Raw genomic sequence first — 71,179 nt, 5'->3', positions numbered from 1 at the left:
TTCTCTTCTTCCAGTCACTAAGAAGTTCATGAGACTGCCATGACTTCTCAAATATGAAGATCAACCAAATACAAGTATGCAATGACCTCACTTTTTCCTACCTTAATCCTATGCTAGAGTTTAAAAAGAGATTGAAGTGATTTATGTTCTGTATAATACACATAATGGAATTCCCCAAGAGAAAATAACTTTTGGAAGGATCTTGAAAGAATTAAAAATTTTAGATTAATAACCAGACTCCCCTTCCAAATATTATTACAATACATTTACTAGGCTATAGCCTACATCCAGATAATTGTTCCAAAGTTTAACAATGACCTTGAATGATGTACTGGAACTGAAGATATTTCATCATCCCAGTCTCTGAGTACCATAAGGAAAAAACCTATCAGCAGAGTAACCGGAGAAGAAAAGCCAGCCCTGTGTCCTCCCTTCCTTTTCTCCCCAGCTGCAGGTAATGCAGGGTCATCCAGAGATGGCTCAAAATGTTCACTGCTTGCTCAAATTTGTATTACAGGAAGCTTAGCTCCGGTAAGTGATGAACCTTCAGTACTTACCTGATGATAATGGCTGAAAAGTTCCTGTCTATCTCTCTCTTTCTCTATTTTTTTTTTATTGACTGCTTCAAACCTAATTGCCAAATTCTCCAGAATCTGAAAAAGTGATCTTAGAAGAACTACCAGAAGAATCAGAAAATGCATTTTTGAATCACTTATCTGTTCCAAAAATGTGGGTATATTAGAATTCATATCTGTGTAATAAAGAATTGCAACAGTGCGGTTTTGCCGTCTGGCAAGGTGCTATTCAGTGAGAATTAAAGTTGTCACTAAACCAGTCCTGGAGCTGGAGTGAACACCTATCCCTCTCTTTCAGGTGGAAAACATCAAACAGGAAACCTCAGCCCTCGCACACTGTTCCTACCTACCGGGGGGGGGTTGGCAGCACCAAAAGGACTGCTGGTAGATCACCCTTGCAAGGAGTCCCAGCTGGGTGTCCATGGCAGAAGCATTGAGCACCTCAGTGTACCCCACTATTGTATCTTCTCCTTCCTCATCCAGACAGCGGGAAGGCTGGTCAGTGAATGGTTGGTATTCTCATTAAACATATGTTTTCTGGCCTCTAGGAGAAAGAGACAGGTTATACTGTGCTGCATGCTGACACCCAGCCAGACTGGAGGCAGCCTCGAGCCTAGAATTTGCCTTCTTGATGTCATGTCCTTCTTGTATTAACCTACTGGTTTTCAGATCACAGAACCACTGTGATTATCACACGGTTGTCCTGCTCCTGCTTGCCAGACTAGCTCCTGCAAAGCTCGGTCAGCTATTTCTACGTGGTATAAGACAGTATTCCACCAATGTGGTCTTTAATACCAGTAAGTGCTTACCCTTTCCATCTAGCATCCGTCAATCAATTCTTATCCCAGTCCTGCTCTCTAATCTGCAAGGAGTATCACATCTCCAGCTATTATGTCACATCTCTCACAACAGTATGTCATTTGGTTTGTTTCTTAAAGTCCAGTTCCTAAACAAGGCATGAGCACTAAGGGAAGATGTGATTTCATTTGAAAACAGTGAGTTTTTTCTCTCTTAGGAGAAAATTTTCAAAAAATGACCCAAGAGAAACTTCAAGGCTCAAAACCTTACAAAAAACCCACCTGAGCCTGTGGGTTTTGAAGACAAAGGACAAATTGGTACTTCTTGACTGAAAAATACAATTCACTTGGTCACTTTTCGGCCTTCGCTCTGTCACAGCAAAGGCAGACCCCATTTAGTGATATTAGTACACACCTTCATCAATTACAAAATGCATGCTAATTTGGTATGCTTAAGGAGAAAAACCTGATCAGAAGAAAGTGACTTATTGCAGTTCTGCACACACAAAAGCTGTGCTTGTTGTAATTAAGTTTCAAAATCATCCTTCAAATCAGACTGGAAAATGTATTGATTTATATTCTGGAGATAACTGTAGCGTTTCCAGACATTTCCATTATGCCAGCCAGACTTTGGTCTGCTGATGTGATGGGCTGGTCCATCTCCCCAGCTCAGAGTTTCCTGTCATCCCAGGAACCTTTAAGGACCTTTTCCCCGCAAACTGCTTCTTCACTTCAGACCGAAACAACACCAAATTCATAATCCACACAGGCTGTAGAGACACAAAGTCTGTCCTCTCTGATGCAGCACCCCTACTCCCTTCCTAGTTTCAGGGGGAATAAGCTCTCATTCTCACGTCCCTTCCCAAAAGTCCATTAGGCAAAATAAGAAGGCTGAACTGTGCTTTCCTGCATTTTCTAAAATCTTTTACTTTTTCTGAGCTGAATATATTTAGCAACCCTATATTGCAGCTGTCATAAGCATATGAAACAGCTTTCTAGTGATGAAAAGGAGTCTTCTGGTGCACACATTTTAGAGTAAATCTTGAAGCTTCTGCTCAGATTACATTCCTGTGAAGAGAATGGCAATCTGATTATAAGATTCTCCTGTTCACAATTAAATCAATAAAGCATTTGCCTGACTTTTTCTTAGTTTTGCGTCTTGCTATCTCTATTCACTATTATAGAGTCCTATTTCTTTTACAGTGTTAACAAGAAAAAAGGAAAATCAGACCAAATATAAAGATACCAGCTTACTTGCACTGCAATTTATGTGCTGGATTGAAAGCCCTTTGAAATCTGAGGGATTTTAAAAATCTAAATAATGCCAAATCAATTGTTAACAAGAAATTGCACACATCTTATTGCTCTCAGATATATTTCACATTGTTTGTAAACCAGAGCAGGCTATGTGCTTAGAAAAGACATGGGCAATATAAAATATTTTCCAAACATCCAGTCACATAAACTGAGAATCTAAACAACTTCCCCCAAATGCCTATCTTTGGTCTTTTTTGTTGTAAGAAAATGACACACTGAGCTCTTCAGGCTAAGGACTCTGCACATCCACATGCCAGGGTGCAGTCACCTCTGGCAGCTCCTGTGGCCTGAAGCTTCAGAACAAGGAGGAAATCACAGCAGGGTCTAGACAGAGGAAATACTGAGACTGTTCACTGCATTGTACTAATAATGTAATTTATGAAAAACCTCACAGAAAGTACATGGAAGAGACAAAAGAGTATCCTCCAATCAGTTGTTCATATCTTATTCTAATTAGTAGATGTTACTGCCTACGTGGTATGTGATCCCGGCTGATTGATTCGTTTGTTAGTGCTTGCACCTAGCTTCTTTTATCTTCTGCTTTCTCACTGCAAGGTTCACTTCATACAGAAACTTTTGACTTAGAGCTGGTGTTTGAAACAGAATTACAACAACTGATACTTCCTCACACATTGCATTAAGGGAAAAAGCCAGGTTTGCCACAAACAGGAGTGGAAGAGCATATGTAGGTAGTTATTGGCTCTATAGAGAGCTGTACTGTAAAATAAATATTGAAATCTATGTATACCCTTATATATGTCACAGCCTGAGGCAAAGGAAAGTCTCTGCCTCTTTCTGCCTACCTCTGCATAAAATTATTGCTGAAGAAGAAACTTCATTATGGACGAGCAGGAAAAATCTAAACAAAGGAATGTGTGTGTGTATTTATATGTGCTTAGTCTTACACTCTTGGAGCTTGGTCGGTGACACTGTAAAATTGAGCTTGCCTGTTTGTGTAGATACAGCAGGAATGCCACAGCAGCCCCTGCATGTACCCAGCTCATGCAGTGCCGCAATACTCAGCAAGTAACTGGAGAATTTTTATCTCAGCCAGTCTTCTGTGATGTGCTGCTCCCACTGTCACCTCATCCATGCCAAAGGAAAGGGATCCAAGAGGCTCTTGGCTTCTGTTTTATCTCTGAAAAGTTTGGCAGGAGTTTAGCTGCACAAGCTCAAAAGCTGCAGAAAGGACACAGTCTGACAGCATGCGTGAGAACAGCAAGAGAGTTAAACTACATCAGTACCAGACATGGGGAAGAGACGAAGGAATACTTGTTAGTTGACCATGATGGGGTTGCTGATGGCAGCTATAGACAAGATTCTCTAAACATTCAGCTTTTAAACTCATTTTCAGGCATCGAGATTCACTGCCTTTTTTGAAGGCTTAGAAGTGAATGTTGATGTTGTCAGTGGAGGTGTAGGAAAAGACTGGCCAACCTGGAGGCATTTAACTCATCTACAAACAATATTCACTGGGCCTAATCATAATAAGAAGAAAAGGGACTAATGGGGTATCTAATATGCAGCCAGCTGAGAGTGAGGGGAAAACCTGGATCCACTCCTGGAAGAGCTGTGAAACACCCATCCAGGGCTAAAGACCGAGCCTGAGCCCGTGCCCAGTGCTAGAAAATGCAGACTTGTTTGGAAAAAGATGCCTGAAGACAAGATCAGTTGCTGAACCAGAGCTGGGAGGAATGAGGATGAAATAACAGGGCGCAGGGCCTGTTTCCAAAGCCACATAGTGTGAGAAAGAAGGTTCTCTGAGAGGACCACCCTAGGGTCAGTACATTGACTAGGAGAAGCAGATATGCTTTGAAATACCCATTCTCTGCTAAAAACATACAACCTCTGCTAAGTAATTTCATGTCACTCTGTTCCTGACTATCCCCAGATGTGGTACTGCCCCAGCACAGGTTGACTGTGGGCTGCCATCTGAGGTGACATGGGTGAGAGCTGCCTGAAGCTCCATTCACTGCAGATCTCATCTTACAAATGCTTCCTCATGAATGCTTCCACTGTGGCCATAATAATCTCTTTAAAATCAAGTGTATAACGATCACATAATAGTATTTCACTGTTTATATGAAATAAGAATACCACTGGCTGCACTGTAAAATTCTGAAAAATCTCATACCTGGAGATTAGGTCATCTTCTTGGAGAAATCACAGAATAATGAAATGGCTCGTGTTGGAAGAGACCTTCAAGATCTCCCAGTTCCAACACCTCTTTTAGTTTAAAACCATTCCTCCTTGTCCTGTCATTATCTGACTGAGCAAAAATTTGCTCTCCATCTTAAAACATGGAGAATTATCAGCACTGATTGTTGTGGGGTTACAGGCTCTGGTAATTAAATATATCCTCAGTACCTAGTTTTACAAGAAGCGAATAAGAGCTCTCTTGAATCTTAATGCTATGACCTAGGTAGCCCAGTTAATCAGTCACATTTGTATCCTTTTCAGTGAGATGGGTACACCACACCACTCCTCACAGTTGATTTTTAAGAAAACAATAAAAAATGAAAAACCTAATCAGGCTCAAGGCTGGTTAAACTAAACCTACACAGTGAGACACCTGTGTCACCACCACCTCTTCCCTGTCCAGACAGAGCATGGTGCAGGTGTGTTCTATTTATTTGCTGCAAGCTTAGCAGAAAATCATCACTGTTATTAGTGGTGGTTTATAAGTTTAAGCTAAACACCATGTGTCAGAGAGGCATATGAAAGGTCTTGGATGAAAGCTAAGTAAATGCCAAGCCTGCCCAACAGATGTGAAATTGTGCCATGGCTTTCAAGTTATTTTATCTCCAGATAGTTCTAATATTTTTGAAATGCAGGTATTTGCAAAGAAGTAGTGTTTTTTGTCATAGAGCCGAACCTGGAGTTCAACTGTAAAATGATGGAAAAGGTCCAAAGAAGTTTTCCCCTTCTTCCCATATTCTACTGTTTTTTACACTTTGTATTGAAAATGAACAGGAATCTCCTAGAAATGCCTCCATTAGTCATGCAGAAAACTACTTTTCCTTTATTTTTTTCTATGCAGTTGTCCCCTAATTCTGACACAGCTAGTAAACGGTCTAATATATATGTAGTACGTGTGCACACAACCCTTAGGCAAGAAGGAAGGAAGACAAAAAATTTGAAATACCTTCTTTTCCTGCAGTAGCAGGAAGATGTGCTGTATTTTGGAAGCATGCATCCCCTTGCTGACTCCTAACTACTTACTGTCTGGTAGCAGAGCTGTGATAAGGCACATTGATGAAAGAAGCATGATGATGGTTTGTATGGTACAGAAAGCACCCCAAATGCTGCCCCAAATGGTACTTAAGAAGAGTTATAAATGTTCCTCTAAATAGAGGCACTTTTGCCTGTACTGAACATACTGCTGGGCCCTCTATTCTGAAGGAGGAAAAAAAGATTAGCTTAAAATTCTGTGAAAATGGGTTAAGCAATTGCAATTTTCAGCAATTGAGGTGGGTTAAAAGTAAGCCTAGGAGTCATAACTATAGCTCTGCTGATGGATGGTAATCATTAAAATATGTTATGCGTAAAATGCAAGTGGTGATCATATGCCAATAAGCTTATTACATCTGTTAGATAAGTTATCCCATTCTTTGTCAATATTCCATTCCATGGTTAATCCATGATTTTTCCACTACAATTACAACTATTTACAGTACTATCTGCAAAGGACTTTATTATCAAGACAGGGACTGGGCTGTTTGTTCAGACTGCCTGAGCTGTTGTAGAGCAAGAGCGTTGCCATTGTGCTCCATGAGCAATGTTGCTTACCAACAGCTTTCTGAACTGTGTATACAGAGTAACGTTTTACCTGAAACATCCTGATTATTTGGAGCATCCAGCTGTCAGTTACCTGAGCCCAGGCAGCTGGACTTTGAGAAGTGGGAATGCTCTCAGTTTTCAAGCATATATTCTCTGCCTACCTGTAGCACCACCACAGAAAGAGACATCAGAACTGCTGATACCGATACAGGAGCTGGCAGAAATGGGAAGAGTTTTCTCAGAGCATTCAAAGCATTTTGTTAGTTGTCTATTTCTTTTAGTTATTTTTTGTCACTGATGCTTTGATTTGTTTTTCTTTGAAAAAACAAAAGTTACCAAAGCAGGTGGGAAAGAGGAGGTAGAGAGGAGTGGATACACTAGGATATACTGCTTGTGAATTGAGAATAGATAACTGTTGTATTTTCTGTGCTCAACCATGGTTCTTACGTTGCTTAGATGTTTTCTATTTCTAGTTTTCATTACATGTTACTCAGTTGGTCCAATATTTTGATATACTTGTTTACAAATAGATGTTAACTGTGAACTATATGTTCTATTTCTTGTATAATATGTATGTACCTGATGTAGCTGAAGACATTTGGGCTTACAATGGAAATTTTAAGAGGCATCTTTCCCATATACATTTGATAGGCTTTTAGGAAGTGACCTTTAAATGTAAAGCTTCTGTCCTTAAAATCATACTCTCCATGCAGTGATAAAAGCTCTGAGTTAAATGCAGCTGTGAATTTGGTGGACTTTTTCAAATGCAGGCTTTTAAAATTGTTTGGATAATGGATGAGCAGTTTTAGGAAGACTTTCCATAAGCAGACCTTGATTTGCAAAAGAATTGGTTGCAGTGATTTTGAAAAGAAACTTGAAAAGGACTAGGTGATTGTATGGAAATAGGCTTCATCTAGCTGTAATGCATGCAATATTCAAGAAGCACAGGTAGGAATTTTTATTAGTGTGTCTTCATTTCTGGCTTCTTGCTGCTGTGAAAGAGCCCAGCTGTGTGAGCTGGTGGGGAAAGGGTATGTTAATCTTCCCAGCTTTCATCATGAAGTGACCTGTGGCTGACACAGCATCGGCTAAACACTCTGAAAAAGGGGATATCAAAGGAAGTGCATGTCATTTCAAGAGATTATTAATCATGCTTAAATTAGGGCTTGAGAGATCAACAATATTTCTATAAGCTTCTGTTTAGATGACTAAATGTGTTTGAGGGTATAAAACCTTTGCATTTTCAAGATCACCGCGTCAAGTTGTTCAGCTGAAAACAGTCATGTCCTGCCAGGGAGCTGAATGAGATGCGGAGGAATTTTGACAGCCATTTCATTTCATAGAAAGCTCTTGCCATGCAAGTTAAAATAAATAAGTTGGGAAATCAAATCTTTATGCCAGCTGTTTTCCTTTGTTTGTCTAAGCATTGGCTATTTCTTCAAGTAAACCCCCAAGCTTGAAAACCTTATAAGCATCTCACTGGTGGGTCAGTCATATTTTAGAAACATAATAAGACATCAGCTGAAGTCCAGCACTGTTCCAGAAAGGGAAAGGACTGTCTTAAGTCTCAGTCTTAGACTGGAAGTCATCCAAGAGATATCTCAAGTCTACTATTACAATCAGATTCATCTTCCACCCAAACTGGTGAAGCACATGGAGGCTGCACTGGGCTGTGCAGACTTCCATACATCACAGCACTCAAGCTCTCTAAGGTGGGCTTAGCTTGGTTGCTGGCCGTCCCTGCCCACCCCTGCTGTGGCAGGAAAGGGTGAGAAAGGTTTGAGAAAGAGAAGCTGTGGATGCCCCATCCCTGGAGGTGTTCAAGGCCAGGCTGGATGGGGCTTTGGGCAACCTGGTCTGGTGGGAGGTGTCCCTGCCCATGGCAGGGGGTTGGAACTGGATGGTCTTTAAGGTCCCTTCCAACCCAAACCATTCTGTGATTCTATGATTCTGTGAGAAAGGAGCTAATGTGAGTTGAAGGGCTGTGCTTGTGTGAGGCTGTTTCTCCAATTCAAGGTCTTTGTATCCAAACAAACCTCCGCAATACTGGGAAATCAATGCTGCGATAAATGGCCTGAGGCCCACAGAAGGACTGTGGAGGGAAACAAAGACATCGAGCAGCCCTTCAGGGAAAGGTGGCACCTTTCACCTCCTCTTGCCTTTTTATTGGTTCTTCTCTGCACAGTCTCCAGCCCCTTGAGTCTTTGCTACCTGGATGATCTTCAGGCAAAGTGTGGATTTCAAACTTGCTTTAAATCTCTTTCATTTTTATTTAAAACCTTTGCTCCCCACAATGACCATGTTATTTCAAAAACAACAGTAAAATATGAAAGCCAAGTGAGCTTTAATATCACTTTTTCTATTAATATCTGACATTTTTATTTTCTAAGAGGCATGACCAATCTTATAAAACCTGAGAGTTGTAAGCATAATTGATGTAGGGATAATAGCAAACTACTCCAAAACTTGCCTTGTTGTTTTAAAGACACTGAGTTAATCAGAGAGATATTCTTGTTAGTGGTGACTCATTGAAAGATCCTTTATGCATCTGAAATATTAATTTTAGTAGAAATGAACTAGAGGACTCAAATTACTAATTGACACAGGTTTAATAGTTTGTTTGTTTGTTTGTTTATTAGATGCTTTATTAGCAAAAATAATACCAAAGCTGTAGCCACTTCCACTGAACTTTTAAGAGTTTGACAACAGAGAGTTGGATTCCCTGATCCTATTACTACTGCCATCATATTGCAATTCCCAGGATGTATTCATTTGTGTTCAAAATGCAATAATTTCCTTTTAAAGGACATTTTCTTGCAGCCTGTGATTAGTAGGGCAAGGTGTTTTGTAAGAAATGTTGGGCAGTGAATCTGGAAAGGAGATGAGAAAACCAGTGGCACAGAGGAGATGCAGCATTAATCAAATTTTACATAAGGCATGTGTGGTTTATGGACACAGAAAGAAAAGCTGAGAAGGCTGGGTCTGTAGAGCCCTAGCAAGAAAAGGCTCAGGGGAGATCTCAGAGCTCCCTGCTGGCAGGGTGTGAAGAAGACAGTCAGACTCTTCTTAGAGGTGAACAGCAATGGGATGAGAGATGATGGATGCAAGTTAGAAAGAGCGAAAATCCTGGAATAGGAGCCCAGAGGTGTTATGGGATTTCCATCCTTGGAGATACTGAAAACTCAGCTGGGCATGTCACTGAGCAGCCTGCTCTAGCTAGACCCTCTTTGAGTGGGGGTTGGACCAGGCAGTCTACTAGGGTCCTTCCAACCTATGATAGCCTGTGATGCCATGATTTACACTGCAGAGCCGGCAATGATGGTGCGGTGAGAAGAGCCCAGCAGGTTTCTCTAGTGCTTCCATGCCGTGACAGTAACTGAAGAAACATATTATATTTACCTCCCAAAGAGCAGATTTATTTTCAATGACAACCAAGAAGTCCCAGCCACAAAGATCTAGTATGTACCTTCTTGGGGACTGCACATTACACTGTGTTTTGCCATGACTTTTAAAATGAATTACATGCTAAGTCAAAAGATATGTGTTTGTTAACCTGTTACAGTCCCTGCCTTGTCTTTGCTGGTGTTTAAACATCTGATTCTTAAAGTTGCAGAGAATGGGCTGACAACTGTGTCAGCCCAATGGCAAATCCTGGAAAACAACAGCAAAATGCAATGAACTTTTCTTTACTTAAGATTCAGAAATTCAGGAGGAATGACACCATTTCAGTCTCTGTGGCCTTGGAGAAAATTGGCAAGGTCTAAGAAAACAGTCTTGTAATGCAGTATTGAATGTGATGTGTGCAGCAATTAGGTTTGATAGTATTGTAAACATATTCCTGGTGGCTTATATCTCTTCTACTACTGAATCAGAAAAATCAATCCATGTAAACCAGGGACTCTTCATCTGTTCTCAAGAATCTTCTTATTTTCAGCTTTCTTCTGAAATGTACATTAAAACAGAGGTTTATTAACAGAAAAAAAAAAAAGAAAAAAAAAAGATCATATAGTTTGTCAGTGTTATACCACTCAGCCAGTTTTCACGTATGTTACCATCATCCTCTCTTATGCAATGGGACCCCAGTGGACATTGCATATGGCTCTGTTGAGGGCAGGCAGGGGCAAAGCAGAGATCCAACCTCTATCTTTAATGGATGACTTTATTTGGTTCAGAGGCTAAAGAGATAATACCTTAACTGTTTTATGACACTTAACAGGATACCAGATGGAAAGACAGAAAACTGCCCCAAAGGAAAAACTTGTATCCCAGTGGATTATTTTCCCCCCATTTGAAAACCTGTTGTCTAATGAAGTAAAAGACACAGATGGTTTCATTCAAAATGAACGCAGGATCTGTAATTGGCAACGGAAAAATGTTAATCTCCAAATTGACACAAATGTTTTTGTTTGTTTGGTTGGTTGGTTGTTTGCTTGCTTTTTGGTTTTGTTTGTTTGTTTGATTGATTGACTGATTGATTTTCTTCTTTATTTTCCCTTTTATTTATTTATTTAAGTTTCTGTAGTGCTGTGCATTTTTGGGAATGCAGCTCTTGCCTGCCTGGGAAGACTTTCTTAGAAGAGGTGAGCTGGATGCCTTATAGGGTCATGGCAAGGGGAAAATGTAGTCCCTGGGTGGTAAGTTTGGATGAGGGCCTTTCAGGTGGTTCTGAAAGCTTTCTGCACGTTGGCACATGCTGTTGCTTGAGACCTGGAGGAAAATATCTGGCAGTGGGATGTAACAAGGCCTCCCACACTACCCCTTCTGAGCCTTGGCACTAGCCTGCCCTCAGCCAGTGGGAGAGGCCCCGAGCACGGAAAGACTTAGGTTTTCAACACAGATTTGCAGCATTTGACCAAAAAACTGGAGGGAGTAGGGCTACAGGCGTGTGTGCACCACTGCTGCTGGCACCAACATAGGGCAGCTATAAGCATTGGCGTTGTCCTCAGGGTGTGCCAGTGAGGATACTCAGGGATAGCAAACCTCTGTTATTGCTCCCTCTTTTCTGTCTTATCCATTGCCAGAGGTGTTTTTTCCGCCGGTCCCCAAATCCTGTGTTTACCTATAGGCAGGATCTTGGCTCTTGCACTCTGTTCTTCACCTTCAGAGAGCACCTTATCTTCTGCTGTGACGGCCCTACCTGAATGCACCCCCTGGGATGGCATGATAACAAAACCAACATGGGGATTAACTAGTTAAATCCCACTAATCCCTGGGTGATGGTGCACACGGGAATCAGACAACATATACTATTAACTTGCATTTATCACTCTCAGTGTGCCTTGTGTGGCAGCCCAAGTATTGCATTTTGCTTTTATCTCCAAGAATATTTTTGCAACAGCCAACATTGGGCATTGGACTGAAACTAGCAGCTGAGGAAATTATTAGCCAATAAAGAAAAAAAGCTATTTCTACACCACTAGTTAGCAAAGGAATTGATTCAGTCAGTCTGGGAAAAGTTTTCATAGACTTGCGTCAGGAGGTAAAGCTTAAGTCTCTTCTGGTATTTTTCCACTAAGACTTCTGAACTGGGAGAATTCCATTTGCTGATCATTTTACCAGAAAATTATCACTTCTGAAGGAAAGTTATTTACTCTGACTGCTGTATTAGCAGTGGCAGCAGCGACCAGGTGCGCACAAGAGCTATGAAAGAGTGCCATCTCCTGGGCCCAGGGCTGCTCGGGGAAATCTCCTGCACGTCTTGGCATGCACACACCGAAGGCAGCTGTGCAAAAGCCATTGTGCAATTAGTGGATGATTCTGATTCCAGGAGTGGAAGGAGAGTAATTTGTTAATGTCATCATTTAGTAGCATGTTAGCTGGGCAGATAAGCCCTAAGACTGTTTAATTTTGAAAATAAGAAACACTGTGTTAATACTGCATAAGCCTGAAGAATCACAGCAATTATAATGCTCATACAGCTGCTGTGTTAGGGAGATATGTTGAGCTGCAGGTGTGTGGGGTGGTTTGCACATAAACTGGCAACCCACAAACACTATGAAATGCCTGCAGCATCCCCACCAACCAAGCTGCAGGGAAACCAGGTGCCTGCAGCTTCCTTTGGGGCTTCTTTTTTAAAGCTTTCTTTTTATTTTATTTTATTTTATTTTATTTTATTTTATTTTATTTTATTTTATTTTATTTTATTTTATTTTATTTTATTTTATTTTATTTTATTTTATTTTATTTTATTTTTGGAAAATGTTCTCTTCACTTCTATTAGTCAGCGACTCCCTTCTTCTTTACGTGGTTCAGATGCCCTCTTTCTGTAAGTAAAACAGTAAAAAGACACAGAGATCTGCTTAACCTCCTGCTAAGACTCCCCAAGTGACTTAGGTTGGGGAGAGGAAAGTCCTGAGGAAATCCGTGTTTTCAAGATTTGCAAGAAAAAGTTGGGATCTGCCGCCCTGTGCCCTAATCCACACTGCCATACTGGTGTAAAACAGCTGACATTTTAACTGCAGCCTTAAGGGTGTGTATGTGTGTTTGTGGAGATGGAGAGACTACTATTTACTAAGTCCCAATCGGTGAGTAATTTCCAGAGTAGTTAAGCTGTACTTTGTTCTACCTATAGCTTGCCCGCTTTGGTTGGATAAGGGTGAGCTGTTTTCTGCCCCAATGATTCCTAACTGAGGGTGGGCTTCCTCTCATTGGAATTAGTTGAGTAATTATGACAAAATACAGTCACCTGCATAAATTGTATCAGGTGTCCAGTATGCACAGTTACCTATGTTTTCTACCTCAAAATCCATTTCCATCACAGTTCATAGAATTACAGAATGGTTTCGGTTGGAAGGGACCTTAAAGATCACACAGTTCTAACCCCCCTGACCTGGGCAGGGACACCTCCCACCAGACCAGGTTGCCCAAAGCCCCATCCAGCCTGGCCTTGAACACCTCCAGGGATGGGGCATCCACAGCTTCTCTGGGCAACCTGTGCCAGTGCCTCACCACCCTCTGAGTGAATAATTTCCTCCCAATATCTAATCTAAATCTCCCCTCTTTTAGTTTAAAACCATCCTCCCTTGTTCTATCATTATCTGACTAAACAAAAAGTTGCTATCTTTTTTCATAAGCCCCCTTCAAGTATTGAAAGAATGCAGTAAGGTCACCCCAGAGCCTGTGGGCCCCTATTGGGTACGGGAAGGCTGCTATCAGGTCTCCCTGGAGCCTTCTTTTCTCCAGGCTGAACAACCCCAACTTTCTCAACCTGTCTTTGTAGGAGAGGTGCTCCAGCCCTCTTAGCATCCTTGTGGCTCCCCTTTGGACCCGCTCTAACAGCCTCACACCCTCCTTGTTCTGTGGGCCCCAGACCTGGACACAGCACTCCAAGTGGGGCCTCACAAGGGCAGAGCAGAGGGGGACAATCACTTCCCTCGCCCTGCTGGCCACTCCTCTGGTGATGCAGCCCAGGACGCAGTTGGCCTCCTGGGCTGCAAGCACGCACTGCTGGTTCATGTCGAGCTTTTCATCCACCAGAACCCCCAAGTCTTTCTCTTCAGGGCTGCTCTCAAAGAGTTCTTCTCCCAGTCTGTCCTCATGTCTGAGATTGCCCTGATCCAGGTGCAGCCCCTTGCACTTGAACTTGCTGAACTCATTATGTTCACATGGACCCACTTCTCAAGCTTGTCCAGGTCCCTTTGGATGACATCTCTTCCTCCTGTTGTATCAACCGCACCACTCAGCTTGGTGTCACCTGCAAACTTGCAGATGGATGTACTGGAATGACTGAATATATGTCATTGATGAAGACACTAAACAGTACCAGTCCCAGGACACTATTCATCACTGGCCTCCACTTGGACATACAGCCGTTTACCACTGCTCTCTGAGTGCAACCTTCAAACCAACTCCTTATGCACTGGATCAAATCCATATCCACCCATCAAATACATATTTCTCCAATTTGGAGATCAGGATATCATGTGGGACCATGTCAAAGGCCTTACAGAATTCCAGGTAGATGACATTCGTCTGTCTTCCTTTGTCAACTGATGCAATCACTCCATCATAGAAGACCACCAGTTTGTCCAGGCACAATTTACCCTTGGTAAAGCCATGCTGGCTGTCTCAGATGATCTCTTTGTCTTGCATGTGCCTTGACATTGCTTCTAGGAGGATCTTTTCCATGATCTTCCTGGGCACAGAGGTGAAGCTCACCAATCTGTAGTCCTGTGGGTCCTCCTTTTTACTCTTTTTTTTTAAAATGGGAGTGATGTTTCCCTTTTTCCAGGCACTAGGGACTTCACCTCACTGCCAGGACTTTTCAGATATGATAGAGAGAGGTTTGGCAACTACATCAGCCAATTCCTTTGGGACTTTGGGATGCATGTCATCAGGCCCCATGGATTTGTATTTGTTTAGTTTCATCAGGTGGTCTCGAACCTGCTCTTCACTTACAGTGGGAGGGACTTTGCTCCCCGAGCCCTCATCTATGGGTTCAAGGAAATGAGAGACATGGGCAGCCTGATTGACAGTGAAGACTGAAGCAAAGAAATTGTTGAGTACTTCAGCCTTCTCCAAGTCTGTTGTTATCAGTTCACCCTTTTCATCCATCAGAGGGGCACAATGTCCTTGGCCTTTCTTTTCTGGCCAATGTACCTATAAAATCCCTTGTTATTCTTTGCATCACTTGCCAAGCTCATTTCCATTGGTGCCTTGGCTTTCCTGATCCCATCAGTTGAGATAGTTGTTTTCTTATTTCATTGGACTAAAATCAAGTTTTCTCTTTCCTCTTCTTTATCTGCCTTTGCAATAAAGAAACAATTGCAAGAGATTTCAGTTTTGTCTTCTTCTGTCTTTGAATTTTCCAAGACATACCCTTAAAAGTGATGAAAAATCTTAATTTATTTCTTTTTTTTTTTTCCTCTTTTGTTTGCTCTTTTTCTCAGACTTTTCTTATGCTTTTAGGGTGTGTGAAGTAGAAAATGCTAGAGCTGTGTTTGATGGGTTTGATAGCAATCTGTGAATACTTTTCCATGTTTTCACGTTTTCATGTTTTTAAAGTTATTCTGTCTCTTCATTAGAAAAATCAATTACAGCTTTTTTTTTTTTTTTTTTTTTTTTTCCTTTCGTTATGATTAGAATTCAGGTCATGTACCTAATGCTGAGGATTCTTTAAATTCTATGCTTTCAAACTTGGTGCTTTACCCTGCAGGTTCCAGAGATGCCACTGAAACAAATCATGGAGTGTTTATTCTTAAAAGGTATAAAACTGGTGGAGATAAACTATTATTAAAGTACTGTCTTTTGAATACATGGTAATGGCTAGTAATGAAAATATGTGTACATCTAGTCATCAGTATATATTGGATATATATTTTGAGTATAGTCTGATTGAAATTTGACAGGACAGATGTAAAAAGTCTTTGCATTTTCAATACTGATAGCAGTTTCAAAATAACCCAATAGGTAGAGGTATATCCTGTTCCCGTCAAAACAACTGGCAGGATCCTTAATTTCAACGGGACAATACTACAGTTCATTCCTGAACTGTACCAAGAAGTGAACAGCATTTCCAGTCCAATACCTCACACACAATATTTTGTTCCTAGTAAAATCTATTTGGGCTTCTCAGTCTAAGACCTCTCAAACATTTTCCACTCTTGCAATACTATGTTACATGCACTTGCTCCCACTTTTTTATTTTTCTGAGATTGACGCAGATATCTGGATGAAATAATACAGAAAGTAAGTCAAATATATTTGATAAAATGAATCAGAGATAAGTTCCTAAAAACCTATAAAGACTTGATCTAGGGTATTTTATAATGTGCTATCTCTCCCTTAATTTACCTCTAAAATATATTGGTCTGCAGAGATATTAGTGTGCTGGGTCTGTCTGGGATGGCGTCACCTTTCCCTGCAGAAGCCCACACAGTGTTGTGCTCTGCACTCGTAGCTGGAACAGCACTGGTAGCACTCCAGTGTTGTGTCTATTGCTGCACAATACTGGCACCACAGCCGGACTCCCTCCAAGCCCCTAAGAGCCATCAGGCTGGGGGTGGGCAAGTGATGGGGAGGGGACATCGCCAGGGCAGCTGACCTAAACCAGCCAAAGTGATATTCCATAACACGATGTCACACTCAGCAATAAAAAGGGGGGCTCTCATGGGGGAGGGGGCTATCCTCCTGAACAACCGCTATGCGTTTTGAGGCCCTGCTTCCCAGGACGTGGCCGAACATCACTCGTTGATGGGAAGTAGAGAATAACTTTTTTTCTTTCTCTCTGTGCTTCCGTGCGGCCTTATTGTTTCTTTTGTTTCTTTTTCTCCCCATTCCCTTTCCCTTTAATTAAATCATTCTCATCTCAAACCTCGAGCTCTTTGTGTTGTATTTTCTCCCCCTTCCTCTTTGAGGACTGGGGGGGGAGTGAGAGAGCGGTTGTGGTGGAGCTCGGCTGCCCACCCGAGTAAAACCACCACAATTAGTCAGCTTTATTAGTGACTTTTTAGATGTTTCTAATAATACTAAAAATAAAACATTAAGATTGGTGTGAATGCAATATGAGTGAAAAGCTTTGTGTTTAAGCAGTGGAAGCAGTGGAACAAGGATTTATAAAAAGACTTGTAATGATAACAAAGGACACCATGCTTGGCACACTGCTCCCTGGGCACCCTTTCCAGCAGTAAAATGGAGGCACGTGTTGTTACTCCAAGCCCAGAAGACCTGCGTTATAAAAAAAAAAGAAAAAGAGTCCAGCTGATTCTCCAGCAAACCCTGCATCCTAACAGAAAGATGACAACAACATGGCAACGTGTTGCATACAGCATATCATATACACCTTTTGTCAGCCCACCAGGAAGATAAACATTTTCCAAACAAGGAAAAACAGACGCTGGGCAGAAACCTGTCCTAATAATTGCAGACCTCAAGTCAGAATGATGATCAGGCTAGGGACTGTGTGTGCAGACCACTTGGGCACATACATCTTGGTGCTCATGGGTAAGAGGATGTGGGGAGTGAGTGAATAAACGTGTGACTACAGAGTCAAACTATTTAGGGATCATCCCATATATCATATTCCCATCCATACCATCTCACACTGATCTTTTTTTAAACAAACAAACAAACAAACAAACAAAAAACAACTATCCCTGCAGCTTGTAACATCTTCCATGTTGATGTTAACGGCTACCAAGCATGCCAGATGGCGAAGAGTCAGCCTGACACTGTGACACTGAAGGTAGTAGTTAGAACATCTGGAGAAATAGACCAGTTTTGTTCATTTTTTGAGTGCTGTGATCTCAGGAAGGTGTCTGTAGTACAGATTCATCCGGATACAGGAGCCTTCCACAGCAAGACTTGAAGTTGCTGCAGAGCTGTAGAGCAGTAGGTGTTACTACGACTTCAGGGGTTGTCGTGGTGGAGAATCCTGTGATAGTGCGGGGAGAACAGCAAAGAGGGAATGACAGTGTGACCCGAGGGAATGGCATGAAGCTGCCACAGGGGCAGTTCAGGCTGGATATTAGGAAAAGGTTCTTTACCAAGGGGGTGGTTGGGCACTGGAACAGGCTCCCTAGTGCAGTGGTCATGGCAGTAAGCCTGACAGAGTTCAAGAAGTGTTTGGACAATGTTCTCAGACATAGGGTTTGATTTTTGGGCAGGCATGTGTGGTGCCAGGGGTTGGACTCAATGATCCTTGTGGGTCCCTTCCAACTCAGGATATTCTATGGTTCTGTGAAAAGAGAGAAGAGGAAGTTGTAAACATGTGGTAAAGGACACAAAATAGTAGGTAAAGGAGGTGGGGAATCATAAGATACAAGCAAATATATAACTTGAAGAAGATAAAACATGCAAAGCCTATCAGAGGAAAGAGAAAAAAATCATCTAGCATAGTCTGGGATAGCAAATCAGTGCAACTGAGAAGAAGAAAGAATGAGACCATATGAAAACATAAACAGCATATGACTAATATGTGTAATTCATCCCCAATTTATGAAGCTTATCCATTCCACGAGAGACTAAGCAAAGGAAAATAGAGAATAACATCTCACATCATATGGATATCTCTTTATAATGTCTCACCTCTCCTTAGAGGGTGTCAGAGGTTTTATGTATTCACTGCCATTGAATTATGAGTCTGAGCTGATCATTTTTGAAGGGAAAGAAGCAGGATCAAAATTAAAAGTCTGACTGACTTGCTCTTTAAAATATGTCACAACTCTGTGAGGGAGGGGAAGAATTTTGATCTCTGGAGGGTCTGGCTTGGGAAATCTATGTTTTTTCCTTCACTGGTGTAGTCAACTAGAGCAAGATTAACCCTTTATCCAAACAAAGCAAATGGCTGAGACAGGGAGGAGGTCCCACAGCTCTCAGTTAGCTAGCTTCAAGCTACAGGTGGACAGACATTAACAAGAAGGACCAGAAGACTCCTCTCAGCACATCAGACTCATACTGTTACATTTCTTAGCACTCGGACAGGCAGAAAGCAAAGTTAGTGAAGGCACCAAACGATACCTCCTGCACCTGGACAAGCTCAGAAAGAGGCACCATGGCACACAGCATCAGCCTTCTCCTGTTCTGTGGGAGCCAAAGCTGGTGGCTCCCCAGACCTTCACAGTTATGCAGACGTATTATAAAAGCTACGATAAGACTGGGAGGTGGATACGTGTCTGCCTTACTGCCAGCTGCCCTGCAGGGTTTCCTCAAATGGCTTAGCTTCTGTATGGTCAGGCCTCAGGATCCCAGGTTGTGTCCTGTTTATCTAGTACCTGGGGAGATATCTGTCAGGAGACAGGATGTAGGTCCCCATGGATCAAAAAATGGTCTGAGATCACTGGGGTCCCAAGGTCATCAGGCTTCTAGTTTCCTTGCCATGTAGCTACCAGGGGTCTTCAGCTTTGCTCCCCTTGGATCAAGTAGGTTTCAAAAGTAAATGTTTCTCTCTCTCTCTTTTTTTTTTTTTTTCCTTCAACAATCATTTCTAAATTCTTCTAAAATGTCTGCATTTTAACTAGCTCCAGCTAGACATGTAGACATGTCAAGCAGTCTAACCATGTTCACATGGTTACAGTGCCTGACTGAATGGTTTTTTTATGGCCATGTTGCAATCCTATTCAAGTAAAGTGGGAACAAAGGGTTAGTTCTCATTAAAGTTTCATCAAGGTAGGTTACTTTCAATGGCAGTACTTTCTTGTACTCCATCCCCACAGAGTTGTTCTATTCATTCCTTTCTCTGATTCATTCACATTCTGTATGAAGATCAATATGATGGAAATATTGGCTACTTTGTCTAAAAGTTGTGTCCTCTGAACACAAAATTCTTTTTTTTTTTTTCATTTTGGGCTCAAGGAACACTTGGGAAAGCTGATCCAAATTAGCAGTGAGTGTAAAATTAAATTGGAATTTAAGTTGGCTAAGTGTAATCAGCCATTCTCGTACCAGGGTGATGCCCTCATTCCCCACTATGGAAATGAAGCAATTACTGCAAAGAAGCAAATCTTCAGAGCTTCAGGACTGCAAAGCTAAACTTCATTAAACACCAGTTGAGACTCTCTTTCAAAACGAAGGGGGTAGGTACATCTTTCTCTGCCCAAAGTAATGGAACACAGAGCACCTCAGCTAAGCTCACAAACCAGAAGCTATATTGCTGCACTCCTACAGCTTTTTGCCTGTACTAAGGTATGCTGTTTCTCAGTGAGGTTAATCATCTGGGGCAGAGCACCATACTGATATGATTACACATCTTCCAGCACCCAAGTTAGCTTGGATACCCTGCTGCATCACCGTATTGCCTACGGTATTAACAGACCTGAAGTAGAATTAATTTAGTTTAGTATAATACATTTTGAAAGTGACTTAAATAAGTCCATTAGGATCACTTTCATCTTGAAAAAAAAAAAAAAAAAAAAAAAGAACATCTGTATAGGGATTTACTGAAACTGAACTGAATAACTGAATTTGCATGAACATTTGAAAGAAAAACTTCCATAGGTGATCTCTTCTAAAGAAAAATAAAACACCTCCTTTTCTTTAGATTGGAGAAAGGGTGTAAAGATATGTTAGAGTGATTTTAAAATGTACAGCCTCTACCTGTCTGTCTGCTCCTAACTCCCTACTCCCTCCAAAGACAGAGGAATAAAAAATGGCTTTCTAAGATGAAAACGAGTCTGTGTAATGAAGGGGTAAAATGTTCAGGGCTTTTAGGTTTTGCAGTTCTTGCCTTTGACAAGAATATACCTTCTGCTATTCAGCTTGAACATAAGATATTGCTTTCTTTTTTCTGTGGAAACAAAGGATACAGATGATGTTGAGGTCTGAGGAAGACAGAAGGCAAGGATTTATAGGCATGTCCAAGAGGGCAGCTATTGATCCCCACACAGTGCTGGATGTGTTCCTTCCAGTCCTCCTCCTCCATTTAAATAACTGTACTAGGCTACGCACCAAAAAGATTTAAAACAAATTCAAAGGTCTGTGTATTGGAGAAAGAGGAAGAGAACCCACTCAGTGCTCAGACAGATGGATGGAAGGCTGTAGTGATTTATAAACCCTTACTCACAACTTTCACACCTAGCATATGTGGAATAAACAGTGGATGAGAGAAATGGAAGAATCTAGGCAAGAATCTCAAACTTGCACAAAAGCAGTTTCATATGCAGTACTTTTTCCCAAAGTTTGCCCTTCAATTTTGGCAAATAAACCCTGACTTCTTCTCTCCTGTTAAGGCTCCCGTGATGTTGACAGGAAGGCGAGAGAGGGGGCGAGAAGAATCAGCATGAAACTAATAAAGATGGAATGCTTTGTCTCCCTGTGGGCAGTGGATAAAAATAAAGATGCTCTCCTGGTAGGATCCGGAGGCCATTTTCTGCCAGTCTACAAAGGACTGGGGTGGAGGGTTAGTGGTACTGTGTATTGACCCATGGGAAAAAAGAAGAGTTCCCTCCAGCTACCACAAACTAGCTCTTCTCCTGCAAGGAACAGATAACACAGAAAATGCAGTGCTCCAATAACCCCTGAAATGATACCAGTTATAATCCCTTTTGCCCTTTTAATGTAGTCAATGGAACAAATTGTTTGGAATTGTGGTGATAAAAATGTTCAGATTAGAATGAGTTCTCCATAAAAGTTTACAATACAATTTACAACTAACTTCAGCTGCAAAATGCAAACACACAGCTCTTTCCTTTTACATCATTTTTTTTCCTCTTTCTCTCCCTGCCTCTGTGCATGTCTTTAAGATATACTGGTGGATGTCTAGAGGGAATTTGTCTAGGTACATATATATACATGCACCTAGAATACTTTCAAGCTCAAACAAGTCAATTGTCTGAGAATGGTGTGGGCAGAGATCCAAATAGTACAACAATAACCAGTAATTTACGGAGGAGTGATGTAAAATTCAGTAAAGATGCAGAATCAGGTGACATAATTGGTGTGGACATTGAATGAAGGAAGGGGATTAAAAAGGTTGATGCACTGACAGATGAAGCTAGGAGTTGGAAGTATGTATGACTGAATCTTCTCCAGTTTGGGAAATCCTGTTACTGTGCAATGTAGAGCAACAAGAGGAAGCTGGATTGCTTTTGTTAAAAATATTTGTTTTGAAAAATGGTTACGTTTCATGCAAACTCAGTGAAGCATTTTGACAGTTTAAGAGATCATTGAAACACTTGCTCCCATTTTGGGTCACGTTGGTTGAAGAAGTAGAAACCTGTTCCATGAAGATTCAAAGGTTTCCATCCCTCTTTTTAAAGCTCAGAGTTTGCTCCTCTTTTTACTGCAGCAAGACTAGCTCTTGGCTACTTCCAGGCTACTGCACATTCTTCTCTTTTCCTTTTAAAAGCTGACCATCATCTGTATACTTATTGAACAGCACCATCAAGAGTGATATGCAGGGCATGGCAATCCCTTCCTATATAAACATGCCTCGTTCACCCATCACTGATTTCTATCTCCTGAATCATTCAGCCAAAGGTTGTGATATAAATGAGCTCCCTCATCCAAGAAAAGCTCTGCCTGTGTGTATTGTGTTGTGTCATGCTCCATAATCATATCTCCCACTGACAACCAACATTTTCATAACCTGATAAAAGCATTTTGCATTTGCTCTGACAGTGTGCCCTGGTCAAAACACTGTGTTGCCAGTGTCGGCAGCACCCCTGACCAGACCAAACAAGTATGAAGTCAGGAGTCTGGAAACACTCCTTGTGTTTTCTACACCAGAAGGGATGCAGTTAGTGGTGCAGCATGAACATGGAAGCTGGAATAACCTGTCATGTAACAAACGTTTGTCTTTTAGCTGCAAGATCTCTCCTGTCCAAGCATATGAGCCAGTTGCTGATTTCTGAATCTGTTTCTAGAAACATGGCAGAACTCTCAGGTACAGGTAAATTTTCCTTTTGCTGGTGTCTGTTGGCCAACCAAGTGTGCCAACAAAAATGACCTTCAGAGGTGGAAGGGTCATGGGGACAGCAAGAGACCTACAATGGTCCCTACTCTGCACTTGTGCTGCCTTCCCAGCTTCTCCCTGGCCCTGAAAACCATGGAGAAACATCTTATATGTGTATTACATATATATTTATTCTCTGGGCCAGAGTCTATAGCCAGTGAGCATTGTGTTGCTGAGGAAGAGGAGACTTAGTCTGAAGTCTTTATGGTGAATCCCTTAATTTACAGCTGCTGATTCATTCTCTGCGAGCTCAGGGGAAACGGATGTAGCCTTTCTCCTTTAACAGACCAAGAGATAATATTTAACATGAGGTAATAAAGGAAATGACATATGAGAACCACCACTCAATAAATAACAGTAGGAGTAGCTTAATAGTTTTCCTTTACCTACTAAAGGAAAGCATCAAACTAGCTATACTTACACTAAAGGTGATTATAAGATGAATGTATTATGGAGATGTGACACAATGATGAATTGGGGTTATTTATGGGCAATAAATTATAAGAAATGTTCTGAATGCCAAATAGTCAACAGGAATGATTATTACCTTTTCAGATGAAGACAAAATTGCTTGATCATATCTCTTTGCCTTATAAAACTTGTTCTTCCTGTTAATTGAAATAATAAAAGAGAAGACTAGAACCAAACTTCGAACATGTCTTCATGCAGAGTTTCTTATCTGCAGATACCAATGCCCATCTCGAAACTTAGTTGCCAAACTTAAATAAGAGGCATGTTTCTGCCTTAATAAATATTTTCTTCTTTTGCATTTCTGCAAAACAGTGTATATCCCTGATTTTATATAGCTACATTTTTCTTTTTAGAATTGCTTTCATTTCCATTCTTTAGACACATCATTATTTTCAAATACTTTCTGCATATCATAGTAGCACCCAAATTTGTCAAATCATACCATTGTTGCATTATTCTTTTTTTACCCTTTGAACTGCATGATCAGATTGAAAAAATATTTTTTGCATGATGTGAAGGCTAGTATCTGGGGGGGTGAGCTAATTCCTCAACTAATATTTGGGAGTCAGCACAGAACTAATACACTCCAAAAAAAATTAAAATTGTGTGGGTTAAAAAATTATTTCCTGTCTAGCACCAGCTGTAATTATTGGTCATTGAATCTCCAGATTTTCCATACATGCATAAAAGTCTTTAAAATCTAAGAAACATGCCAATAATATGGAGAACAATTCTGTAATTTTGCCATGTAATCATGAGTTAGAAAGATATTTTATGTGTGTTCTTTCAGGTGGGGTTGACAGAGTTATTTTAGCTATGAACACATTAATTTACACCTTTTAATACCTTCCAATGAAACTTAACCAATATTTGGAAAAATTATATTGTTATTACACAAAGTTTATTTCATATCTGAAATGAGAAAGCAACCAAAGAGCTAAAAAAAATATTTTCTAAGGCTGTACTTTCTATTTTGGCACGTGAGCACTTACACTGCTCAGAGCTGAATTAAAAAAAAATAAACCAGAGAAGTGAAATAAAAATTAGAACAGAAAGCTCTAAACTAATTTTTAAAACTGCATTAGGAGAACAGTCCAGGAAAAGCCATATGGGCCTCGTGTTAGTTGTCAATGATAAGAGGAATGGAGTATATTGAGAACAAGACAGATTATACAGTTGAAGTCAGAGAGGCAGCTTGAGGGGTAGGAAACTCATTTATTTGCTAACAACAGCATGCAGTGATTATAAAATATGAGCACAATTATTTTTCCAATAAGCTGTGTTATCAGCAGTATAACACTTCACGTGAATCTCAGGTCATTAAAATATCACACCCCTTTATTGCACAATAGCTCAAACCTTTCACACTTTCTACTAGTGCTGTTCTAAGTCAACATTCATGACAACCGCAAAATAAGCTTTAGCTAAGATGAGAAGAGCATGCCAATGGTGCATGCAAGCACATGTACTCATGCACACAGGTACACACTTATCACTTTGGCAAGTATTTATAGCAGCCCTGGCTTTTAATTAAGAATGAAGAATGCTTGAGAGATTGGGTCACAATCTGCCTGTAACATCAATTTCTTGACCTGATTGTCAACACACCAGATATCAGCCAGAAGCACCAAGAAGGCAGAACCTCACTCCTCACGCTGTCTGTGGTGAATTTTCAATGGGAAACAAAATAACAACAATGTAAGAACCATTGTCAGGGGTTCCCAGGGTGAAATTACATGACAGAAAAATCACCAAGAGCTGGGTCTTATAGACCCAACAGTGACTCAACACCCCTTGAAAAGGATCAGAACAGAATGGACTCGCCCGCTTTTGATCAACCTGCTACCACTGGTAGTGTGAACAAATTCATTCACCAAAAAAGATGAAAGTTAAAGGAGTGCCAGAAGAAACTGATTCTCAAGAGGGGCACGTACATTCCTCCAAACCATTTAATATGATAAAGAAGAGAATTCCAAGAAACAAAAAGGGCAAAGTTGTGTATATCTTTATGTGTTTGGTTTTTTGTTCAAAATAGTAATGAAGTTAACAACAGGCAATTGTAATCAAATACTTACTCACTTTGTTGAAGTAAGTATGCCTGGTAGTAAAAGTCATGTTGAAGCGAAGAATAATAGCTTTGAAATTATTTAAAAGGTCAGTGTTCCTGGGGCAGAATTTCCCTTCACCCCAATTAATTACTGCCAGTGTACTGGCATGTGATGATGGTGCACTCCTCACAAACTTACGCCATGTAGATGTTGTGCACTGGGATTCATTGGGATCTTTAGGTGTCTGGGCATTGTCCAAATCACTATAAACCTTCTCCAGCACAGCTAATTCCTGCAGGTGCTTGAGACCTTTATTCATAGCGGTCCACTTGCCTATTTGATATACAATATCTTCCTCGTGGGGATACCTTTCTTTCACACCTGCCAGGATTCGCCTGCAGAGGCTGAGAACCTGTGTCTTTCTCCCAACTCCTTTGTCAATGACCCTTTCTCTAGAGAGGGATCCCAGCTGCTTGGTTTCATTGTCTTCTGGTTCACAGAACCACAGAATCACAGAATTGTAGGGGTTGGAAAGGACCTCAAGAGATCATTGGGTCCAACCCCCCTGCCAAAGCAGGTTCCCTAGAGCAGGCTGCCCAGGTAGGCGTCCAGGCGGGTCTTGAATATCACCAGAGAAGGAGACTCCACAGCCTCCCTGGGCAGCCTGACCTGGGCAGAGTATCTCTTTCCATGAAACTGGGGGCATTTTCACCATGTGCCTGCTCTGCCACACTGCAGTGATCAGTTCAGGGGCTCAGAACATCGTGTGTCAGATCAAGGGAGAAAAATATACCTTTGCACTTCAGTGACACTGGATTCTGAGGGTACAAGCACTGAGATATAGCTTATGGGAAAGATTAAGAATTTTCAAGAAAACTTGGTCAAACCTTCCACTGTGACTTCTGTAAACCAACATTTCTTGGGGCAATGTCACTTTTTACTGACTTCAAGTTTCACAGGCAAAAAATGAAGAGAGAATCGAAGCTATCAGAATAAAGACTCAGTTTTGTTTTTAAATGGTTTGTCCTTTAAATGATGGTACAGAATCACCATGGGGGAAAAATAAATAAATAAAATAAATAATAATAATAATAATAAAGCCTTTAAACTTGAACTGCTTTGACATATTTATCACAAAAATATTTATCTAAAGGAAATATATTTTTGCTGATGAAGCTGAGAATTCTTTTTTTTTTTTGGGTTGGGGAGTGGGGCGGGCAGGAGGAAGGAAGGAAGGAAGGAAGGAAGGAAGGAAGGAAGGAAGGAAGGAAGGAAGGAAGGAAGGAAGGAAGGAAGGAAGGAAGGAAGGAAGGGAGGGAGGGAGGGAGGGAGGGAGGGAGGGAGGAAGGGAGGGAGGGAGGGAGGGAGGGAGGGAGGGAGGGAGAGGGAGAATGGAATGGAGGAGAGCATTTGGCAACAGCAATGAATGTGAGAGGAAGTATTCTGCCATGGTCGGTTTTCCAGGGGAAGAACAGACAGTGCACTGAGGTTTGTTTGAGTACAAACCTGAGTCCGAGGCTTCACCGTATCTCCTATTGATCTCCCACATAAAACAGCTTCACCTGCCATTCCAGGGCACTTATCAGCACCCTGGACTTCATTGGTGATGGACAGAACAAACATGTTCTATTTAAGGAATGATGTTGGTCAAGGAGGCATAGGAGGTAGAACTAGGGTCACGTACATCCTGTTCTTCCAGCTATGAATTCAGCTGTTTCCAAGAGAGATCTTAATAATTTTGGAGGTACTGCAGCCTTCATGAAACTTACAAAGCCTTTTTAAAAAGTCCTTTTAACTAAAGTAACATCATAATGTAATTAATGGCATTTTTATGCAGTCATTTGAAAGTGACGGTGTTAAAATATCTACAAGCAATTACCACATCTGAAGGAATATCACACTGTAAATGAGAATGAGATGAGTATTATAGTAAGATCATTTAAATAACAGATTCAATGACTACTGTTTTCTTCCATCGTAATCCAGAAGCCTATAGAAACTCTATGCTCTTCAGTATCTAACGATCTTTTAGTGCATCAAAACACTTTCTAATCAATTGTAGCTGCATGGTTTATCTATTTGATATGCCTTCCAGTGTTTTAATACAGAGCAGCCCTTTAAAACATCCTGAAACAATGCAAGCTCCTACGTGTTATGTTATGTTGTGTTGTGTTGTGTTGTGTTGTGTTGTGTTATGTTATGTTATGTTATGTTTAGGAAATTTAGTTCTATTTTGTCGCCCTACCCACATCTCTATCCCACAAGTCCTGATTCGGTGCCAGCACTTCTCAGCAGCAGGCACAGCATTGGTGTGATACCAGTGCTGTTCTAGCTCCAAGTGCCCAGGTAGGCGTCCAGGCGGGTCTTGAATATCTCCAGAGAAAGAGACTCCACAGCCTCCCTGGGCAGCCTGTTCCAGTGCTCCATCACCCTCACTGTGCAGAAGTTCTTTCGCTTGTTGGTGTGGAACTTCCTGTGCTCCATTTTGTGGCCATTGCCTCTTGTCCTGTCCCCACAAACCACTGAAAAGAGGTTGGCCAAATCCCCCTGTCTCCCACACTTAAGATATTTGTAACATTCATAAGATCACCTCTCAGTCTTCTCTTCTCAAGGCTGATCAGACCCAGATATCTCAGCCTTTCCTCATAGGAAAGAAGCTCCAGGCGCCATATCATCTTTGTGGCCCTCCGCTGGACTCTTTCCAGGAGATCCCTGTCTTTTTTGTACCAGGGAGCCCAGAACTGGATACAGTACTCCAGGTGAGGCCTGACCAGGGCAGAGTAGAGGGGGAAGATCACCTCATTTGACCTGGTGGTCACGCTCCTTTTAATGCACAGAGTTGTTGGCTATTGGCCCCAGTGTCCCAGCATCGAAGCAGCCGGGTGAGGATGTGCTCACCTGGATGTTGACTGAAATCCTTTCGTATTTCTCGCAGCTCACTCAGGGATAGGGATTGGGTGGTTTCTGATTCATTTATGATTTCAATTTTTTCTGCCTGCTGTTTTTGCGATGGCTCTGCTTTAGAGCTCCCTGCCTTTCCCCCTTCTCACTCCTTCTTAGGAGAGTCTTCTTCCCTTGCTAAATGAGCTGACTTCCATTTCCATTGTTTTGTCTTGACTATGGGGGTGACTGATACCATAGTCGATTGGTCCCCTGGATTAGCCACAGCGTGTGTTATCTGGTCATCAGATTCAGAGACCTCCTCCCTCCCTTGAGGGTGCTGGGTGGCATTAAATAGTGTTTGATAGGCGTAAGCCAGGACCCAGCACAGTGCTGCAAGCTATCGTTCTCCAGCATTGCCAGGGTCAGGGCATACGACTCTTAAGCATTCTGTCAGGTTTTTAGGATTTTGCACTTGTTCAGGGGTGAAGTTCAAAACTATCGGAGGAGACAACCGTGACAGGTACCTGCCTATATCCTCCCATACACCTCGCCACCCGCCACCAGACTGTTTCGAGACAAATTCCCAGGTAAGATTTCTAAACAATCGATTAACCTTAGAGAGAAGAGGAAACCCATTATTCAGAGATAGCAATAGGATTATATGGGTTACACATGGATATTCAAAGCACTCAAAAACTGTTGCAATTAGCCCACTGTAAAAGAAGGAGGTGGTACCATTCCTGATATTGTTCATACACTGACTTCCAGATGAGGAAAGGAAGGCAGTGCAATTCTGAATGTTCTCCAAAAGAAAGATAGTTTCCATGAGAGCCAAATGATGACAGTGCAGAGCCTGAATGCCAGATTAAACTCAAGGCCAGTGCTTGACAGCACAGCAAATTAAAAAAAATAAACACAGCTTTTAGCACACCCTGCGATCGGATATAGAGGAGAAAGGAGAACATGACACAGATTACATGACACATGATCAAACGGAAAAATATTAAAAGGAAACTGAACATGGTGACTAGCAAGTAAGTGTGTTAGTTGTAGGAGTTTTAATCAATTCTATCGCTATCTCCACACCTCAAGCTCCCTGTTCGGCGCTAAAAAGGACTGCAGTGGTTTTACCTCGCTAGGCAGCTGAACTGCACCATAGCTGCTCTCTCACTCCCCCTCCTCAGAAGAGGACTGGAAGAGAAGAAGAAAAGGAAGGAAACAACTCACAGGTTGAGATAAAGATAATTTAATTAAAGGAAAAAATAATTATTAAGGAAAAAGTTTTATTTATTTATTTATTTATTTATTAATAATTATTAAAACAATTTAACTAAAGGGAAAAAAGGGAAAGGGGAAAATGGAGGGGAAAAAAAAAAAAAAAGCAAAGGCTGCGTGGAAGTGCAGAGGAAAGAAATTACTCCCTACTTCCCACCAACGAGCGATGCTTGACCATATCCTTGAAGCAGAGCCTCAACACACATAGCCGTTGCACGGGAGGACAAACGATTTCACAATGAGAGCCCACCCCTTCCCTCTTCTTCTTTTTTCCACCTTTTATTGCTGAGTGTGACACCATATGGTAGGGAATATCCCATTAGCTGGGTTAGGTCAGCTGCCCTGGTGATGTTCCTTGGTCTCTTTTTGCACACTCCCAGCCTGCTGGCTCTGGGCAGGTTGGAGGGAGTTCTGATGCGGTGCCAGCACTGCTCAGCAGCAGGCACAGCACCGGTGTGATACCAGTGCTGTTCTAGCTCCAAGTGCAGAGCACAGCACTGTATGGGCTGCTGCAGGGACAGCTAACACCCCAGCCAGAGCCAGCACACCCAGCCTGGGCAGAGACCCCGGATCCCCAGGCACTGCGCTGAGCCCCTGCAGCTGGGCAGCAGCACTCCTGAGCAGCAGCGGCTGCAAGAGGCAGCGGTGCGCTTTGCACTTACCTCACCTAACAGCAGGCTGCAGAAATCCTGCTGTTGTCAAATGACTACTCAGAAATGTAACCACTGCTAACATACAACCAAGCCCAAAGATCATCTCTTTATTACAGGGAAGAGAGGGAACCAAAGGCTAGCATCCCCCAACAAAGTTTCTCTTAGACAATCAGGAGAAGACACTCAGGGACAGCGTTCAAACAATATAATTTATTAGCTTTTTACTTAAACTAATGGTTCTAGAGGGGATCCACTCCCCTAGCAACGTGGGCAGCTGCTGTCCGGGTGGTAACGGTGATAATGGGAGGCTCTGCTGCAGGACTCCAGGGAACAGCATCTTCAGCTGGATCAGGTGAGACGCTTCAATTCACAGGTTTGGAGTCCTGAAAGCCAGCTGCAGGATTGTCCTTATAAACTACAAATCTATTTCTATTCAGGTATCTAATCGATATGGAAAACATCTCCTAACAAACAATCTTAACTATTTTGACTATTCTTATACATCTATGTATCTAATTTTTGAAGGTATTCCTCAGTGGAAGCTTGAAGGAGAGCCATTGAGTTGGTCCTTGGAGCAAATGAGGGATGAAATGTTGCTAGGTTGTTCTCATAGACGGTTGCAAGCAACCCCATCTCTGCCTGCAGCTCGAACATGAAAGGGGATCTCTGGAGGGAGTTTGCTGATGCAGAATGTGTCCCTGCCATCTCTTCCATTATGTTCTCCATCTCAAGAAGGTTTGGCAGCAAAGACTCCCTGAGCAGACCCACAAGCAGATGTTGGTGGTAGAAGTGCACTTCTTCCCACTCCTCCTGTTCCTCCATCAACTCATCCTCAACTTTTTCATCCTCTTCCTCTCCTACATCCCCATCCACACTGGTTGAGCTCCGTGGGTCAGAATCACCATTGGTGTCAGCTTGTCTCTGCCTGGGCAGCCAGTACATCCCAAACAGGATGAGAAGGGTTTCGGCAAGTGCCCAGAACTGCCAGTGGTGGCACGCAGCGAGGAACACGAACAGTGTGCTCTTCTCACTCTCCAGCTCGCTTCCTTCTTCGACCTCCTGCAGCAGCCACGACATCTCCTCCCTCAGCATCTTCTCTCTTTCTTGAAGGAGGTCTTGGGTGACCTTGTCGGGCTGGTCCCCAACCTTGAGAGCGAGCTGAAGGAGGCCCAGCACTGACAGGAGGTGAATAATACCGATAGCCATGGTCTGGAGGAGATGGGAGAGAAGGGGGCTCAGCAGGGCTGGGTGCGAGGGAGCTGGTGGCAGGGGGAGAAGGGACAGGAGCCAGAGAGACGCGAGGGTAGGTAGGAGAGGGGGCAATGGAGCTTGGAGGCAGCAAGGGCAGGGTTTGTGAGCGCTGCACGTACAGGGCCGCAGGCCACCCCAGGCAAGTGTCTGTGCGCAGCTGTCAGGTGTGCAACAGGGCCGCGAGCCCTGGCCAGAGGTGGCGTGGGGACCATCCTGCAAAGCTCTCCCCATGAGCAGCCCTGGGCTGGGCTTTGCCCCGGGCAGGGGTGCTGAGAAGGCAGGTGGCACCACAGTGCGCTCTCCCAGGCCCCATCCCCTGTGGGGCAGCAGCGTCTCCTGGGGCCACAGGTGCCTGCCACATCCCCAAAGCCTCTGGGCACTTGCCCTCGCCGGGGCACCTCTGTGCCCAGCCCAAGGCCCTCCCCAGAGTGGCTGCGCCCTCATCCCAGCCTTAGAAACCACCCTGGGGGCTGGCGTTTGTGCCCCTGACCCTGCCCTCGGCCAGCCTTCCCCCCGCCTGCCGCACTCACCGGTGGCCTGAAGCGCACTGTACACAGAGCCCCGGTGACAGTCCCCATGCCAACTCATCCCAGTTCTGTTGTGGGCACCAGAGCACCATGGTGACCACCGCAGCCCTGGGAGGCCCCAGTCCATGTCCCCAGTCTCGGCTCAGCATCACACAGCTGCCCCGTGCACCCCAAACCCCAGCCCTGGCCACCGCAACGTGCAAAGCACAAACCCAACAAGCCGGTCATCTTAGGGTCCTGTCTCTGCCTGTGCGTGTCTTGTGCATCTCAGGGACACATGCTCAGCTTTGCTACTGCTTGAACCTAGAAGGGGAAAGCTGCAGCCCCATTCCCCAGTGTGGTGGTTTTACCTTGATAGGCAGCTGAACTCCACTACAGCTGATCTCTCATTGCCCCTCCTCAGAAGGGCAAAATGATAAAATTTTGATAAATTTTGATAAAATTTTTGATAAATTTTGGATAAATTTTGATAAAATTTTGAATGAGAATAATCATCTTAAACAATTACTGGAGAGGTTTAATCCCCTGTTAAATAGAACACAGCCTTCTGCTCTGGTTAAGCAGGTAAGTAGATTAATGCATGGTGCAGACCCTGAAAGCTGGGATGGTGGTTGAATTATGTTGAGTGAGCAAGAAGAAAGACTTTGAGGGACCAGGAGTATTTTTAACTACCACACCAGGAGACCACAATTACTCTATAACTGCACAGGCTGCATACTGGGCAGTTGGCATAGATCCCCAGGAGAGAGGGGAACCACTGGAAATTACAGCCACAAGCTATTCTGACCTGGCTGTAGCAGTACAGAAATCAGCCTGCATTCAGGCGATATATGAAAGTAATGAATTCAGGAAATTCCCAATGTTAGCTCCTATTGACCCAGCTCGATTAACCCCTCTCATCTGTGGACTCCTTGATTGTCTTAAGATGTTTGTAGCAAATACCCACGATCGCATACAAGCTTCTCATACAGATGGTGATTGTGGTCATAGGTGAAATTCAAACTCCCTCATTCCCACCTGGAGTGATTTTGTACAAGACGTAAATAAGTATGGAGGCCAAAGGGGCTGGATTAGTTCATCCAGTACTAAGCACGCAGGTCACTCCCGGAGAGTTTGCCAAATCCATACTCAAAAACCCAGATACCCCAAATTCAAAGAGGAGTTCAAACCTAATGAGGAATGGGGTGAGTTGTGGCATAAGATCCTAGGTTTGGGCGTCCCCTGACCAACCTTGCGTAGCGCCTCTATGGAGGACCTCTATACATTGGTGTGATCTCTGGGTAAGAAAAATATTCCAGCTAGAGAGAATTGCCTAACCAGAAAACCCCCAATCCATAAGGAAATTGGACCTTGTGCACCGAGCCTAATTGACAAAGCAGAGTCTCGGCAAAAAAACTCCTATCCCTGGGGAGGGCAGTGAGCCACCCTGCTCGGCGGGTATTAGCAATTCAGTGGCTCTCTAATGAACACTCTGACCCTATCATTGCCATTCCCGTTGGACCTCGAAAAATATTGGTAAACTTTCTCATTGACACCGGGGCCCAAATGTCAGTAATTACATGAGGCAGCACAAACCCTGGGCATAACAGCTGGTTGACGCAGGGTTAAATTCACGGGAACCAATGGTGTGGAAAAACAGTGCCCCACCACAAAAATTTCACTCTGGCTGCCAGAGGAACAAAAATTAACCAGGGTAGAAGTATTAGTCGGTGCTGCATATACTAATATTTTAAGATTTGACATATTGCATGGGCAAATGTGGAAACTCTCAGATGGGACTGTGCAGAGTTTCGCGACACATCAAAGGGATTCAGGCACAGTGAAGTTGAGTCTGCTACAAACATCCATATCCTTACCCCCCACTAAAATCACTAATGTTCGGCAATATCTGTTGTCAGCAGCAGCACTTACGGGGATTGACGGGGTGGTAACAGAATTGGAAGAGAGATGCATTATTAAAAGGACCCATTCACCTTACAGTTCACTGGTGTGGCTGGTAAAGAAACCGACCAGGCAATGGCATTTTACAGTGGATTACAGACAGTAAAATGCTAACACCACACCCTTGACTGCTGCAGTTCCAAACATGGCAGAGATAGTGAGAGCCTTCTGTGCATCTAACAGTAGCAATGCTGCTAACTATTCCCAAATATCCCTATGCATGGGAAGTCAAAGATTGTTATTTCACACTCTTGCTAACCCTGCCAGTTGAATACAACCGAGCATATTTTATTTCCTTTTGCGTTCACAGGAATCCTGAGTGAACTGCATGTGGACAGCAGGAGAATCACAAATCAGCAGTTTGGATTGATAATGCTATGTTATACCCTGACCTTAATGCAATCCCCTTTTGGTTCATAGCCAAAAAGACACAAAATGGCCGTGGTCCCAAGCCCGTGTTAAGTACACCGGATTATGGGAACACGTGCCATCAGGGAAAACTTCAACTTAGCTACTGTGGTTGTGCATGGAGCTGAGGTGTTTCACTGTGACATCTAACCATGCATTGTCACAGTATAGTACAATCACTAGAACATCTCAAGAAAAAGGACCTAAGTCTCTCTGGTTTTATATGGAAAGAAAATAGTTTCAAAAGAGGAATGGAGTTGGAATGGTTCTCTTAAAACGGCTGAACTTCAAGCCACTTCAGGCCAGACACAACAGGCTGACTGAAATTAAGACAATTTATACTTATTCTTCCAGGCCACAAACTTATAGTCACAATTTTACTTTCACCAAACCTGTAAGTGTGTAAAATGTACCAGCTCGGCCTCCCATTAGTCTAACTCCTTCCGTCTTCAACACAGGTCCTTACCTAATTAAAAGATAGGACAACAAAAAGTTCTCTTTAACCCTAGCTGGTCTCTAAAAAGGGTAGAGCTCGTGCTGCAGATTAATATCTCAGAAATCAACTCAAAACGTACCACCTTTCTGAGCACTGCCAATGCTGGCTGGTTAGCATGGTTACACGGACGTTCTCTGAAACAATCTCGGCGCATGCCAGGGGATGCAACTGGGTTATTGGGAACAGGATTAGGTATATTAAATAGCATTGATGCTGAGGTCCTAGGGAGTAGAATAACTGCTACTACAGACGACCTAAGGAAATTGGAATACCTCAATTAATTGTAAATACCCTTGGAAAAACCCAAGGCAATACCTCCCTTGCTTTGAGCTGCATCCAAGCACAGTTGTGGATACAGCAGCAGCTATTAGAGAGGGAGAATGAGGAACTTTACCCACTGAAATTCAAAAATTGATTTGGGATAATGCTTCAGAATTTGAAAAGGAGTTTCAAGCATGGTGGCAATTAGTCAACTTTACCTGTTATGCAGAAAGTGATAAAATTATTGCCTTTATGCTTACCATAAGCAATGCCACCATATACAGTGTATATCCAGTCATTGCATTAGGACTTAATCATAATGGAACTATACTTTATCCTAAGGAGAACAAAGTATGGGCCCATCAAAAGGGAGGAAAGTGGCAAACATTTGATGTAAATGCATGGATGGTGCGTGAACAAAAAGGCTTCTTCTGTGAAAGTAACACGCTCGAAGACCAAGACGTTTGTCTTGACACTGAACAAAATATTTGCCACTTTGAGATACATCCTAATGAAACCTTTGAAACTGTACTTGTACATACTGGGAAAAGCTGTGTTTGCATGAGAACCCATTGTGATTCTATAGTCATAGATAATACCATTGTAGATACCAGTAATCACTCTAATGTTTGAGTCTGCAATTTTACCAAAGTTCTAGGAAGTGATTTTAGTTACTCAGCTCCTGTCACCTTTTACCAACTTGTTAAGTCCAATTATATCCTGCTTCAAGTACAAGCACTGAGATATAGCTTATGGGAAAGATTAAGAATTTTCAAGAAAACTTGGTCAAACCTTCCACTGTGACTTCTGTAAACCAACATTTCTTGGGGCAATGTCACTTTTTACTGACTTCAAGTTTCACAGGCAAAAAATGAAGAGAGAATCGAAGCTATCAGAATAAAGACTCAGTTTTGTTTTTAAATGGTTTGTCCTTTAAATGATGGTACAGAATCACCATGGGGGAAAAATAAATAAATAAAATAAATAATAATAATAATAATAAAGCCTTTAAACTTGAACTGCTTTGACATATTTATCACAAAAATATTTATCTAAAGGAAATATATTTTTGCTGATGAAGCTGAGAATTCTTTTTTTTTTTTGGGTTGGGGAGTGGGGCGGGCAGGAGGAAGGAAGGAAGGAAGGAAGGAAGGAAGGAAGGAAGGAAGGAAGGAAGGAAGGAAGGAAGGAAGGAAGGAAGGAAGGAAGGAAGGAAGGAAGGGAGGGAGGGAGGGAGGGAGGGAGGGAGGGAGGAAGGGAGGGAGGGAGGGAGGGAGGGAGGGAGGGAGGGAGAGGGAGAATGGAATGGAGGAGAGCATTTGGCAACAGCAATGAATGTGAGAGGAAGTATTCTGCCATGGTCGGTTTTCCAGGGGAAGAACAGACAGTGCACTGAGGTTTGTTTGAGTACAAACCTGAGTCCGAGGCTTCACCGTATCTCCTATTGATCTCCCACATAAAACAGCTTCACCTGCCATTCCAGGGCACTTATCAGCACCCTGGACTTCATTGGTGATGGACAGAACAAACATGTTCTATTTAAGGAATGATGTTGGTCAAGGAGGCATAGGAGGTAGAACTAGGGTCACGTACATCCTGTTCTTCCAGCTATGAATTCAGCTGTTTCCAAGAGAGATCTTAATAATTTTGGAGGTACTGCAGCCTTCATGAAACTTACAAAGCCTTTTTAAAAAGTCCTTTTAACTAAAGTAACATCATAATGTAATTAATGGCATTTTTATGCAGTCATTTGAAAGTGACGGTGTTAAAATATCTACAAGCAATTACCACATCTGAAGGAATATCACACTGTAAATGAGAATGAGATGAGTATTATAGTAAGATCATTTAAATAACAGATTCAATGACTACTGTTTTCTTCCATCGTAATCCAGAAGCCTATAGAAACTCTATGCTCTTCAGTATCTAACGATCTTTTAGTGCATCAAAACACTTTCTAATCAATTGTAGCTGCATGGTTTATCTATTTGATATGCCTTCCAGTGTTTTAATACAGAGCAGCCCTTTAAAACATCCTGAAACAATGCAAGCTCCTACGTGTTATGTTATGTTGTGTTGTGTTGTGTTGTGTTGTGTTGTGTTATGTTATGTTATGTTATGTTTAGGAAATTTAGTTCTATTTTGTCGCCCTACCCACATCTCTATCCCACAAGTCCTGATTCGGTGCCAGCACTTCTCAGCAGCAGGCACAGCATTGGTGTGATACCAGTGCTGTTCTAGCTCCAAGTGCCCAGGTAGGCGTCCAGGCGGGTCTTGAATATCTCCAGAGAAAGAGACTCCACAGCCTCCCTGGGCAGCCTGTTCCAGTGCTCCATCACCCTCACTGTGCAGAAGTTCTTTCGCTTGTTGGTGTGGAACTTCCTGTGCTCCATTTTGTGGCCATTGCCTCTTGTCCTGTCCCCACAAACCACTGAAAAGAGGTTGGCCAAATCCCCCTGTCTCCCACACTTAAGATATTTGTAACATTCATAAGATCACCTCTCAGTCTTCTCTTCTCAAGGCTGATCAGACCCAGATATCTCAGCCTTTCCTCATAGGAAAGAAGCTCCAGGCGCCATATCATCTTTGTGGCCCTCCGCTGGACTCTTTCCAGGAGATCCCTGTCTTTTTTGTACCAGGGAGCCCAGAACTGGATACAGTACTCCAGGTGAGGCCTGACCAGGGCAGAGTAGAGGGGGAAGATCACCTCATTTGACCTGGTGGTCACGCTCCTTTTAATGCACAGAGTTGTTGGCTATTGGCCCCAGTGTCCCAGCATCGAAGCAGCCGGGTGAGGATGTGCTCACCTGGATGTTGACTGAAATCCTTTCGTATTTCTCGCAGCTCACTCAGGGATAGGGATTGGGTGGTTTCTGATTCATTTATGATTTCAATTTTTTCTGCCTGCTGTTTTTGCGATGGCTCTGCTTTAGAGCTCCCTGCCTTTCCCCCTTCTCACTCCTTCTTAGGAGAGTCTTCTTCCCTTGCTAAATGAGCTGACTTCCATTTCCATTGTTTTGTCTTGACTATGGGGGTGACTGATACCATAGTCGATTGGTCCCCTGGATTAGCCACAGCGTGTGTTATCTGGTCATCAGATTCAGAGACCTCCTCCCTCCCTTGAGGGTGCTGGGTGGCATTAAATAGTGTTTGATAGGCGTAAGCCAGGACCCAGCACAGTGCTGCAAGCTATCATTCTCCAGCATTGCCAGGGTCAGGGCATACGACTCTTAAGCATTCTGTCAGGTTTTTAGGATTTTGCACTTGTTCAGGGGTGAAGTTCAAAACTATCGGAGGAGACAACCGTGACAGGTACCTGCCTATATCCTCCCATACACCTCGCCACCCGCCACCAGACTGTTTCGAGACAAATTCCCAGGTAAGATTTCTAAACAATCGATTAACCTTAGAGAGAAGAGGAAACCCATTATTCAGAGATAGCAATAGGATTATATGGGTTACACATGGATATTCAAAGCACTCAAAAACTGTTGCAATTAGCCCACTGTAAAAGAAGGAGGTGGTACCATTCCTGATATTGTTCATACACTGACTTCCAGATGAGGAAAGGAAGGCAGTGCAATTCTGAATGTTCTCCAAAAGAAAGATAGTTTCCATGAGAGCCAAATGATGACAGTGCAGAGCCTGAATGCCAGATTAAACTCAAGGCCAGTGCTTGACAGCACAGCAAATTAAAAAAAATAAACACAGCTTTTAGCACACCCTGCGATCGGATATAGAGGAGAAAGGAGAACATGACACAGATTACATGACACATGATCAAACGGAAAAATATTAAAAGGAAACTGAACATGGTGACTAGCAAGTAAGTGTGTTAGTTGTAGGAGTTTTAATCAATTCTATCGCTATCTCCACACCTCAAGCTCCCTGTTCGGCGCTAAAAAGGACTGCAGTGGTTTTACCTCGCTAGGCAGCTGAACTGCACCATAGCTGCTCTCTCACTCCCCCTCCTCAGAAGAGGACTGGAAGAGAAGAAGAAAAGGAAGGAAACAACTCACAGGTTGAGATAAAGATAATTTAATTAAAGGAAAAAATAATTATTAAGGAAAAAGTTTTATTTATTTATTTATTTATTTATTAATAATTATTAAAACAATTTAACTAAAGGGAAAAAAGGGAAAGGGGAAAATGGAGGGGAAAAAAAAAAAAAAAGCAAAGGCTGCGTGGAAGTGCAGAGGAAAGAAATTACTCCCTACTTCCCACCAACGAGCGATGCTTGACCATATCCTTGAAGCAGAGCCTCAACACACATAGCCGTTGCACGGGAGGACAAACGATTTCACAATGAGAGCCCACCCCTTCCCTCTTCTTCTTTTTTCCACCTTTTATTGCTGAGTGTGACACCATATGGTAGGGAATATCCCATTAGCTGGGTTAGGTCAGCTGCCCTGGTGATGTTCCTTGGTCTCTTTTTGCACACTCCCAGCCTGCTGGCTCTGGGCAGGTTGGAGGGAGTTCTGATGCGGTGCCAGCACTGCTCAGCAGCAGGCACAGCACCGGTGTGATACCAGTGCTGTTCTAGCTCCAAGTGCAGAGCACAGCACTGTATGGGCTGCTGCAGGGACAGCTAACACCCCAGCCAGAGCCAGCACACCCAGCCTGGGCAGAGACCCCGGATCCCCAGGCACTGCGCTGAGCCCCTGCAGCTGGGCAGCAGCACTCCTGAGCAGCAGCGGCTGCAAGAGGCAGCGGTGCGCTTTGCACTTACCTCACCTAACAGCAGGCTGCAGAAATCCTGCTGTTGTCAAATGACTACTCAGAAATGTAACCACTGCTAACATACAACCAAGCCCAAAGATCATCTCTTTATTACAGGGAAGAGAGGGAACCAAAGGCTAGCGTCCCCCAACAAAGTTTCTCTTAGACAAACAGGAGAAGACACTCAGGGACAGCGTTCAAACAATATAATTTATTAGCTTTTTACTTAAACTAATGGTTCTAGAGGGGATCCACTCCCCTAGCAACGTGGGCAGCTGCTGTCCGGGTGGTAACGGTGATAATGGGAGGCTCTGCTGCAGGACTCCAGGGAACAGCATCTTCAGCTGGATCAGGTGAGACGCTTCAATTCACAGGTTTGGAGTCCTGAAAGCCAGCTGCAGGATTGTCCTTATAAACTACAAATCTATTTCTATTCAGGTATCTAATCGATATGGAAAACATCTCCTAACAAACAATCTTAACTATTTTGACTATTCTTATACATCTATGTATCTAATTTTTGAAGGTATTCCTCAGTGGAAGCTTGAAGGAGAGCCATTGAGTTGGTCCTTGGAGCAAATGAGGGATGAAATGTTGCTAGGTTGTTCTCATAGACGGTTGCAAGCAACCCCATCTCTGCCTGCAGCTCACTCATGAAAGGGGATCTCTGGAGGGAGTTTGCTGATGCAGAATGTGTCCCTGCCATCTCTTCCATTATGTTCTCCATCTCAAGAAGGTTTGGCAGCAAAGACTCCCTGAGCAGACCCACAAGCAGATGTTGGTGGTAGAAGTGCACTTCTTCCCACTCCTCCTGTTCCTCCATCAACTCATCCTCAACTTTTTCATCCTCTTCCTCTCCTACATCCCCATCCACACTGGTTGAGCTCCGTGGGTCAGAATCACCATTGGTGTCAGCTTGTCTCTGCCTGGGCAGCCAGTACATCCCAAACAGGATGAGAAGGGTTTCGGCAAGTGCCCAGAACTGCCAGTGGTGGCACGCAGCGAGGAACACGAACAGTGTGCTCTTCTCACTCTCCAGCTCGCTTCCTTCTTCGACCTCCTGCAGCAGCCACGACATCTCCTCCCTCAGCATCTTCTCTCTTTCTTGAAGGAGGTCTTGGGTGACCTTGTCGGGCTGGTCCCCAACCTTGAGAGCGAGCTGAAGGAGGCCCAGCACTGACAGGAGGTGAATAATACCGATAGCCATGGTCTGGAGGAGATGGGAGAGAAGGGGGCTCAGCAGGGCTGGGTGCGAGGGAGCTGGTGGCAGGGGGAGAAGGGACAGGAGCCAGAGAGACGCGAGGGTAGGTAGGAGAGGGGGCAATGGAGCTTGGAGGCAGCAAGGGCAGGGTTTGTGAGCGCTGCACGTACAGGGCCGCAGGCCACCCCAGGCAAGTGTCTGTGCGCAGCTGTCAGGTGTGCAACAGGGCCGCGAGCCCTGGCCAGAGGTGGCGTGGGGACCATCCTGCAAAGCTCTCCCCATGAGCAGCCCTGGGCTGGGCTTTGCCCCGGGCAGGGGTGCTGAGAAGGCAGGTGGCACCACAGTGCGCTCTCCCAGGCCCCATCCCCTGTGGGGCAGCAGCGTCTCCTGGGGCCACAGGTGCCTGCCACATCCCCAAAGCCTCTGGGCACTTGCCCTCGCCGGGGCACCTCTGTGCCCAGCCCAAGGCCCTCCCCAGAGTGGCTGCGCCCTCATCCCAGCCTTAGAAACCACCCTGGGGGCTGGCGTTTGTGCCCCTGACCCTGCCCTCGGCCAGCCTTCCCCCCGCCTGCCGCACTCACCGGTGGCCTGAAGCGCACTGTACACAGAGCCCCGGTGACAGTCCCCATGCCAACTCATCCCAGTTCTGTTGTGGGCACCAGAGCACCATGGTGACCACCGCAGCCCTGGGAGGCCCCAGTCCATGTCCCCAGTCTCGGCTCAGCATCACACAGCTGCCCCGTGCACCCCAAACCCCAGCCCTGGCCACCGCAACGTGCAAAGCACAAACCCAACAAGCCGGTCATCTTAGGGTCCTGTCTCTGCCTGTGCGTGTCTTGTGCATCTCAGGGACACATGCTCAGCTTTGCTACTGCTTGAACCTAGAAGGGGAAAGCTGCAGCCCCATTCCCCAGTGTGGTGGTTTTACCTTGATAGGCAGCTGAACTCCACTACAGCTGATCTCTCATTGCCCCTCCTCAGAAGGGCAAAATGATAAAATTTTGATAAATTTTGATAAAATTTTTGATAAATTTTGGATAAATTTTGATAAAATTTTGAATGAGAATAATCATCTTAAACAATTACTGGAGAGGTTTAATCCCCTGTTAAATAGAACACAGCCTTCTGCTCTGGTTAAGCAGGTAAGTAGATTAATGCATGGTGCAGACCCTGAAAGCTGGGATGGTGGTTGAATTATGTTGAGTGAGCAAGAAGAAAGACTTTGAGGGACCAGGAGTATTTTTAACTACCACACCAGGAGACCACAATTACTCTATAACTGCACAGGCTGCATACTGGGCAGTTGGCATAGATCCCCAGGAGAGAGGGGAACCACTGGAAATTACAGCCACAAGCTATTCTGACCTGGCTGTAGCAGTACAGAAATCAGCCTGCATTCAGGCGATATATGAAAGTAATGAATTCAGGAAATTCCCAATGTTAGCTCCTATTGACCCAGCTCGATTAACCCCTCTCATCTGTGGACTCCTTGATTGTCTTAAGATGTTTGTAGCAAATACCCACGATCGCATACAAGCTTCTCATACAGATGGTGATTGTGGTCATAGGTGAAATTCAAACTCCCTCATTCCCACCTGGAGTGATTTTGTACAAGACGTAAATAAGTATGGAGGCCAAAGGGGCTGGATTAGTTCATCCAGTACTAAGCACGCAGGTCACTCCCGGAGAGTTTGCCAAATCCATACTCAAAAACCCAGATACCCCAAATTCAAAGAGGAGTTCAAACCTAATGAGGAATGGGGTGAGTTGTGGCATAAGATCCTAGGTTTGGGCGTCCCCTGACCAACCTTGCGTAGCGCCTCTATGGAGGACCTCTATACATTGGTGTGATCTCTGGGTAAGAAAAATATTCCAGCTAGAGAGAATTGCCTAACCAGAAAACCCCCAATCCATAAGGAAATTGGACCTTGTGCACCGAGCCTAATTGACAAAGCAGAGTCTCGGCAAAAAAACTCCTATCCCTGGGGAGGGCAGTGAGCCACCCTGCTCGGCGGGTATTAGCAATTCAGTGGCTCTCTAATGAACACTCTGACCCTATCATTGCCATTCCCGTTGGACCTCGAAAAATATTGGTAAACTTTCTCATTGACACCGGGGCCCAAATGTCAGTAATTACATGAGGCAGCACAAACCCTGGGCATAACAGCTGGTTGACGCAGGGTTAAATTCACGGGAACCAATGGTGTGGAAAAACAGTGCCCCACCACAAAAATTTCACTCTGGCTGCCAGAGGAACAAAAATTAACCAGGGTAGAAGTATTAGTCGGTGCTGCATATACTAATATTTTAAGATTTGACATATTGCATGGGCAAATGTGGAAACTCTCAGATGGGACTGTGCAGAGTTTCGCGACACATCAAAGGGATTCAGGCACAGTGAAGTTGAGTCTGCTACAAACATCCATATCCTTACCCCCCACTAAAATCACTAATGTTCGGCAATATCTGTTGTCAGCAGCAGCACTTACGGGGATTGACGGGGTGGTAACAGAATTGGAAGAGAGATGCATTATTAAAAGGACCCATTCACCTTACAGTTCACTGGTGTGGCTGGTAAAGAAACCGACCAGGCAATGGCATTTTACAGTGGATTACAGACAGTAAAATGCTAACACCACACCCTTGACTGCTGCAGTTCCAAACATGGCAGAGATAGTGAGAGCCTTCTGTGCATCTAACAGTAGCAATGCTGCTAACTATTCCCAAATATCCCTATGCATGGGAAGTCAAAGATTGTTATTTCACACTCTTGCTAACCCTGCCAGTTGAATACAACCGAGCATATTTTATTTCCTTTTGCGTTCACAGGAATCCTGAGTGAACTGCATGTGGACAGCAGGAGAATCACAAATCAGCAGTTTGGATTGATAATGCTATGTTATACCCTGACCTTAATGCAATCCCCTTTTGGTTCATAGCCAAAAAGACACAAAATGGCCGTGGTCCCAAGCCCGTGTTAAGTACACCGGATTATGGGAACACGTGCCATCAGGGAAAACTTCAACTTAGCTACTGTGGTTGTGCATGGAGCTGAGGTGTTTCACTGTGACATCTAACCATGCATTGTCACAGTATAGTACAATCACTAGAACATCTCAAGAAAAAGGACCTAAGTCTCTCTGGTTTTATATGGAAAGAAAATAGTTTCAAAAGAGGAATGGAGTTGGAATGGTTCTCTTAAAACGGCTGAACTTCAAGCCACTTCAGGCCAGACACAACAGGCTGACTGAAATTAAGACAATTTATACTTATTCTTCCAGGCCACAAACTTATAGTCACAATTTTACTTTCACCAAACCTGTAAGTGTGTAAAATGTACCAGCTCGGCCTCCCATTAGTCTAACTCCTTCCGTCTTCAACACAGGTCCTTACCTAATTAAAAGATAGGACAACAAAAAGTTCTCTTTAACCCTAGCTGGTCTCTAAAAAGGGTAGAGCTCGTGCTGCAGATTAATATCTCAGAAATCAACTCAAAACGTACCACCTTTCTGAGCACTGCCAATGCTGGCTGGTTAGCATGGTTACACGGACGTTCTCTGAAACAATCTCGGCGCATGCCAGGGGATGCAACTGGGTTATTGGGAACAGGATTAGGTATATTAAATAGCATTGATGCTGAGGTCCTAGGGAGTAGAATAACTGCTACTACAGACGACCTAAGGAAATTGGAATACCTCAATTAATTGTAAATACCCTTGGAAAAACCCAAGGCAATACCTCCCTTGCTTTGAGCTGCATCCAAGCACAGTTGTGGATACAGCAGCAGCTATTAGAGAGGGAGAATGAGGAACTTTACCCACTGAAATTCAAAAATTGATTTGGGATAATGCTTCAGAATTTGAAAAGGAGTTTCAAGCATGGTGGCAATTAGTCAACTTTACCTGTTATGCAGAAAGTGATAAAATTATTGCCTTTATGCTTACCATAAGCAATGCCACCATATACAGTGTATATCCAGTCATTGCATTAGGACTTAATCATAATGGAACTATACTTTATCCTAAGGAGAACAAAGTATGGGCCCATCAAAAGGGAGGAAAGTGGCAAACAGTTGATGTAAATGCATGGATGGTGCGTGAACAAAAAGGCTTCTTCTGTGAAAGTAACACGCTCGAAGACCAAGACGTTTGTCTTGACACTGAACAAAATATTTGCCACTTTGAGATACATCCTAATGAAACCTTTGAAACTGTACTTGTACATACTGGGAAAAGCTGTGTTTGCATGAGAACCCATTGTGATTCTATAGTCATAGATAATACCATTGTAGATACCAGTAATCACTCTAATGTTTGAGTCTGCAATTTTACCAAAGTTCTAGGAAGTGATTTTAGTTACTCAGCTCCTGTCACCTTTTACCAACTTGTTAAGTCCAATTATATCCTGCTTCATGATTTGCTACCTACTCCTATTAGAATGAACCTTACCTTTGTGAAGAAATTACTATTACATGTAAACTTATAGCAGCTGATGAAGCAAATTTGAGAAAATGGACAAAAGGGCTCTGATCACTGACCATCGTGATATAGAAGTACATCGAGTGACGGAAAGAGTAAAGAGAGATGAAAAACACCATTGGTGGGACACTTTATTTGGATGGTCGCCAACTGCCACAGGAATCTTCAACAAAATGCTTCACCCTGAAGGACCAGGCAGGGTAGACAGCTGCCTAATCTTCTCTGTGCTCAAAACAGCTATGCCAAAAGCCCACCAGTACCCTTTTGGATCCTTGAAGTACCCTCTTTAGAGGTAGTCTATGCCGAGGATGCAGGGAGCCTCTGGGACAGTCACGATGGGGTGCTTTTGCCACGCATTCCCAGTTAGACTCCCTTCAGCTTCCAATACAGTTAGCTGTTGGGATCCCCCTGTCACTCCAGAGGCACAGAGGAGTTCCATCCCTTGGTAGCCTGATGGCATTAAGGTACACTGTGCACCAGTGTCCACTAGAGCTTTGTATTCCTGTGGTTCCAATGTGCCAGGTCATTGGATCCGCACAGTCCAATAAATCCAGTTATCCCTCTCCTCTACCTGGCCAGAGGCATGGCCCCTCTAGTCCTGGTTGAGTGTCTGTCACTTCATTCTTGCAAATGAGAAGCAGAGGTCCCTTCATCAGGGTCAAGAATAACATCAGTCCTTCTACTGCCCCTGGGGAACTGCCCAACAGAAACCGGAGCAGCATTTTTCCTAGGAAACCCTCTTCTCGCTGATGTATTTCCTTGCAGTTCATGTACCTGAGCAGCTAGAGTTGAAGTAGGTTCCCCATCCCACTTCCTCATATCTTCCCCATGGCCACGCAGATAAAACCACAAGGTGCCATGGGGTGTGTGTCTCGGGTACTCTCTCCCTTGAGCAGGAAAATACTGATTCTTTCTTAAGGGCTGAAATGTTACTCTGTCTGGGTGACGAGGGAGATGCTTGTTCTACAATGTAGTGGAGCCTTTGGGACTGTTTCTCCACAGCCGAGACGCAGGCCCATAGTGGAACAGAGAGATTGTCTTCATATTTTTGAAGTTGGCAGGACAGAGTATCCACTGTTGGTCCCATCCCTTCATCCCAATTAATTGCTGCCAGTGTACTGGCATGTGATGATGGTGCACTCCTCACAAACTTACGCCATGTAGATGTTGTGCACTGGAATTCATTGGGATCTTTAGGTGTCTGGGCATTGTCCAAATCACTATAAACCTTCTCCAGCACAGCTAATTCCTGCAGGTGCTTGAGACCTTTATTCATAGCGGTCCACTTACCTATTTGATATACAATATCTTCCTCGTGGGGATACCTTTCTTTCACACCTGCCAGGATTCGCCTGCAGAGGCTGAGAACCTGTGTCTTTCTCCCAACTCCTTTGTCAATGACCCTTTCTCTAGAGAGGGATCCCAGCTGCTTGGTTTCATTGTCTTCTGGTTCACAGAACCACAGAATCACAAAATTGTAGGGGTTGGAAAGGACCTCAAGAGATCGTTGGGTCCAACCCCCCTGCCAAAGCAGGTTCCCTAGAGCAGGCTGCCCAGGTAGGCGTCCAGGCGGGTCTTGAATATCACCAGAGAAGGAGACTCCACAGCCTCCCTGGGCAGCCTGACCTGGGCAGAGTATCTCTTTCCATGAAACTGGGGGCATTTTCACCATGTGCCTGCTCTGCCACACTGCAGTGATCAGTTCAGGGGCTCAGAACATCGTGTGTCAGATCAAGGGAGAAAAATATACCTTTGCACTTCAGTGACACTGGATTCTGAGGGACAGCTTACAATTCCGGTTACACCTAAGCCCTGATACAAGCACTGAGATATAGCTTATGGGAAAGATTAAGAATTTTCAAGAAAACTTGGTCAAACCTTCCACTGTGACTTCTTTAAACCAGCATTTCTTGGGGCAATGTCACTTTTTACTGACTTCAAGTTTCACAGGCAAAAAATGAAGAGAGAATTGAAGCTATCAGAATAAAGACTCAGTTTTGTTTTTAAATGGTTTGTCCTTTAAATGATGGTACAGAATCACCATGGGGGAAAAATAAATAAATAAAATAAATAATAATAATAATAATAAAGCCTTTAAACTTGAACTGCTTTGACATATTTATCACAAAAATATTTATCTAAAGGAAATATATTTTTGCTGATGAAGCTGAGAATTCATTTTTTTTTTGGGTTGGGGAGTGGGGCGGGCAGGAGGAAGGAAGGAAGGAAGGAAGGAAGGAAGGAAGGAAGGAAGGAAGGAAGGAAGGAAGGAAGGAAGGAAGGAAGGAAGGAAGGAAGGAAGGAAGGGAGGGAGGGAGGGAGGGAGGGAGGGAGGGAGGGAGGGAGGGAGAGGGAGAATGGAATGGAGGAGAGCATTTGGCAGCAGCAATGAATGTGAGAGGAAGTATTCTGCCATGGTCGGTTTTCCAGGGGAAGAACAGACAGTGCACTGAGGTTTGTTTGAGTACAAACCTGAGTCCGAGGCTTCACCGTATCTCCTATTGATCTCCCACATAAAACAGCTTCACCTGCCATTCCAGGGCACTTATCAGCACCCTGGACTTCATTGGTGATGGACAGAACAAACATGTTCTATTTAAGGAATGATGTTGGTCAAGGAGGCATAGGAGGTAGAACTAGGGTCACGTACATCCTGTTCTTCCAGCTATGAATTCAGCTATTTCCAAGAGAGATCTTAATAATTTTGGAGGTACTGCAGCCTTCATGAAACTTACAAAGCCTTTTTAAAAAGTCCTTTTAACTAAAGTAACATCATAATGTAATTAATGGCATTTTTATGCAGTCATTTGAAAGTGACGGTGTTAAAATATCTACAAGCAATTACCACATCTGAAGGAATATCACACTGTAAATGAGAATGAGATGAGTATTATAGTAAGATCATTTAAATAACAGATTCAATGACTACTGTTTTCTTCCATCGTAATCCAGAAGCCTATAGAAACTCTATGCTCTTCAGTATCTAACGATCTTTTAGTGCATCAAAACACTTTCTAATCAATTGTAGCTGCATGGTTTATCTATTTGATATGCCTTCCAGTGTTTTAATACAGAGCAGCCCTTTAAAACATCCTGAAACAATGCAAGCTCCTACGTGTTATGTTATGTTGTGTTGTGTTGTGTTGTGTTGTGTTGTGTTATGTTATGTTATGTTATGTTATGTTTAGGAAATTTAGTTCTATTTGTCGCCCTACCCACATCTCACTCTCCCGCATTCACAATATAGAAGAGTACATTCCTTATGGAAGGAAGGAGCTGGAAAGGTATTTCATTACGTTAATTTGAGACTCTTATACTATAACTCCTTTACTTGCACAGGAATATTTGTATTAATATTCAGTCTAGGGAACCTTGATTAAAATAGATTTGAAAGGATAGCTTAGTTTACCCACTGATAAAAACTCAGCTTGGAATTGTCTTGATGGGTGTATTTTAAAAATGTTTTTGCATCTTTGAACTTGAGTTGTTTAAGGTTTAAAGGTATACTGGACAATTGTTATGAAAACTAGGAATAAAAATTTAAAAAATCTCACCATTATCCAGGCTTTTTTTTCAGGTTAAATTAATATTTCAAAGAGGAAAAAGTAAAAGGTTAATTTGTACAAATGTTGGGCCTCAGCTCCCCTCTTTTTGCCTCTTGCACAAGTGTGAATTGCGCAACCTGACTGAAGCCAATCCAGATACACTTGAACAACGATGTTCTGAGCAAAGATCCTCACAAAGGAGAGAGCATGCTTTTGGCACAGGACATTTCCTTGTCCAATTTTGCTAAGGATTCAGCAAGAATACACCCCAAATTTAACAATGAAGTTCCTAGAAATGGAAAAAGCCCCAAAGGTCGTTTCTATATGAGGTGTACTTAACTTGCTAGGCAGCTGAACTCTGGAGGAAGTCCTGATGCGGTGCCAGCACTCCTCAGCAGCAGGCACAGCATTGGTGTGATACCAGTGCTGTTCTAGCTCCAAGTGCCCAGGTAGGCGTCCAGGTGGGTCTTGAATATCTCCAGAGAAGGAGACTCCACAGCCTCCTTGGGCAGCCTGTTCCAGTGCTCCGTCACCCTCACTGTGCAGAAGTTCTTTCGCGTGTTGGTGAGGAACTTCCTGTGCTCCATTTTGTGGCCATTGCCTCTTGTCCTGTCCCCACAAACCACTGAAAAGAGGTTGGCCAAATCCCCCTGTCTCTCACACTTAAGATATTTGTAACATTCATAAGATCACCTCTCAGTCTTCTCTTCTCAAGGCTGATCAGACCCAGATATCTCAGCCTTTCCTCATAGGAAAGAAGCTCCAGGCGCCATATCATCTTTGTGGCCCTCCGCTGGACTCTTTCCAGGAGATCCCTGTCTTTTTTGTACCAGGGAGCCCAGAACTGGATACAGTACTCCAGGTGAGGCCTGACCAGGGCAGAGTAGAGGGGGAAGATCAGCTCATTTGACCTGGTGGTCACGCTCCTTTTAATGCACAGAGTTGTTGGCTATTGGCCCCAGTGTCCCAGCATCGAAGCAGCCGGGTGAGGATGTGCTCACCTGGACGTTGACTGAAATCCTTTCATATATCTCGCAGCTCACTCAGGGATAGGGATTGGGTGGTTTCTGATTCATTTATGATTTCAATTTTTTCTGCCTGCTGTTTTTGCGATGGCTCTGCTTTAGAGCTCCCTCCCTTTCCCCCTTTCCCCCTTCTCACTCCTTCTTAGGAGAGTCTTCTTCCCTTGCTAAATGAGCTGACTTCCATTTCCATTGTTTTGTCTTGACTATGGGGGCGACTGATACCATAGTCGATCGGTCCCCTGGATTAGCCACAGCGTGTGTTATCTGGTCATCAGATTCAGAGACCTCCTCCCTCCCTTGAGGGTGCTGGGTGGCATTAAATAGTGTTTGATAGGCGTAAGCCAGGACCCAGCACAGTGCTGCAAGCTATCGTTCTCCAGCATTGCCAGGGTCAGGGCATACGACTCTTAAACATTCTGTCAGGTTTTTAGGATTTTGCACTTGTTCAGGGGTGAAGTTCAAAACTATCGGAGGAGACAACCGTGACAGGTACCTGCCTATATCCTCCCATACACCTCGCCACCCGCCACCAGACTGTTTCGAGACAAATTCCCAGGTAAGATTTCTAAACAATCGATTAACCTTAGAGAGAAGAGGAAACCCATTATTCAGAGATAGCAATAGGATTATATGGGTTACACATGGATATTCAAAGCACTCAAAAACTGTTGCAATTAGCCCACTGTAAAAGAAGGAGGTGGTACCATTCCTGATATTGTTCATACACTGACTTCCAGATGAGGAAAGGAAGGCAGTGCAATTCTGAATGTTCTCCAAAAGAAAGATAGTTTCCATGAGAGCCAAATGATGACAGTGCAGAGCCTGAATGCCAGATTAAACTCAAGGCCAGTGCTTGACAGCACAGCAAATTAAAAAAAATAAACACAGCTTTTAGCACACCCTGCGATCGGATATAGAGGAGAAAGGAGAACATGACACAGATTACATGACACATGATCAAACGGAAAAATATTAAAAGGAAACTGAACATGGTGACTAGCAAGTAAGTGTGTTAGTTGTAGGAGTTTTAATCAATTCTATCGCTATCTCCACACCTCAAGCTCCCTGTTCGGCGCTAAAAAGGACTGCAGTGGTTTTACCTCGCTACGCAGCTGAACTGCACCATAGCTGATCTCTCACTCCCCCTCCTCAGAAGAGGACTGGAAGAGAAGAAGAAAAGGAAGGAAACAACTCACAGGTTGAGATAAAGATAATTTAATTAAAGGAAAAAATAATTATTAAGGAAAAAGTTTTATTTATTTATTTATTTATTTATTTATTTATTAGTAATTATTAAAACAATTTAACTAAAGGGAAAAAAGGGAAAGGGGAAAATGGAGGGGAAAAAAAAAAAAAAAGCAAAGGCTGCGTGGAAGTGCAGAGGAAAGAAATTACTCCCTACTTCCCACCAGCGAGCGATGCTTGACCATATCCTTGAAGCAGAGCCTCAACACACATAGCCGTTGCACGGGAGGACAAACGATTTCACAATGAGAGCCCACCCCTTCCCTCTTCTTCTTTTTTCCACCTTTTATTGCTGAGTGTGACACCATATGGTATGGAATATCCCTTTAGCTGGGTTAGGTCAGCTGCCCTGGTGATGTTCCTTGGTCTCTTTTTGCACACCCCCAGCCTGCTGCCTCGGGGCGGGGGGCGGTTGGAGGGAGTCCTGATGCGGTGCCAGCACTGCTCAGCAGCAGACACAGCACCGGTGTGATACCAGTGCTGTTCTAGCTCCAAGTGCAGAGCACAGCACTGTATGGGCGGCTGCAGGGACAGCTAACACCCCAGCCAGAGCCAGCACACCCAGCCTGGGCAGAGACCCCGGATCCCCAGGCACTGCGCTGAGCCCCTGCAGCTGGGCAGCAGCACTCCTGAGCAGCAGCGGCTGCAAGAGGCAGCGGTGCGCTTTGCACTTACCTCACCTAACAGCAGGCTGCAGAAATCCTGCTGTTGTCAAATGACTACTCAGAAATGTAACCACTGCTAACATACACCCAAGCCCAAAGATCATCTCTTTATTACAGGGAAGAGAGGGAACCAAAGGCTAGCGTCACCCAACGAAGTTTCTCCTAGACAATCAGGAGAAGACACTCAGGGACAGCGTTCAAACAATATAATTTATTAGCTTTTTACTTAAACTAATGGTTCTAGAGGGGATCCACTCCCCTAGCAACGTGGGCAGCTGCTGTCCGGGTGGTAATGGGAGGCTCTGCTGCAGGACTCCTGGGAACAGCATCTTCAGCTGGATCAGGTGAGACGCTTCAATTCACAGGTTTGGAGTCCTGAAAGCCAGCTGCAGGATTGTCCTTATAAACTACAAATCTATTTCTATTCAGGTGTCTAATCGATATGGAAAACATCTCCTAACAAACAATCTTAACTATTTTGACTATTCTTATACATCTATGTATCTAATTTTTGAAGGTATTCCTCAGTGGAAGCTTGAAGGAGAGGCATTGAGTTGGTCCTTGGAGCAAATGAGGGATGAAATGTTGCTAGGTTGTTCTCATAGACGGTTGCAAGCAACCCCATCTCTGCCTGCAGCTCGAACATGAAAGGGGATCTCTGGAGGGAGTTTGCTGATGCAGAATGTGTCCCTGCCATCTCTTCCATTATGTTCTCCATCTCAAGAAGCTTTGGCAGCAAGGACTCCCTGAGCAGACCCGCAAGCAGATGTTGGTGGTGGAAGTGCGCTTCCCACTCCTCCTGTTCCTCCATCAACTCATCCTCAACTTTTTCATCCTCTTCCCCTCCTACATCCCCATCCACACTGGTTGAGCTCCGTGGGTCAGAATCACCATTGGTGTCAGCTTGTCTCTGCCTGGGCAGCCAGTACATCCCAAACAGGATGAGAAGGATTTCGGCAAGTGCCCAGAACTGCCAGTGGTGGCACGCAGCGAGGAACACGAACAGTGTGCTCTTCTCACTCTCCAGCTCGCTTCCTTCTTCGACCTCCTGCAGCAGCCACAACATCTCCTCCCTCAGCATCTTCTCTCTTTCTTGAAGGAGGTCTTGGGTGACCTTGTCGGGCTGGTCCCCAACCTTGAGAGCGAGCTGAAGGAGGCCCAGCACTGACAGGAGGTGAATAACACCGATAGCCATGGTCTGGAGGAGATGGGAGAGAAGGGGGCTCAGCAGGGCTGGGTGCGAGGGAGCTGGTGGCAGGGGGAGAAGGGACAGGAGCCAGAGAGACGCGAGGGTAGGTAGGAGAGGGGGCAATGGAGCTTGGAGGCAGCAAGGGCACGGTTTGTGAGCGCTGCACGTACAGGGCCGCAGGCCACCCCAGGCAAGTGTCTGTGCGCAGCTGTCAGGTGTGCAACAGGGCCGCGAGCCCTGGCCAGAGGTGGCGTGGGGACCATCCTGCAAAGCTCTCCCCGTGAGCAGCCCTGGGCTGGGCTTTGCCCCGGGCAGGGGTGCTGAGAAGGCAGGTGGCACCACAGTGCGCTCTCCCAGGCCCCATCCCCTGTGGGGCAGCAGCGTCTCCTGGGGCCACAGGTGCCTGCCACATCCCCAAAGCCTCTGGGCACTTGCCCTCGCCGGGGCACCTCTGTGCCCAGCCCAAGGCCCTCCCCAGAGTGGCTGCGCCCTCATCCCAGCCTTAGAAACCACCCTGGGGGCTGGCGTTTGTGCCCTGACCCTGCCCTCGGCCAGCCTTCCCCCCGCCTGCCGCACTCACCGGTGGCCTGAAGCACACTGTACACAGAGCCCCGGTGACAGTCCCCATGCCGACTCATCCCAGTTCTGTTGTGGGCACCAGAGCACCATGGTGACCACCGCAGCCCTGGGAGGCCCCAGTCCATGTCCCCAGTCTCGGCTCAGCATCACACAGCTGCCCCGCGCACCCCAAACCCCAGCCCTGGCCACCGCAACGTGCAAAGCACAAACCCAACAAGCCGGTCATCTTAGGGTCCTGTCTCTGCCTGTGTGTGTCTTGTGCATCTCAGGGACACATGCTCAGCTTTGCTACTGCTTGAACCTAGAAGGGGAAAGCTGCAGCCCCATTCCCCAGTGTGGTGGTTTTACCTTGGTAGGCAGCTGAACTCCACTACAGCTGATCTCTCATTGCCCCTCTCAGAAGAGGAGAGGAAGAAGAAAAGGAAACAACTCACAGGTTGAGATAAGGATAATTAATTAACGGAAAAAATAATTATTAAGGAAAAATATTATTAATTAAACAATTTAAATAAAGGGAAAAATGGAAAGGTGTAAACGGAGAACAAACAAACAAAGAAACAAATCCAACGAGCAAAGGCTGTGTGTGGAAGTGCAGAGGAAAGAAATTGCTCTCTACTTCCAACCAACGAGCGATGCTTGACCTCGTCCTTGAAGTTCTCTTCTAGCTCCAAGTGCAGAGCACAGCACTGTATAGGCTGCTGCAGGGACAGTTAACATCCCAGCTAGACCCAGTACATCTGTTTGGAATGGAGAAAGACACACATTTGGGAAAAAAAGAGGATCCCAGAGACTCCAGGTTGATTTTGAAGACATTCACCATTATTTTGGCCACTCTTTGGAAGGGAGAATGTGACCTGTAGCTGGTAAAAACAAGGAATAGGGGTTGATAAAGCCACACATCAATATTCTGAACTCTGGAGAATGTAAAGTACCCTGCTATGTCTTCTCATGAAGTATGACATAATTTCTTGTTAGAGAAAAATACCAATACAACTCCCAAGGGAAAGAGCAATTAATGGAGAAAGAAACTAAAGAACTGGCCTCACAGTCATGCCAGGAAGGTCAATGTCTTCTGAAGTAACATGCAGAGGACTGCATTCACAGACATCCCTACTGTGTTCAAAGGGTTTGTTCGAAGTGCTGCAAGTTAATTAGAGGAAAGTTGAAGGACTGTCAGATAACACTAAGCTTCATTAAATATTGGCTATGTAGACAGACCTAGGAGAGAGACATGATACATTTGTTTTAATTGCCTTATGCTTTTACCACATCTTGGCCACCTTAAATATCAACTGCACATGGAGATATAAATAACCAGACGTAAGGCAGAGGACAGTAGGGGAGCCTCACTCTCTTGGCAGGGGTTACACTAAGCCAGAAGTCATCAGTAAATGCATATTTTGTTTGCATCAGACAGACAGACAATGTGACAATGAAGTATCCTGAGTGCCGACTAGGTCTTGCAGAGAGTCAGGAAATGAGACATATGAAATTGGACAAGCAGGTTTAACAGAATGCATTTTTTCTGACTTAAATAAAATGAACTGATGTTACTTTTCTTAGACTCATCTGAACATTTTTTTTCTTTTTTTTTTCTTTTTTTTCTTTTTTTCCCAGTGGGATAACTTGCAAGAGAGTAATTTTTAAATTAACAAAATAACTTCTATGGTCATTTATCTTAACAAACCATATTGAGAATTTGTTCAATAATTCCTGCAAGAAAAATCTTGGCTAGGTTTCACTAAATTGTCCATTCCAAAGAGATTTGAAATCCAAGGAAAAATAACTCATATGTCAGGGAATCTGTCACATCTGTAGCTGAATTGCCACAATACCTCAGTGATGATTAATTGCACTTCAGTTTCAAGTTGAATTTTCCTAGCTTTTGCTTTCAGAAGAATCTGTTTTCATAAGGTTACTGGCCCTTTCTAGAAACTGCCCATTACTTGTTTTAGTAACCAATGCAAAACAGTTATTTAAGATGCTGGGACTGAAAGGGGTGAGGAGCAATCAGCAGTGTGTGCTTGGAAAGAAAGTGATCTCTGACCTCAGGGATGGCACACCATACTGCAGCCTCAGCTCCAAGACCTTCCCTGGCCATACTGTAGCAACGTTGTAAGTTGCAGCTCTGACTTTTTTCCTATTTGCTGCTCTGCTCATACTTGCCTTTACAGATGAGCATCACTACAGATTTTGTGCAAGTCCTGTCATTCAGACAGAACACGGAAAGTCTTTGCCAGACACTCAGGTGCAGGAAGGCAAGGAAAAGTGAAGCCTCTTTCTGATGATTTCAGTGGTGTTTGTCTAGAGCAAGCAGCTCTTACAAAATTCTGGTCAGGACCACCTGATTTTCCTGCTAGGTATGACCATTGCCCTTGCGACCTTAGGGTAACAGGGCTACTCACACTCCTTTCCCCACTCTCCCAGGGAAACAGCAAGAGCAGAGGGAAGGGACAACTTTCTGGATGTCCAGGCTAAATAGGCAGGGAAGCTTCGGGAAAAAAAAAAAAAAAAAAAAAAAAAAGAGTATCCCAGTGAAGATTGGATCTTGTTGCATGCACAAAAAGTTAAGATTACACTGGTGCTTTTGATATCAGCAATTCATTTTGTAATTCACCGCCAATTCAGTGGCTAGCATCTAGCCACAGGACAGTGTTTTACCAGGTTTATGTTACCCCATGGAAATTGGGGGTAGGTAAAAAGGATTATTTGTTATTATTATTATTTTTTTTTCCCCAAGGAAAACCTCTTCATATCCCTAGTCCCAGCACCAATGGCTCCTTGTATCCAGACCAGTACATGGAGAAACACGGATGCAGGGACAAGTGCGTTTCTGCCAGGCAAGGAGCCACCCTCTCCCTGGGTGCACAGTGGCTGCGATGGCTCTGCATATGGACATCTTCCACACTGTTAACAGGGTGGGTGGTTCAGGCTCAGCCCTTCACAACAGGGCAGGAACACCAGACACAGGGCATGCTCTGGATCAGACCATCCACGGGAAACTGCTTGTGTCAGTGCTGAAAAGCAGAAGCGCACTCTGCAGGGCCAACCCAATCTGCTCTGCTGTGCAGCTTCCAGCAGGGACCTGTGTTTTTAAGGTGCATCAAGGGCTTACTCGCAGTCAAACTAAGAAAGTTCCCCTGCCTGCTCTTGATATGTGTACATGATTTTTCACTCTGAACCACTGTGAGTTCATGCTTGCCTCATTACACTGTCATCGTTATCAATGACAATGTGCCCTTCAATAATCCCCAGTGAAAGAGCAAGGGAAACTGCTTGCTTTATTAAGTGGGTGAATCCATGTGTGAATTAGTTCAGCTGTTTATTAAGCAGAAAATCTTGGCAGAGAGTGCCGCACTTGGAGTTGTCTGAATCTCTTTATTTCTTTTTTGGCTAGCTTTGTGACACCCTTCTCTCCCCTGCCACAAAAGCACATTACGTGGAACCTGACACGTGTTGAGCAATGGTTGATCACAGAACAAAGAGTGGCTTTTCAGCACCCCAGGTGACACAAGCCATGCCACTCCAGGCAAAACAGGCTCCATCCCCTCCTTGCACATGCCATACTGCCGGGTAGACCCATGAACCCCAGTTCCAGTTCAGGGGAGTCATCCTGAACTGGGTACTGGTGCCGTATTGGTGCTGGCATGGTGCCGTCAGCACTCAGCAGAGCTCGCAAGGTTTCTCAAGGGTTTTATCCAGGGTAAGAGCTGCCCCATGTTCAGTGTGAGAAGTTACTCCTGGGCTTTTTGTTCAAAAGGATCAAATGTCTCTGGGCAGAGAGCAGGTAACTTTACCTGTGGAAAATTCAGCAGATGCTAGCACTTAGTGCCTTCCCACCTCTCTTCCCTCCCATACCATCTGTTTCATAGCTGGACATGGTGGTTCCTTTGGCTATGAATATACAAAGCCATAAAAGGTCTTCAGAAGTACCTGGCAATATACACTGAATTTAAAACTAAGTTTCCTATTTTTGTGCAGTCATCTTAAAGATGAAATTCTATTTATTTTATTTTATTTTATTTTATTTTATTTTATTTGGAGTCACCATACAAAGGATAACCTTTCTGGATTTTTTGGTGTGTTTTTTAGGTTTTTTATTTTTATTTTTTCGCCAATTTTGTTTAGACTTAGAAAAGCATCTTATTTTTTATTTTTTTAATCTTTTCCTCATCTATTCAAACAATCACAGTAGGCTAAGGCTTTGTAAGCCTGTTTTCATTAGACATTATGTTTTATTAGATAAACTTCAATCAAGTTGTATCCAAGGTCATGGGTAAATGCAGCTTATGTCTCCATCTCAGTTCTCATCTTGTGAAAATGCCAAAAGTGAAGACAATGAGAAAATGAGGGTGCTACAGGGCAGCAAGCTCTAGTACCTGACTTTTTAGATGCCAGAATGGCATCTACTATTTCACAGAGTAGAGAAGTGGAGAAATGAGGAGTCACGTTGTGGGTGTGGGCACCTTGGCCACAAGTTCCTGGTAAAAGCACATTGAACCCACCCCTCCACTCCTCCCTTCTCCCCAAATACACGCTTAGCCAAGATTTGCCATAAGAACTCATTTGGGATTATCAAGGCTTACTCTTTTCTCCAAGGCAATAAAACTCATAGATTTCAGAGGCTTTGTTTTTTGTTTGTTTGTTTTATCAGAGTGTCCTAATGACCAGACTACGGGTTATATTGCAATGCGAGACATACTTTGGATGTGAGGGGAGACATGCCCATTGAAATTCTTCTATGTTCAGCAAGCCTGAGCTGGTGTACCACCTGGTGTTTAGAGGGCTGTTTTTGGAGGGGAAGGACTAGGCTGAGCCACATGAACACAGGTCCTGCATGCAGGGTCTGCCATCCGGAGTGACTGACCATCACTGCACCGTGCTGTGACCATCCTGAGCTGACATGGATGTGGTTATCTGGAGAATTGTGCTTTCCACCAGCACAGGCAGAAAGGTATCTAGCTTGTGAATGTTGGAAGGATATAACTGTGGGCTGAGAAGGGAGGATCTGGGCATTGAAGGCTTGGAAACATTATTTCTACTGAACCTAATTTGGATTTATACAGACACTGAACTAAATATGTGTATGTGCTTCCAGGCTTTCAGCTCCAGATGAGACAGGGTTTAAAGGATCACAACTTCAGACTTAAGCAAGATTTAAGTAGTAAAAGCCTTTTGTGGCTCTATTCCCGCGTCATTTGGAGTAATTAGATGCCTATTCTATGGGGAAATTGAAGAGCAGGAGGGAAAATACGTAGAAGGTCAGCATGGTTTCCATTAACCATTCTCATTATGGCTTGTAGATGGAAGAAAAGCAAAGCACCATCCTCTTTATTTATTACCCTGAATGCTAACCCTGTCTGCAGTCTTTTCGTCTCTACTGCACTTTCAGAGTTTTGCTGGAACCAAGTGCTAGGGGAAATCCCCTCAATTTTAATTATAGATCTTTTATTGCCAAGTGTTTACAGTATATTGATTGTACAATATAGATGTATGGGATATCTTTTAACCTAGGTAGATGGAGCTTCATACACAAGTCATCTGTATAAGGACAACAATACTGAACAGAAGAAATACACTAAGTGCAACAGGCAACACAAACTGACCAGGATATTTTATCACTTTAATGGTGTACTGGGTAGGTGAGGTGGCCAGGTCTGGGGTTTGGGGTGCGCGGGGCAGCTGTGTGATGCTGAGCCGAGACTGGGGACATGGACTGGGGCCTCCCAGGGCTGCGGTGGTCACCATGGTGCTCTGGTGCCCACAACAGAACTGGGATGAGTCGGCATGGGGACTGTCACCGGGGCTCTGTGTACAGTGCGCTTCAGGCCATCGGTGAGTGCGGCAGGCGGGGGGAAGGCTGGCCGAGGGCAGGGTCAGGGCACAAACGCCAGCCCCCAGGGTGGTTTCTAAGGCTGGGATGAGGGCGCAGCCACTCTGGGGAGGGCCTTGGGCTGGGCACAGAGGTGCCCCGGCGAGGGCAAGTGCCCAGAGGCTTTGGGGATGTGGCAGGCACCTGTGGCCCCAGGAGACGCTGCTGCCCCACAGGGGATGGGGCCTGGGAGAGCGCACTGTGGTGCCACCTGCCTTCTCAGCACCCCTGCCCGGGGCAAAGCCCAGCCCAGGGCTGCTCATGGGGAGAGCTTTGCAGGATGGTCCCCACGCCACCTCTGGCCAGGGCTCGCGGCCCTGTTGCACACCTGACAGCTGCGCACAGACACTTGCCTGGGGTGGCCTGCGGCCCTGTACGTGCAGCGCTCACAAACCCTGCCCTTGCTGCCTCCAAGCTCCATTGCCCCCTCTCCTACCTACCCTCGCGTCTCTCTGGCTCCTGTCCCTTCTCCCCCTGCCACCAGCTCCCTCGCACCCAGCCCTGCTGAGCCCCCTTCTCTCCCATCTCCTCCAGACCATGGCTATCGGTGTTATTCACCTCCTGTCAGTGCTGGGCCTCCTTCAGCTCGCTCTCAAGGTTGGGGACCAGCCCAACAAGGTCACCCAAGACCTCCTTCAAGAAAGAGAGAAGATGCTGAGGGAGGAGATGTCGTGGCTGCTGCAGGAGGTCGAAGAAGGAAGCGAGCTGGAGAGTGAGAAGAGCACACTGTTCGTGTTCCTCGCTGCGTGCCACCACTGGCAGTTCTGGGCACTTGCCGAAATCCTTCTCATCCTGTTTGGGATGTACTGGCTGCCCAGGCAGAGACAAGCTGACACCAATGGTGATTCTGACCCACGGAGCTCAACCAGTGTGGATGGGGATGTAGGAGAGGAAGAGGATGAAAATGTTGAGGATGAGTTGATGGAGGAACAGGAGGAGTGGGAAGTGCACTTCCACCACCAACATCTGCTTGTGGGTCTGCTCAGGGAGTCTTTGCTGCCAAAGCTTCTTGAGATGGAGAACATAATGGAAGAGATGGCAGGGACACATTCTGCATCAGCAAACTCCCTCCAGAGATCCCCTTTCATGAGCGAGCCGCAGGCAGAGATGGGGTTGCTTGCAACTCTCTTTGAGAACAACCTAGCAACATTTCATCCCTCATTTGCTCCAACGACCAACTCAATGGGTCTCCTTCAAGCTTCCACTGAGGAATACCTTCAAAAATTAGATACATAGATGTATAAGAATAGGCAAAATAGTTAAGATTGTTTGTAAGGAGATGTTTTCCATATCGATTAGACACCTGAATAGAAATAGATTTGTAGTTTATAAGGACAATCCTGCAGCTGGCTTTCAGGACTCCAAACCTGTGAATTGAAGCGTCTCACCTGATCCAGCTGAAGATGCTGTTCCCAGGAGTCCTGCAGCAGAGCCTCCCATTACCACCCGGACAGCAGCTGCCCACGTTGCTAGGGGAGTGGATCCCCTCTAGAACCATTAGTTTAAGTAAAAAGCTAATAAATTATATTGTTTGAACGCTGTCCCTGAGTGTCTTCTCCTGATTGTCTAGGAGAAACTTTGTTGGGGGACGCTAGCCTTTGGCTCCCTCTCTTCCCTGTAATAAAGAGATGATCTTTGGGCTTGGGTGTATGTTAGCAGTGGTTACATTTCTGAGTAGTCATTTGACAACAGCAGGATTTCTGCAGCCTGCTGTTAGGTGAGGTAAGTGCAAAGCACACCGCTGCCTCTTGCAGCCGCTGCTGCTCAGGAGTGCTGCTGCCCAGCTGCAGGGGCTCAGTGCAGTGCCTGGGGATCCGGGGTCTCTGCCCAGGCTGGGTGTGCTGGCTCTGGCTGGGATGTTAGCTGTCCCTGCAGCCGCCCATACAGTGCTGTGCTCTGCACTTGGAGCTAGAACAGCACTGGTATCACACCGGTGCTGTGCCTGCTGCTGAGCAGTGCTGGCACCGCATCAGGACTCCCTCCAACCCGCCCAGGGCCAGCAGGCTGAGGGTGGGCAAAAAGTGAGGAAGGAACATCACCAGGGCAGCTGACCTAACCCAACCAAGGGGGTATTCCGTGCCATGTGGTGTCACACTCAGCAATAAAAGGTGGAAAAAAGAAGAGGGGAGGGGTGGGCTCTCATTGTGAAATCGTTTGTCCTCCCGTGCAACGGCTATGTGTGTTGAGGCTCTGCTTCAAGGATATGGTCAAGCATTGCTCGTTGGTGGGAAGCAGAGAGTCATTTCTTTCCACTGCACTTCCACACAGCCTTTGCTTGTTTGTTTGTTTTCTCTTTTCCCCTTTCCCTTTCTTTAAATTGTTTAATTAATAATATTTTCCTTAATAATTATTTTTCCTTTAATTAAATTACCCTTATCTCAACCTGTGAGTTGTTTCTTTCCTTTTCTTCTTCCCCTGCTCTTCTGAGGAGGGGGAGTGAGGGAGTGGTTGTGGTGGAGTTCAGCTGCCTAGCAAGGTAAAACCACCACAACAGAGCTGAATGACAAACCCTTGGATAATACTTTGAGTGATGCCTGACAAAATAACATTAATTCCAACTATAAAAGGCACATTCACTAATCATTGACCAAAATGCTAAATGTCTTCTGTTAAAATCCTGCATTATTTCTCCCAGATTTAGCACTTCGTACCTGTGACAATTGGTAGGTATGAAGCAAGCCATGTTCTCTTTCCTGCATTCACTCATCATGTTCTGTCACGCACTAGCTGATATATCCAAAGAGATAAAGCTGAAGGATTTATATCCCATGAGATGGGAGAGTGTGCCCAGGTCACCTTTATCCTCAGAGATTGGTCTAAAGGAGTGTTGTGCTGGATAAAAAGGAAGATCCTTTATCCCTTCCTCACCATAACCTATATGTAAAAAGCCTCCCCATCAACAGAAGGATCGTTTTGATGAGAAGATGCAGATGCAGAGTGAACTGATTTTCAACAGCTGAAGGCTATGCTCATTCTTACCAATTAGTTATTTTTCAAGTTAAAAAATATTATAATTATGTACACACTTGAGAAATTGTGGGTGTCCAAGAAGCTACATGCCCTGCCAACAAGTGCTACTTGCTGTAATAGGCAGAAGAGGATGAATTGTGAGACTTCCGTTTGGTCAATGACTTGTTAGCTATCAGTTATCAGACATGATTCGCTTCAATATAGCTTAGAAAACAGCCTTAAAGCTGTAAAATGACAGAAAGGGAGCCATAGTGATAGCTCTTGCATAGTTGCTTGTAATCATATTTGACAACACAATTACCATAGCAGCAATACATAAGCGCTTTCTCGGTCCATGACCCACTAATATATGGTATAGCCCTGTTGTTTGTGCATTTGCACTGTGGAAACCCTTCACAACCATTTGCAGACTCTTTCTGCAGTTTTTACTGTCTCTTATTAGGACATTAGTTTATAATCCAAATTTGTACATCTTTACCTAAAATATCCAATAGAGCAATTCATTTTATTCAAATTCAGCTCAATTCAAATACATCTACCTTGTCAGATGTATTTGCCACTGGAAAACTCAAATTCAGTTCTTGAGCATACAGCTGTTGTTCTTCTAAAGATTTTTCAAAACCTTCTGTACCATTCTGTACCATCCAGTGTTTCTTTTCAGAACCTCTAATGGCTCCTCAGAGTATGCCCTTCCAGGGAAATACAACTTTATTTGTCATTCAGTAGCTATAATTGCTATTAGTATTCCCATTCAATTCAGACTTTTTTTCTTCTTTTTCTTCTAGAAATTGTTTTGCCACAGTCTATACCCCTTTTTCTTGCCTCTCTTTTTTTGTTTCTTTTTGTGAGTGAACATTTCCTCACAACTTTGCTGGAGTCCAGTTTGCTGGACCTTATACTTTCCCCTTTGCCTTCACCCGTTTGTCTTCACAAATGAAGATTCACATACATGGTGAGAGAGCTTAGAAGGGACAGAGTCTGATCACACCTTCTACAAATAGTACATATCGGTACAGAGTTAAACAAGGCTGGGAGCAGAGAAGATGCTGGAATACTTGGACCTTAAGCTGGGAAAATCCATACAAGAGCCTGTCTTAGTCCTTGTCTGTGTCAGGCAGAGCAGGGACTTGAATCACACAATCACAGCATGGTTCAGGTTGGATGGGATCACTGGGCACCCTCTGCTCCAACCCCTGCCCAGGCAGGGACACCCAGAGCAGTCTGCCCAGGGCCGTCTCCAGGTGGCTTTTGAAGATCTCCAAGGAGGAGACTGAGCAAATACTGCTTAAATTAGCACCTCTGCTACATATTCCAAGGTAATAGTGTTTTCCACTGTTTGGAAAGTGGAAAGAAGTGTTTGGCCTCAGATAGTGTTCCACAGATTTTGAAGGCTTTAGCTCTCAGATGAGAAACGGGGTTATGGAGACTAAAAATTAAAGCAAATGAGTTGTCATGAAACAAGATCTCAAGAAACTGTTGTGGAGAACAGAAGATGCTTGCTCTCCTATAGATGTGCTCAGGCAGAGTAACTAATAACTTGTCGTCTATGCCCAATTGCATTCTGTATAGAAAACTAATAACATAATGGGAATAGTTAGCTTACCTGAAGATATTCATAACCAATAGACTGTGTGACATTCAGTGTAAGTGCACCAGCAGACCATACAAATAGAGCGATTCATAGTCAAGAAGAAGCACCCAGACAACAAGACTGAAGAGGGTGACATAACATCCTGTAGCCACCTCTAGCAAGAGATTTCACATTATCTTCATGCTTCATATCCCCCCTGTTCTTCTAAGGATGAATGCTGGGTGATAAAACCTTTGAGAGAAGAACCCAAAATTCAAGTTCTCCCACAGAGTCATCAAATAAATTTGCATTCATATTCCCAATCTGAATGATAAAATAGAGAGGAAGGAACATGCTGAGGTGGCTGTCTTGTGGGAAACCCTAAAATAAGAACTCTCCATTCTGGAGGGGGAATCTTGTCATTAGTACTAAACCTCCAGTTTTCTTTTGGCTGGGGTACATCCTGTGACTGAAGTAAAAGAAAATGATCACTGAGAAGAAACAATTCTGACTGTATGTATTTGTTTAACCTACAACCTTTTGTTTCCCACTTTGCAATGAGAAGCTTGACCTTAAAGTTTCAGTGAATAAACTCTTGCAGATTTTTAATATTATGCCTGTTTATTGCCTATTGCCTCAGTGGCAGAGTAAATTATAGACTAACTGAGAAATGTATAATGGTCTGTTTTCCAAAAAGTGGAAAAGAAAAAAAAAATCTGTGTGTGCAGGCAGTCCAGAGAGGTCTATACTGCAAGGCACACAGTGTTTTGAGTGTCTTCTGATAAATTGCAAAGGAGTTTTGGGGGGATTGCTATCAGAAAGTGCCCAGTTTTGGAAAAAAATCCCCTTCTGCCCTTGCCTAGTTAATGCATGCCTCCCAAGGAAGAGAACAAACAGAAAAAAAATAAATAAATAATAATTTCCCCATTTGGAACAATCCCCATTCATCATATTTACTTAAAAAATAAAAACAACAACAACAAACACACACACACAAAACCACCACCACCAACAACAACAACAACAAAAAACAGATTGTATCTCCAAAGCTTCTTGTATCACATGACTCATGATCTGTCCTTGGGGATGCTTTTTTCCAAAAATCTCTTGTATGAACAGACATCTTGCAGAGTTACAGTCATTTTCTTGCAAATAATATCTTTCAGAAAGATAATACTCAGCAAGGCCTTCATCCCACAGAATGATTCAGATATCAAACTGCTTACAGAGTCTGAACTTCCCAATGGTAAAGATTTCACCTTATTGTTAGTGAAAGAAGGAACTATAGCATAAAAAATGGACACAGGGCTACTAGGACAACCAATACATTTTTATGTTCTACATCCTTAAACACTAAAGAATCTCCCCATGCCATTTCAGGTAACACCAAGGACAATGATTTGGAAGAAGATAGACATCAATTCTGTTGTTGGCTAGATTGTACATCTCTGCTTTTTGAAGACAGAAGCAGTTTCAGCAATTTCTCAGCTAAATGACTTGAACTTGATAAAGTCCTTGATAGAAATGTTGCAACTTATTATGGTAAGTCTTTCAGTCTGCTAAGGTGATCTGCTCCCCTGGCATGAGGACATTAATCTCTCAAAATACTGAGGTCAAAGAAGAGATGGAAGTTTTGATTTCTCTATATATGTTCTGTTAGCTATCCTATCTTAGCTACATTTTTATTTCTTGCCATCCAAGAAGAATAAAAGGAAAGCTATGACAATTTTTAACAGTGTTCAGCATTAAACTCTTCCAAAGCCGATCTGCTTGGGAAATATTAACATGCAACAGACTTACTGGGTTTATAGACCACCTTTTGCTCCTTCTTGACAGCTCAACAAGGTGACCAAATGATACAGAAACCCAAGTAATGTTTTGGCAGGTTTAGAAAATAGGTTAGTCCTTGCATCAATCATCAAAAAATCTTTTGCTGTGAATGACAAAAAAGTTAACTGTCAGTTAAAATAATTAACGGGAGCTAAAATGGACTGAGTTTGAATCAGGAAGGCTGTGTCTCATGGATATGTAATACAAATGATCTTAGAGGATAGGACAACTATGGGAACTGCACTGCTGGAGGACTTGAGAGAACTACCACAGCCTGGTTTAGAGTTGACTGAACTCATGGAAGTCACGAGAGTTTTAAGATCATCCACTCTCTGTGCACTGCTTGTGTATCAAGTGTCATGTTGCTATCTAGATTTTTAATCTCGGAATTGTTACACTCAATCTTGCTTACATACAAAGAAGCAACACACCTTATATATAAAGCCAATAGGGTTTTTTTGTTTGTTTGTTTGTTTGCTTGTTTTGTTAGAATAATTGAAGTCTTATCAATGTAATCATTACTAGTCCAGATTTAATTATCACAGGTAAGGAAAGAATAATAATACTGTCAGAACTGATACACAAACATATATTTTCTACTCTTTTTGAGGTGTTATGCAGACCAGTTTCCTGTTCCTCTGGTTCCTATTGCAGGTGGTTTCATTCTGATGATGGTGGGAGCTTTAAGCACAAGTCATCAGCACTGAATTTTTTTCTGTGAAGAATATGATGTTCGTATTGATAGTTTATTCTTCCTCACCCTAACGTCCACCTGGGGTCATTTTTATGTTTACTAACATGCTTTTGTACATTTACTCATTAGCTACAGACACCTAGACAATTAAAAAAAAAAAGGCTTTACTACTAAACCAAACCAAACAATATTGCAGGCAGATTGTGAAATAATTATACAAAGCAAGCCTGACAAGCTTCAGTCTTGATCTCTTACAAAGTCAGTACAAAGACTGTATCCTATGACTAGCCATGGCAGTATCATTCTATAGAACTACTTGGTTAAAAAATGATTAAATTACATATTTTTCAAATAAAATACTCAATGAAGAACAGTTTACTTCTGTTGATGATACTTGGGCTCTTTCTGCCACTGGAAATATATCTTTCAAAGCTAGGAAATTTCCTTAAAATCTATTGCCATGTACACCACATCTGCAGTTCCCTGTCCTACAAAATATAATTCTGTACTATTTGTAAAGCTAGAAAGAAACTAATAGGGAGCAGTCAAATGGTGTTACCTGCTCTGGGAAGAGTTCACCATCCCTACCAAATCAATAAATAAAAAATCTGCAACATTCCCTTCAATTTCTGTGAAACTATCTTTCAGGGACAGAAAGAAAGGTCAGGCTTCTACTCGTAAATCTGCTTCCCATTAGTGCCAGTGCAAAATTAAAGTGACATGAAGGTAACTGAATGTTGTTGTTGTAATTATATGGAGAAATATAAGCAAATTGTGGACTGTGGACAAAACTCTTTCCCCTCTGGAAGCTACTTATACTAGCAGAATAAATCACAAATTCACAGAACACTTGAGGCAGGAAGGTACCTCTGGAAATCATCTAGTCCAGCTTCATGCTCAGAGCAGTGTCAGCTACAGCACGTTTCTCAGGACTACATCTATCAGGTGTTGGGTACCTCCACGGATATAAATTCCGCAGCTTCTTTGAGCCACCTGCTCCAACACTCACTCAGTCACCTTCACAGTTAAAAATTCTTCTTATGTTTAGGTGGAAAGCCTTGTTTCAGTTTGGCCTATCACCTTCTGTCCTCTCACTGGGCACCAATGTGAAGAGGCTGGCTCTGTTTTCTTTACTCCCTCTGTTCAGGTGTTTATGGACATGGTTAAGATCCCCCAGATCCATCACTCCTCCCAGCTTATCAATCCTGGCTTTTCATCCTCTCCTTGTATGAGAGGTAGTCCAGTTCCTTAACCATTTTTTTGGCCCTGCACTGGACCCTCTCAGGGAGCCCAGAACTGTACCCAGCACTCCAGATGTGCCCTCACCAAGGCTGAATAGAGGGGAAGGATCACCTCCCTTGACCTATTAACAAGGCTCTTCCTAAAGCAGCCCAGGAGGCAGTTGATCTTCTTTGTTGCAAGGACACATCGCTGGCTTATGTTTAACTTGGTGTCCACCAGAACCCCTGAGACATTTCTGGAAGAGTTTTGTATCACTTGCATACTCACTGGGGGTGCACTTCACCCTCTTGTCTAGGTCACTGGCTCTAGTATGAGTCTCTGGAACACACCATTAGTGAATGGCCTTTAGTTTGCCTTTATGCTGCTGATTGCAAACCCTTGAGCCTGGCACTTCAGCCAGTTTACACTTCGTCTCACCGCCCATTTATCTAGGCCACACTTCAACAGCTTGTCTATGAGGTTGCTACAGGTGATGGTGTCAAAATCCTTGCTAAAGTTGATATAAACAACACATACTGCTCTCCTCTCACCCACCAAGCCAGTAATCTTGTTATAAAGGGCTGTCAGGTTGGTCAAGCAAGATTTCCCCTTCATAAATCTATGCTGACTACTCCCAATCATCTTCTTGTCCTTCACGTGTCGGTCTGCAGAGAGCTGTTAGCATCTAGAAACTAGAGTATAAAAATAAGATCTTTATTAACTTCAATCCCACTTTCAGGTGATGAAGAATTTACTTTCAGTTGCTTTTCTTAAATGCTCATGTCTGTGGTGGGCTAACCATCAGAGCAGACAGCAGAAAGCGCCTTTTTTTGTGTGTTCTCTGCTGGCTCCTAAGCATGGTACAACAGAAACCCACCTTGTTTAAATGAGAACAAGACTTGTGAGGTAGGAGACTGGGAATGACAGTAAAAAAGAGACCATATGGGGCAAGATAAATCAGAGATGATGCTCAGAGGGAAATCAGGGCATGCAGGCCCCAGAGGGGGATAAAAAGACTGGGGAGAGAAAGACTGGGTCTGTATGGCAATGGAGCCTGGATATAGGAAATCTGTGGGTAGACAGGTGAGAGATTCCTGAGAGAGGGAGAAAGAAGACAGGGATGAATTTGGTGATGGACTTAAAGGATGAAGAGTTGCAGGACAGGCTGGACCATCAGGCAGGAGCCCTTGAGATACATCAACAATGAAAACGTGGCATGGCCTAAAACAGAGGTCAAACCATTAACGTCTGCTGGGATTATTGTTTTACATTTTGCAACTGGTTTGTATTTCTCCAGTCAGTGCCAAATGTAGAGGGAAAGGAGAGGGAGGACCAAGGGAGGAGGAGAGAGGGAAAAGAAGAGAAAGGTGGCAGAGGAGAGGATACAAAGAAGCAGTGGTAAGGAAGGACGAGAATGTGGAAAGTGTACTGATGCCTACCTGCTGAGACCGCAGCAGCCATGGCAGGATATCAACATCTCCTGATATCAGAAAGCAGCAGCTCCTTCTCCAGCATTCAGACCCTGTCCTTCTGGTTCTCTGGAGTTCATAGGAGCTGCTGGTCCTGTAAAACCTAATTCTCACAGGAGATGGAAGCTACATTTCCTGAGGGAAGGATGAGGTCCTGGCACAGGATGTGACATGTTCTGGAGATGTGGCTTTTGCTTTTCCCTCATCTACCGGTCCATACGTGTTGCCAGGCAAAATACATGAACATGTCATTGAAACAGAAGTAGTCAAGCTGCATACAGTTTCTCTGCGTTTACCTTAATTATCAATAACTTTCCCACAGTTGCAACTGAAACCCACAACAGCTGTGTATTAAGTATTTGCAGTGTTTAATACTAAACAGCTGGGGAAAAAATGATGCCAGAAACCTCGAATGGGCATCTAGAATTAGAGGGTTGATTTAAAAGGGAACTTGCTGTGACTCTGCTCCCTAATTGCACAGTAGGGTTGCCTTGGTGGGGAAAAGCAACAATACATTGACTGCTGCTTGGGAAGAAGAAGGTCACGGCAGTGACCAGCCCCAGAGAAAAGTGCTGAAGGTAATTAGTAACTCACACCAGGGCATGTTTTGAATAGCCTACAATGAATGAGGCATGGAAGCAGCACACAGAGAAATAATAAGGAACTACATCACTGCATGCATTTTGAGGATGCAGGGTTTTGAGGAAGAACAGCTATCATGTTGCTAAAGACCATAGAAGGATTCATAGGTACAAGGAAAGTAAACTGAGGTTGGAAGGGCAGTATTACTCCTAGCACTGCCTATCATTTCAGGGATTCATCCTAAAGTTTTAGTTGTAGTGATTACAATAAGTTCATATGGGTAAGTAAAAATGCGTTAGAAGACACTGGTGATTTAAGAGCTACCCATTCAGAGGCCAGGACATGGAAATAGCTTCTGTGCTGCTCTCTTTTCCAAAGCAGAGGTCTTACCTTAGATGTTTCCCAGTAGCTGTGGCTGTTTTGGTCAGAGGAGGAAAAAAAAAAAAAAAAAGGAGGATAAACCATTTCAAAGGCTTTCTTTTGCTTTATGCATGTTAAAGAAACTATAGCTAGGCAGAGAAGAGAAACTATGACTACATCTATATCAGTATAATATAGAGGGAAATTTCCAGAAATCCAGGCTCAAAATCTCCTCCCATACTGATGAGCTGTTAGAAAAGCAGCATGCTCCAGAGGGATAGGTTTGAGAGCTAGCACAGACCAGGAGGGGCTGGTCCTAAACACTCAGTGAAGCAAGCTGCTGCCCAGCTGCTGTCAGACAGCAAAGAATCCACCTCAGGGGGATCAGCACGGGTTGTCTAGGTGGGTGACTAGAAACTCCAGCTGGGGTCCCTGCCCTCTGAGATCCTTGTGTTAAAGACTGTTGTGGTGTGGAACCTAAAAATGAAAGACCCTGCACTCAAGATTCATATAACATTCCCCATTAAATATGTAGTTCACCATAAGTATGGAAGAACAGCCATAAATCACCCTCCTTTTATTGAACTACTGTGGTTTACTCCCAAAAAAGTTCTTGTGCGACAATACCTCCCGGTGTCAGCTCTGCAGGACCTGCTTCACAGCATTGTTGGTGGCCAAAACCAACTGGTGCTAGTAGGAACAGTCACACCAGGCACAATTTGCAGCTGGGGCCTCAGCTCCTAAGGATTCCAACACCAAAGTCAGAGCCCTGAACTGCAGCCGGAGATCAGGTGAAGGCAACCCCGTCTCAGAAGAAGTACCATTATGTTTTGGCAGTGTCCAGTTCTTGCTGAACATTTGGGGAACTGTATCTTGCAGCAGCTGTAGCTTGAGC

At 43.9% G+C, this 71,179-nt stretch overlaps 3 protein-coding genes across 5 annotated transcripts; 1 reads left to right on the top strand and 2 right to left on the bottom strand.

Annotated features, from left to right (window-relative positions):
• Window positions 1–30,587: 30,587 nt before the first annotated feature.
• On the bottom strand, window positions 30,588–32,030 carry LOC136786795 (uncharacterized). Of its 2 annotated transcripts, none has more exons than XM_066981682.1 (2): window positions 31,968–32,030; window positions 30,588–31,395 (listed from the first exon to the last, which is right to left on the bottom strand). In XM_066981682.1, the coding sequence occupies exons 1-2, from the start codon at window positions 32,013–32,015 to the stop codon at window positions 30,691–30,693; spliced, it is 753 nt and encodes a 250-aa protein (XP_066837783.1). In that variant the 5' UTR covers window positions 32,016–32,030; the 3' UTR covers window positions 30,588–30,690. The 2 variants fall into 2 exon arrangements, with proteins under 2 accessions (XP_066837783.1, XP_066837782.1); XM_066981681.1 differs by lacking the exon at window positions 31,968–32,030 and adding an exon at window positions 31,557–31,933.
• Window positions 32,031–40,247: 8,217 nt separating this feature from the next.
• On the bottom strand, window positions 40,248–41,634 carry LOC136786793 (uncharacterized). Of its 2 annotated transcripts, none has more exons than XM_066981676.1 (2): window positions 41,572–41,634; window positions 40,248–40,999 (listed from the first exon to the last, which is right to left on the bottom strand). In XM_066981676.1, the coding sequence occupies exons 1-2, from the start codon at window positions 41,617–41,619 to the stop codon at window positions 40,295–40,297; spliced, it is 753 nt and encodes a 250-aa protein (XP_066837777.1). In that variant the 5' UTR covers window positions 41,620–41,634; the 3' UTR covers window positions 40,248–40,294. The 2 variants fall into 2 exon arrangements, with proteins under 2 accessions (XP_066837777.1, XP_066837774.1); XM_066981673.1 differs by lacking the exon at window positions 41,572–41,634 and adding an exon at window positions 41,161–41,537.
• Window positions 41,635–59,334: 17,700 nt separating this feature from the next.
• LOC136789748 (uncharacterized) lies at window positions 59,335–61,150 on the top strand. Its single transcript, XM_066990566.1, has 2 exons — window positions 59,335–59,551; window positions 60,123–61,150. Exons 1-2 carry the CDS (start codon window positions 59,504–59,506, stop codon window positions 60,822–60,824), a joined length of 750 nt encoding a protein of 249 aa, XP_066846667.1. The 5' UTR covers window positions 59,335–59,503; the 3' UTR covers window positions 60,825–61,150.
• Window positions 61,151–71,179: the final 10,029 nt, after the last annotated feature.

This window comes from Anser cygnoides, chromosome 1 (genome assembly GCF_040182565.1).
Source record: "Anser cygnoides isolate HZ-2024a breed goose chromosome 1, Taihu_goose_T2T_genome, whole genome shotgun sequence".
Lineage (NCBI taxonomy): Eukaryota > Metazoa > Chordata > Aves > Anseriformes > Anatidae > Anser > Anser cygnoides.
This window is presented reverse-complemented; position numbering and strand designations above follow the sequence as displayed.

Excerpts from the sequence above, each read along its gene's own strand:
- LOC136786795 (XM_066981681.1), bottom strand. The coding sequence starts at position 31,649 with ATGGTCCCCACGCCACCTCTGGCCAGGGCTCGCGGCCCTGTTGCACAC. Across the intron at positions 31,396-31,556 it reads CTGGGGTGGCCTGCGGCCCT|ACCATGGCTATCGGTATTAT; the intron begins GTACGTGCAGCG and ends CATCTCCTCCAG.
- LOC136786793 (XM_066981673.1), bottom strand. The coding sequence starts at position 41,253 with ATGGTCCCCACGCCACCTCTGGCCAGGGCTCGCGGCCCTGTTGCACAC. Across the intron at positions 41,000-41,160 it reads CTGGGGTGGCCTGCGGCCCT|ACCATGGCTATCGGTATTAT; the intron begins GTACGTGCAGCG and ends CATCTCCTCCAG.
- LOC136789748 (XM_066990566.1), top strand. The coding sequence starts at position 59,504 with ATGGGGACTGTCACCGGGGCTCTGTGTACAGTGCGCTTCAGGCCATCG. Across the intron at positions 59,552-60,122 it reads CAGTGCGCTTCAGGCCATCG|ACCATGGCTATCGGTGTTAT; the intron begins GTGAGTGCGGCA and ends CATCTCCTCCAG.